This window comes from Tachysurus vachellii, chromosome 20 (genome assembly GCF_030014155.1).
Source record: "Tachysurus vachellii isolate PV-2020 chromosome 20, HZAU_Pvac_v1, whole genome shotgun sequence".
Lineage (NCBI taxonomy): Eukaryota > Metazoa > Chordata > Actinopteri > Siluriformes > Bagridae > Tachysurus > Tachysurus vachellii.
In genome coordinates, this window is record NC_083479.1 from 18,566,479 (window position 1) to 18,638,567 (window position 72,089).

The 72,089-nt window shown below is 40.2% G+C and overlaps 2 protein-coding genes and 1 long non-coding RNA gene across 3 annotated transcripts in view; 1 reads left to right on the plus strand and 2 right to left on the minus strand.

The window, feature by feature from the left end:
* Window positions 1-11,161: 11,161 nt before the first annotated feature.
* Window positions 11,162-43,300, minus strand: sppl3 (signal peptide peptidase 3). Its single transcript, XM_060895510.1, has 10 exons — window positions 42,867-43,300; window positions 25,956-26,033; window positions 22,159-22,250; window positions 21,463-21,582; window positions 19,767-19,845; window positions 18,572-18,684; window positions 16,793-16,899; window positions 16,361-16,715; window positions 15,603-15,712; window positions 11,162-14,668 (listed from the first exon to the last, which is right to left on the minus strand). Exons 1-10 carry the CDS (start codon window positions 42,887-42,889, stop codon window positions 14,597-14,599), a joined length of 1,149 nt encoding a protein of 382 aa, XP_060751493.1. The 5' UTR covers window positions 42,890-43,300; the 3' UTR covers window positions 11,162-14,596.
* Window positions 43,301-62,468: 19,168 nt separating this feature from the next.
* On the minus strand, window positions 62,469-64,724 carry LOC132863494 (uncharacterized). Its single transcript, XR_009650124.1, has 3 exons — window positions 64,054-64,724; window positions 63,021-63,122; window positions 62,469-62,844 (listed from the first exon to the last, which is right to left on the minus strand). It is a non-coding gene; the product is annotated as an uncharacterized LOC132863494 (long non-coding RNA).
* A 5,249-nt stretch (window positions 64,725-69,973) lies between these two features.
* Window positions 69,974-72,089, plus strand: part of gnaz (guanine nucleotide binding protein (G protein), alpha z polypeptide) — a 54,175-nt gene continuing 52,059 nt past the window's right edge. Inside the window, exon 1 of the mRNA XM_060895931.1 lies at window positions 69,974-70,633. The gene's annotated coding sequence lies outside the window, so the exon portion shown is untranslated. The remainder of the gene's footprint in view (window positions 70,634-72,089) is intronic.

Sequence of the window (72,089 nt, forward strand, 5' to 3'; positions counted from 1 at the left end):
CCCCGCATTCCTAGCATGGGGGTGCAGGGGGTTATAGAGGGGGTAAAGAATTTCGCAAGAGGAACGTGACTGAAAGTGAAGTGTCGCAATCCGGACACGACTGTGTGAAGCTCCACGCTGCTGGTGGAGGGAACGTGTAAGGAGACAAGATGGAAATGTATTATGAAGGAAAGTTATTACGCAATGTGGTTTTTTTTTTCAGAAAAGATGGGAAAAAGGAATTGAGCCTCACAATCTAGACATGACAATCCATATTGTGTATTAAGATAAGATTAGAAACACTTCATTGTCATTTTATAAAATTTAGAGACGCTTTGAAAGCAGCAAGGACGAATGATTTAATCCATGAGTTATAACATAATAAATAATAGATAATAATAAATAATAGAATAAATAACAAAGTAATATTTGCAAGATTGATTGAAATGGATCTGATTTTATTGATATATAAAGCCATTGGAGGTGTTTTACACGTTTTGTAAACAGTTGCAAAGGGTGAGTTTAGTTTAAGTAGTCTTAGTTAATTAGTTTAACTAGTTACTCACTTTAAAATCTACAGAATTCTTTTGCATCTTTGTTCTTTTTTTTGTTAAATAGAAGTTCTTTTTACTTTGCAAATGATGTTTAATAATCTTTGCAAATGATAAAATTCACTTACTTTTAACTTCATCCAGATTACAAAAAAAAAAAAAAAAAAATCACCCAGGATTCTGGTTGGATGTTAAAACTGTATTTGTATATTGGAATCAGATAGGCTCGTCCATTTTATGACATAACGAAACGCACCTGTTACATTTGTAAAAAGAAAATAAAATTTTCCACTGAGACGTAAAAGATGAAGAGATGAAAAACATGTTTTCGTTACTTCAAAGAATTACAATTTCCATTGACATTCATCTAGTTTGATTTAAATGAAAGGTTTTAATAATAAATAACATTTGATGGTTGTTCCAGTGGTAAAGTGACTTTGAAGTAAATTCTGAATTTTATTTAATTGTATTTATTTATTTATTTATTTATTTATTTATTTATTTATTTATTTATTTATTTATTAATTATTTGAGTTTATTTGTGTTTCAGAAACATGGACTTGAGGTGATGTTACTAAATGATTCCGTGAATGTCTTCTGCATTTACAAACGAATTAAAACATAAAAAGTGATAACTGATGTGTGATGAAGTCAAACCTGAAAAACGAAATCTGCAAGTTCGATTGTGTACATTCGTTTGACACGACCTGAGCTCCCGTGTCATAACATGTAAATGAATACCTAGAAATTAAGTGTTGTAACTGGGCCACGATCATCTTAACCTAAATGGCCTGTTCAGGTCCTAATAATTTGTGTACCTTCTTAAATAAAAGCCTAATAATAACAACAATAATAATAATAGTAATTCTAATAATAATTATTATTATTATACAATAATTAATTTGCATAAATAAAGAAATGATTTTTTTATATTACTTTAGATTTTGGAGTTGATAGAATAAATGGTATTTGTTATCTATTTGATGAAATCTGTAGCCAAAGTCATCAGCACTTACATGTTAAAGTCAACAGTATCTTCAGAAGAGTGAGTATAGAGGAGTGAATGATAGAAAACATAGATTTTTAAGCAATAAGGAAGATAAAAAGGTGGTGCAGCGAGTAACATTGCTGCCTCACAGCTCCAGAGTTCCCAGTTTGATCCTGAGCTCTATGTACGGTCTGTATCGAGTCTCCTTCCCAACATCACGCCAGCACTGTAGACTGTACACTAAACTGCCTTTAGATGTAATAATATATGCATGATGTAATGATCATACATTATCTAAGGTGGGTTCTCACCTGCTGCTCTTCCCAGAAGATCCTCTGAATCCCTACAATGTTCAGTTCTTCCGCGATAGTCAGGGGAACTCGCACTTATTCGAAATGAACAACAAACGTTTAGACAAATCTCACTTCCATTCACATCAGCACAGCTCTCATAGAAAGTCGTTATCATGTGTCTTCACTGCTAGGAGTTTCACAGAAGAATCATGTAACTGTGATTTCACCGAGACATTTTCTACAAAAGAAGAAAAACTAAATGAAAAGCAAGAAAATCAAACATTTTTATCCGTAACAATCACCAAAAAAAAAAAACTCTGGAAGACTGAATTTTTACTAATTTGCTCATTTAAAAAAAAAAATTGGTCTTTCATTTTCTTGCTAAAAAATAAGTCTTGTTATTTCAAGTATGACGACTGATATGCAGCGAGAAGACGTTCATTCATCACTTTTGTTATGAGTCTCCATCGCTAGCTGTGCTTTTCAGTTTTTAAACAAAGCTGAATGACAGAGGAAATTATTTTTCTCATTAAATTCAAAAGTATATGAGGAAAGATGTTTCTAAGCTGCTATTAGGAAAATCACATAATAGTAACAGAAGCTCGTGGCATTAAATGTAACTTACAGGGTGTTTGAAAAACCAACAACAAATTAGAGAGAAACAGACAATTTATATAAACTTCATTTTGGTATTATTAACAGTATCTGCTCTTAATGTTCAACTTTACACGCTACACGTTTTGTATCTCAACCTTTGCATCATTTGCTCGATAGAAGATGTACAATCCACTTTAGGACAAGCTGTTTTTGGAAAACAATCACACAACATTACATTTCTGACCATATAGTACACCGTTACAGAAAGACAAATGATTTCTAATCACACTCTCTGGTGTCAGATGAGGATGGGATCCTTTATTAAGTCTGGTTCCTCTCAAGGTTTCTCCCTCATGTCATGTCAGGAAGATGTCGCCTCTGGCCTGCTCAATTTAAATTTTACATCCTGAATTTATATATTTCTTTAAAGCTGCTTTGTGACAATGATCATTGTTTAAAATGCTATACAAATAAAACTGAATTGAATTGGGTTGGCACTCCGTCCAGGGTGTATCCTGCCTTGATGCCCGATGACGCCTGAGATAGGCACAGGCTCCCCGTGACCCGAGGTAGTTCGGATAAGCGGTAGAAGATGAATGAGTGAGAGTGGATTGTGTCAGGCTGCATCATGTCACTCTGCCACAGATTCTTTTCCTATAAATCACACCACGATTGATTCATTCCTTATCTATCAGCTTCACATAAGAAGAATCTTTTCTAATGCTTTTCTCCCATGAACAAACGCAAATCCCATAAATCTGTGCTTCCTGAAAGGTGTTCCACAAAAATAAATATTTGGTTCCCTTCTGTTTTCTGTTCAAATGTATTATAGTGTGTGTAGATTCATCATCTGGGGAACATGATCAGAATTAGCGTTCATATAAATCATAATTTATTCCATCTCTATTCACCCGTGACTATATATACATATATATTATATATTACATTATAGTTGCTCTAACTGTCCAAGTTCTTACCAGTGGCTAATAAAATGTATGCATACTTCCGCTTGTAATGTGTTTATTACACCAGTCTACTGCCTTGGAGAATTCGTTCCATAAGTCAAGGTGTCTCTCGGTAAAATTTTAACCCAAGTTCTTCTTCTGGCGGGAAAAAAAACAGGCCCTAAGTAGACTTCAGAAGAATTCCTCACTTCAGCTCACACCCTACTCATGGAATGTTCACGGGGTCAAAGGGCAACAGGCTCAAGGGGAAAACCAATCTCGTGCAGTGGCGATGAAGTTCTTATTTAAACAAGCCCAGGAAAGCAAGACAGCGTGCTGAAAAAGACAAACCTGTAATTAGCATATTCATCATCTGGCACGGACTTTGCGGCTCATTCGTTCGTTAAATTAAGACCTTTTCATGTTTAAGATTCAAGATCTGCTTTAAGATCCAAAGACTGCATAATTGCATGTTTTTTATATTTATTAACTCATTTAACCATCTGGATCAGATGTGGGCAAAGGTTTTACAATCCTTTCATATTTTTTACAGAATGTCAGCGTATGATACAGCAGTATGATCTTTAGGTTAACTTTTCTGTTTAGTTTTTATTTTCTTGCACTATTAATTTAAAAATTTGCACTATTCTACTCTCCAATGTGTGTGACAAGTTAAACATAGAAATTGCAATCTTAGGTTTAAGCCAATAAGGAGTTAAATAGTTGTTGTATTGGATGTTTACCAGTTCTCAAGTGTTTCATGCTGCTGCTGGAATAAAAATGGACTCATGGGACATTTTCAATCACTTTAAACAAACGAATGATTTTATCACCACAAGTTTGATCTAAAGTGAGTCAGGACTTGTCTTTCAGTGTGAGACGTGTGTTTTTCCCTCTGTTGTTAAACTTACACAGAATTTTAGTGTTGAAGGTAAATTTAAACACTTGGAGCATCTCACAGAGCAGAAATGAGTCTGATATCAACATTTACTCTGAAGATACAAACATTTGTGAGAAAAAAAAACACGTTTTTGTGTTTTGAAACTTTTCTATAAAAATATCACCTAGTAGGTTTGGGGGAAAAAAAGAAATATTTATGAAACACTACAAAGTCCTGAGTATCTACTTTTATATGAGGTTAACACCACTGTGGAGTGAGACATGATAAAGAGGTTTGATCAACATAAACACAACTAAACAGGAGCAAATGCAATGTTTTTTACTGCTAATATTCAAAATCTATATAACAAAACATATGAAAACGTTTTAAAATGACATCCCAGATCATTCTGCATTGTATTATTTCTCTAACTGCCTCAAAGTGATTTGCATCATATTTGCTTACTGTGGAATAACTGCAAGCTCTCACGTGTACACACTGGTAGGAATTTGCACCGTATAGAGTGCAAGAGTTAAAGATAAAGTCACATATTTATTAAAATACCTGGGTTTAGTTTTGTGTAGTGTGTCATACAACTTTATTTATCTGAAAGAAATGCTCTCATTCATTACAATTCAAAGATCATGAGGAAGAAAATGATTAGAGCATGAAGATTAACCTGTTTGGTAACTAGTAGTCTTGCTAGTTTGCTAGCTTGCTCTAGACTCTAGATAGTAAACATTATGGAATTAGAATTCACAATAATATGACTTATGTATCCTATATTTTTGCTATCAATTTATATCAATGTATTTGTTTGAAAATTAAAAATAGGGCAATAGAGTTTGCTGCTGTGAATAAATCTTCATTATCTGTCAAAAGCTAGAAAATTCAGGGGTTTTTCTAGTACAGTGATTCTATGTAGAATCCTATAATAGTGTTTATCTTTTAGTAATGGCTCTAAGCAGAACCCCTTTAGGACCACGAAAGCCCAAGTGTCTAAAGCTAATGTACCACCAGATGTATCACCAGATGATGCCAAATCTCTCTAGTGTAAATGACACCGATATGAGAAATGAGGATTTGTGAGTTAAATCCTGATTGTTTATCATTTATACCCAGTGAGCTGACCATGTGTTTGTGTCTCCTTACGTATGTTACTGTAATCTCTACAACACAGTGCATTTTATCATCGCTTACAGACACATTTCTTGCCTTAAAAGAAGGGTTTCTTAAGAGGTTTCTTTTTATCAATGAAGTTTCTTTACTTTTTAAAGAGATTTTAAACAATTCAAACAATTTACATGATAGGTAAATGAGATATTATTATTATTATTATTATTATTATTATTATTATTATTATTATTATTACTATTATTATTATTATTATTATTATTATTATTACTATAAGGTAATAATAAGGTAATAATAAGATAGTAATAATAATAATAATAATAATAATAATAATAATAATAATAATAATATCTGAATGGATGGAAAGCATAAAATTATCTTAGGATATTAGAAGGGGAGGATTTGGGGTGCTATATTTATAGAAATCAGTGTGAATTAAAAAGATTTTACAAATATTGTAAAAATAATTGACCATGATCAAATACGGTAGAGTCCAAAGGTCTGAGACCACATTGAAAATCTTTCTAAATATGAATGAAATTCGAATAAATTTACATTTCAAATAGAAATAGAACATTTTAGAATTTTTAAATAAAACGAAAACAAAGAAAATAAATGTTTAACATCTTGAATATTTAGAACTTTGTATTATTTCTATGACATTTACATGTAAGAAAATGTCTGATATTGACCATGTTGGAGGTCAGATTCTCCTCATGTCTAATCTCTTCTACTGAAGCACACGTTCATATGAAACTCTGATGGATTTGATATAAAATGGATCGGAAGGTTTTGCACAAATTTGTGGAGTCCGTGCCAGTGCCATTAAAGCAAAAATGGGATGAACTAAATACTAAAAAACTCTGAAATTTGTAAATACTTCTACTTCTAGTACTTTTCAGATGTTGTTGTCTGTTGAAATAGAAATGAATGTATAATGAAAGCATTTTCACTAATGCTCTCTCAAATGTGTGCATTTTATAAATTATAGCACGGAAAAGAAAATAATTGTGCAGTGATGATGCATGTATTTGTGAGTAATAGTTCATCATTTGTTAAAGCTAGTAACTGATTCTAAAAACCCACGGTCAAAACCCTTGATCCTCATGTATGTTTTCTTCTATACTGTAGGTTAGGTAGACTGCTAAGCTGCAGTACTTCAATCCCCACAGAGCCATGCGAATTCCTGTACACTCGTCCAGCCAGTAGTGTTCTGGTCCTTTAACCAATAAGTGATCAGGGGTGGACCCGAGAAATTCCACAGTCCCGGTGTCTCTGCTTTGACCTTGACAACCCCTATCCCCCTCTGTCCTGATATTATGGCTCCTGAGCATCATGAGTGCACAGTTTTCTCATAAAAATGGATCAGTTCAGTACTAACTTTAGTACAGCTTGTCCAGCATAACTTAATTACCAATTACTTCATTACAATCTTATCGAATGTGTTGTATAACTCTGGATTACGGTGTACAAGAGCACATGAAAGCAGATCTTTGTGTTTAGTGAATGTCAAGTATCAAGCATATCTGAACTCTTGTGCTGTAATTGAACAGCTAAAATCATTTCAAATATTTTGGAAGATCATTCATTTCATGCATTCACCTCATCTCATATTGTTTAAAAAGTCCTACCTTGCTCCAATATTACAGACTTTGTAGATTTACTATACTTTACTCTTCATTATTGTAAGTATTTACACAGCTTATAAATGTGCTAAGTATGTTTAAAGATACATCTTTATAGCAAGATTCAGATCATTTTCTAATATTATATTGATGTCCCAATTACAGAATAAAACTCTCCTCACCCAGTTTACCATAACACATTAAAGTGTTTTCATTTCAGTGAAATATTTGCGATATATTTAGGATCTCACTTTGTTGGTTGGTGCTGTTTTTTTGCTATCGCCATGAGAGGTTAGTTTTTATCCCCTGACACTCTAATGTCACTGTGAGATGTTAGCTGTTAGAGTGGTGTTTAATCTGAGAAAATATTTCAACAATCGAAAAGACGATAGATCGCTGGATAGCAGAGCTGACGATCTAGTTTGAGTTAAACTGGGTTATGGATAGCTACCTACTTTCATTAGGTAGAAATGAGGTGAGGGCTAAATCGTACTACAACACTACCAGCAAGTAGTCGAGGTGGAAAGCAGAGATGGGGGACTCGAGTCATATGACTTGACTCGAGTCAGACTTAAGACGCACATTTGAGACTTGAGACTTGCTTGACAAATATTAAAAAAAGACTCGACTTGACTTTGACTTGACATTCATGACTTGAGACTTGACTCGGACTTGAGTTAAATGACTCGAAATAACTTGTTTTTTTGTTTGTTTTTTTAAATCTGTTTTTAAACGCACGCAAGATCGTAATCTAACCATGTGACGCAGCAGGCAAGCAGAGGGAGCGCGCGCACTAACTAATAAACCTTAACAGTCGTGACGAAACATGGAAGGCGCTACATCAAAAATAATTAAGTTTGGTTACCGGGATTTTGTGCAAGATGAGAAGAGAAGAACAGCAGAATGCGACCACATCACTCACAACTGAATGACAAAGTTCTATCAAATTAAATTTTTAGTAAGCGCAATGTAGTGTAAATGGTTGGTCACTGTTCATGTGGAAATGTCAGCTTTTTTGCAATAGCACTTATAATTGGTCTTCAGTGTTAGGCTTTGAGTGAAAAGCGTATGGATTTGTTATGGGGATGCACATATATATAAAAAACATAAATATAAACAAATAAAAAATTATAAAGCACAGCCATATTCTTGTCTCGCACACACATACACTCACACACACACACACACACACACACACACACACACACACACACACACACACACACACATTCAATGATGTTACAAACCTGTATACATTTCTTTGTTTTGATGAACACACATGTAGATATTTTGAGGAATGTTTGTAACCAAACCATTCATGAGCCCCATTCACTTCCATAGTGGGAAAAAAGAATACTATGGAAGTGAATGGGGCTCATGAATGGTTTGGTTACATTCCTCAAAATATCTACATGTGTGTTCATCAAAACAAAGAAATTTATACAGGTTTGTAACATCATGAGGGCGAGAAAATGATGAAAGAATTTTAATTTTTAGGTGAACTATCCCTTTAATTAATAAATTACTCTCACTCCAATCATCTCTCTCTCTCTCTCTCTCTCTCTCTCTCTCTCTCTCCAATAGTTAATTCACTTCAAGGTTTGTGTGATTCAATAATTTACATTTTTTGATTGACGTGATTGATTGTTGTTGTTATTCTGTTGTTAAAAAGGAAGGATCTAATTTAAGGATGTGTTCATGTCCCATTAAAAGGGAATGCCTGTTCAAAAAATGCCATTTGGTTGCATAGAAACCATTGCACCTTTTTATATATACTTTTCCATGGTCTTCTGCAATGTTTGAGGCATATTGAAACTTTTCATGCTTTTATGTCGGCCTTATTTCAGTTACATTTACATCTTATTCCTTGTTGTTTTGATTTTTATTCTTTTGTAGATTTTTATTGCATTTACAACTCACCTGTATGTGGACACCTTTTAAAAATAAATGCATATAATCATTTTTTGGTGCCAATAAAACTCTCATAGTCCATAAATACTTAGATTTAACTTTGTTTAATATATACATTTAGTTAAATCATCAAACATCTGTATGACTTGCCAGTGACTTGCTTGACTCAAGCTACGACTTGACTTGAATTGCTTGACATAAATCAGTGACTTGACTTGACTTGAATTGACTCTCACAAAAATTGACTTGGACTTGCTTGAGACTTGAAGGTTAAGACTTGAGACTTACTTGTGACTTGCACATGTGTGACTTACTCCCACCTCTGGTGGAAAAGCTAGTCAGTTTGACTTACACAAGTTAACTCAAACTAGATTGTCAGCTCTGATAGTCAGCGATCTACGAGATGATGGATGTGATGGACTGATAAAGAGCCGCTGCTACACTTTCATTAGGTAGAAATGAGGTGGGGGTTAAATCGTACCGCAACACTATCAGCAAGTAATCGAATGGCATTGTGGATAATGTAGGAAACCAGTAACCAAAATCAAAATACATCAACGTCAATGAAAGAAGTTTGGGTTTTTAATGAAATAAAAAGCCCTGAAGAAGCCCTGAGAAACACATCATTACAGTTCCACAACCTGGCAACCCTTCCCCTGCTCTGGTTGACCCATTTAATAAACACTTTAAATTTAAGACTAAACCCACTTGTAATTTGAAACTCATCGTCACATAAACATGCTCATGAACTACAAGGTGTTTTTTATTAGGTTTATTGTAATTGCTGCAATTTTAACACTTTTTTTTTCCTCCACAGAGTCTCATCATAGCTGAATCTTACATTTATCTTTCCGAGCACCTTTTTGAACGATTACTCGGTTGTGTAATAATAAAAATAATATTTTTAACATCATTAAGTCATTTCTTCCTCTAAGTGTTTAATGTAGAAAGTTTGTAACGTGAAGGCGGCCATTTTGCCTGCGCGTGAGAAAGCGCTCGCGAGACGCCACAGCGCCACCTTGTGGTCACGAGCCTGAACGTCAAGCTGAGCTCAGTGACTTTAACTTAAAAAATCTAAATAAAAAAACATACTGGTAGAAATACAACCAACACTTCCAGACATACAGCGGGTCATTGCCTGCGTTCCATACTTTATCGTATTGGTAATATGTGTGAATATAAAAAGTGTTTATCGGTGTGCACGTACCCAGCTACATTAACCCGGAAGTTTACGATATGGCGGGCGGTTTTGTAAACAGAGGCATTAAACACGGGGAAAATAGAAAAATACGAATATGCAGCACGTCTTTTTCACGTTACGTGTGTTTCTAGATGTTAATATATTAAAATCTTGTAAGTAAATTCAAAAATAAAAAAAGGATTAAAAACCGGAAGCGGTTTTTTTTTTTAATTACCATGGCGACGATATCTCAGCAGTTCCGATTGTTATTGCACAGAATACTATTATTATACACGTTAGATCATTTCCACCTTTAGTGAAAATAATATGGAAATTTACTACAATTTTATTCAGAAAAAAAATGTCACCTACGTTTGTAGTTTAATTTGCAATTAAAGTACAAATTAATCTCAGTGTCGTATTGGGGAACGTAATCTGCACTGCAGCGACGCCTTGTGGCTAAAAACATCACTGCCGCTCTTAGCATAAACGGAGGGAAAAAACAAAAACAAAAAAAAACCTTGAGTTCATGAAATAGTTATACAGAAAAAAATGACTTTACATTTTATTATTACACAAAGTATGTTTGAATTATTATATTGACATCATTGAAAGCATAGTTTTAAACTTGCACTTTGTTGTATTTCAGTGTAAATATCACCAGAGAAATATAACCAAATATATGTAAACGTAGGTGTTTGTCAGCAAAAAAACACAGCAGTTTCTCTCATTAAACACAAGGAATAAGAGTAAAAGAGCATCTTTTCTTTTTTTTCTCACCAACTTGCCACTTTCCTGTGATAAATTTATGAGAAATCCAGATAGAGATCTGTGAGACTTAAAAGCGCCGCTGCATCACTGTCTTTATGTAGAAATGAATTTAATTACCAGTGAAATCTTGATGCTGGTAAAGAGAACTTGCTCTAAAGGTTATCAAGATTAATATGGAAACTGTTCCAGATGGACTTTTCCTTTCAAGTTGTCAGTTGACTAAAAGATATTTTAATTTCTGCTCTTCTTTGGGCATAAAGTTGTAAATGACAGTTTGTTTTAAACACAGTGAGACAGTAAAGAGGCTCTACAGTTAGAGTCACGTTTATTTACAGCAGAATCCTGACCGGATGAAGGGGAGCAGGTTAAAGGAGATGAAAACGTTTAGGTACAGCACGTCAGGATCCATAAGGTCACTACACAGTTCTTAATTTATTTATTTTTTTTTAAATCCACTTTATACAGAATCCTTTTGGCCGTAACGCAAACGTGACAACGGAGCCCAGTGAAGAGGGACAGAGGGAGAAAGTATAAAATAACACACTAAGAAAAATACAAATGAGCGGATAAAACAAAAACAAAACAAAACAAAACAAAAAACCAAAACAAAAAGGTGAATCTTGTCATAAAAAAGAAAACCTCTTGAAAATGTTCAATCATTCAATGGTTTCAATTTCATGTCTATAAGGAGGGCTGCAGGGGATCAGGAAAGGGATTGTGGGTAAGTTGACGTCGATGATGCTCCGAATGTGCCGTGGTCAGGAAAATGTTCTCTGCCTGGCGTCTGTGAGGTCGAGGTCCCTGTCTGAGACACAGGGCCCGTGGATCTCCGTGGCCCGTGCGCTTGTGTTTATGTTGTTGTGCAATCATACTGTCCGTCTGTTCGTTCGTCCGTTGTGTGCTTGTGAGTGATGCAGTGCTGCCGTAGGCTTACTGAACGACGACACACTGTACACTTCACATGCAAGGCCAGACGACTCACAGATCCAGAAATAATCAAGTAGGAAAAAGAAAGAAAAAAAAAAGAAAGAGAAGGAGCGGAACTTAAGATACACGCGCGCACACACACACATGCGCACACACACACACACACTTCCAGTCTCTTGGGGCAAATAACGGTCAAGAAAACTACTAAAATGAAGAGAGAATTAGAAAGTAAGCCACAAGGCATGTGCCAGTCATCACTTTTGTAAAACTGTGATATTTAACACGCAGATTATCGTTATTTCTGATTTCAGGTGGATCTGAAGGAGACACGTCAAGTCTCGAACAAGGGAATCCCATCATCGGGTGAGGAATTTGTCAGGATAATACTGGCACATGCCTACAAACCACACCAAGCTTCTTAATGACGAACGAAATCGGCGCCGAGCCCGTTGACTGTAAGAGCACCGTTCTGATCCAGACTCAGAGGTAATGCCATACATTCACTTCAGACACACACACACACTTCTCATTTTGTTCAGTCCGTCCTGCTGGTTTCCTGCGGTTTAAAAGGAACAGTTGGTGAAACCTGAAGCAAATTTAACGTCGTATTGGACACAAAATCTCACCACCACACTACGGGCCGTGCTGTCCGAGTAAAAGAATCCACACTGGGTGGTGGGATTTCTTTTTAATTCATTAACGAGCAGCACGTCACCCTTTCGAACGTCATCGAGACTTGTTCCTGTTCTCTCTCGCTTCAGTTACTGCAGCTAAACGATTGTTCCTCCTCACCTCATAGCTTCTCTTTTTCCCCTTTCAAAGTTTACAAGACAACAACAACAAAAACGCAGCTTCTTGTAGATTACAGAGAAACCAGAAAGTCCTCGGTCCTGAAGACCAGCCGACACCAGAGACTCCTTACAGAAATGCTACACAGACGTCTCTGTAGGGAAAACGCAATGTCAACCAGCACACGCTTTTCTTAACGGGATATGGAATATATGAAATATTTATTTATTATACTTGTATTCACTGAATTCAAATTAGAGCGACATGTGATGCATTTAATTTGCGAACTAAATTGCAACGGGTGTGTATATTTTGGGGGGTGAGGTGGGGGGTTACAAAACAAGCCACAATGTGCGAAGCTCTCCATCGTTCTTCCTTTAATTGGTCAGACAGAGTGAAGAGAACTGAAACAGAACTTTAGCATCTGGTGTACGCTGAGCTCAGATCATTGTGTATCGTCTCCACGGTCTATTTTCTCTTGTGTTTCCAGTCAGCGATACAACTTGGTCCTTTGCCTGAGAGCTTGCCACTCATTTCAGCAATTATTTTAACTCGCCTCTGAATCGAATCGAGCTCGAACGGTGCAAGAGTTTGATTTGAAGGAGACTGAGAAGGCCACGGAACCGGACTAAAGAAGAAAACGCACCAGGGTTCGATAAGAACGGACTAAACACTGCGTATGTGAAAGCACCCTTAGATCATGTGAAGCGGCGACTATACAAGTGAGTCTGTTACTATAGAAACGCTAACGTGCCAGAACGTGTACATCGATACAAATCTGTTACTCGTGTTAAAAAACAGGACCATGCTGTATTTCTCAACAAGCTTCTGGTATAAAGCAGACCAGGACACGGTGAGGTTTAATGCAAACTAACAACCAACATTTGTTTCTTTCATTTAAACTCCAAAAAACAGACAGCAAACACGTCTCTGGAGTGGTAACGTGCCCAAATTTCACCAACTGTTTCATTAAAAGAAGAGGAAACATGGTCGTAAAATATGTTGTGTACATGGTGTGACCTTTATAGTTTGGGGGGTGGGGTGGGGTGTTAGTTAGAGACCCAAAACAAAAAAAAAAAACTAACAGTGTTTCCCATCGACCCCTGACTACAAATCCACCTAAAAAAGCAACAAAGGGGAAAAGCACAGGAGAAAAAAAGCCCTCACTCTCTCACACTCTCTCTCTCTCTCACACACACACACACACACACAGTATTTGATCACACAAACACTTGCACCCCAACATGATAACCCTAATACATGTGTACACATATATACATAGAGGGGCGTGGCCTTCTTAACCGTAAGGACACACTCCATTTCATAATGCGTCGTTTCTGTATATGTCAAGAATAAAATCTTTCTAAATAAAATACACATATCTGGAAAGGGGAAAAGGGAGGGGTTTATAAGAGAGGAGAGGGGAGGGGAGGGGAGGGGGGGAGCAGGAAAGCATCTGTGGCCTTGTGTGTGTGTTTGTGTGTGTGTGTGTGTGTGTGTTGGTCCCCTCAGGGTCATCACTGTCCGTAGGCCGAGACTTTGTATCTCAGCGTCTTGTCCGTGGTTCAAAAACAAATCTAAACAAACAAAAAAACAACACCAACAGTCTGCAAATCCATAATGATGCCGGTTAGAAAAAAAAAAAATCATCACGTGGAGCACCGGCTGTGTCCCGTAAAGACAAGTCTATTAAGGAGTGGCCTCTCAGTCCAACAGGGACCAATGGGGAGGGAGGGGGGAGGGAGAGAGAGAGAGAGAGAGAGAGAGAGAGAGAGAGAGAGAGAGAGAGAGAGAGAGAGAGAGAGAGAGAGATGATGAGGAAAGAGAAGAGGTAATACAAAGAGAAGGTGAGTGAATGTGCTGAGCAGAATCCATCTGGCAGTGAAGTCAAGCAGCTCTCCATCTGATCGACGAATAAGGAGACAAGAAGACGAGTGCGACTCTCTTCCTGTATTCCTGCTCTCTCTCCCTCTCTCTGTGTCTTGGGGATGAGTTGAACTGAACACTGCCCGTCTCGCTCGTGGCCATCATACGTCCATGAACCGGGAGCTGCTGGACTTGGCGTGGAAAGGCTCAGACCACATGCGCCGCAGATCGCCCTGAAGATGTCCACATACACAACACGGTTACTAAAGCACACACACTCGTCACTCTTCACTCACACTCTTCACTCACGCACTCACACACACTCTTCACTCACGCACTCACGCACACTCTTCACTCACGCACTCACGCACACTCTTCACTCACTCACTCGCACACTCTTCACTCACTCACTCGCACACTCTTCACTCACTCACACACACTCTTCACTCACTCACACGCGCAGGTCACTCTCACTCACACGCGCAGGTCACTCTCACTCACGCGCAGGTCACTCTCACTCACGCGCAGGTCACTCTCACTCACGCGCAGGTCACTCTCGCCCCCCCCACTCTCTCGCTCGCCCCCCCGCGCGCACTCTCTCGCTCGCCCCCCCGCGCGCACTCTCTCGCTCGCCCCCCCCGCGCGCACTCTCTCGCTCGCCCCCCCGCGCGCACTCTCTCGCTCGCCCCCCCCGCGCGCACTCTCTCGCTCGCCCCCCCCCGCTCACACACTCTCGATCGCCCCCCCCCGCGCACACACTCTCGCTCGCCCCCCCGCGCACACACTCTCGCTCGCCCCCCCCGCGCACACACTCTCGCTCGCCCCCCCCCGCGCACACACTCTCGCTCGCCCCCCCCGCGCACACACTCTCGCTCGCCCACCCCCACCGCACACACTCTCGCCCCCCCGCGCACACACATGGCCTGCTCACAACACACACACACGCACGTTGCTCACAGTCTATCTTAGTTATAAAAGATGTGTAAACATTCAGGCAGATATAATTTCCTGAAATAAGTGATTGTGTTATTAGTCTGGGCCTCACTGTCAATATTTACACATTTAGCATTGAACTTTCACATTGAACTACTGGCCATTTACAGAGAGCCATTACCCCAGAGGACCAGCGCAAAATTTAACTAGTACACATTTTGTACAGAGCCGTACCTTCAGGTAGGCCATAGTGAGCAGAGGCAGCAGTGTGAAGGGCACCAGGTAGAGCAGAGCCGGCTGAGCCGCACGGTGAATCCGAGACGCTACGGTCGCAGTCAGAAGACCTGAGAGAGAGAGAGAGAGAGAGAGAGAGAGAGAGAGAGAGAGAGAGAGAGAGAGAGAGAGAGAGAGAGAGAGAGAGAGAGAGAGAGAGAGAGAGAGAGAGAGAGAGAGAGAGAGAGAGAGAGAGAGAGAGAGAGAGAGAGAGAGAGAAGCAGGTGAGAATGAGGGACAGGGGAGGGGGAGAGAGAGAGAGAGAGACTCAGTCTGATGTCTATAGGTACAGAAAGTAACTCCTAACAGGACACTGTAGGATTTGAACCATGTCCCGGTCTTTAGATTTATAACAAATTTTAGACTATAGGATTAGAAACCTGGATTATGGAGCTGAAAGGCCGAATGTCAACTCATTTTTATTTGTATTGTCATCAAGCAGCTTTACAGAAACCTGCCTGTAGATCCCTGAGGAAGAAACTTCCTGTAATCCAGGTTTAATCCTGTGCTCATACCAGGACACACTGACAATAAGATCATATCCAACATCCTTTTTCACCCCAGGCTTTGCTTTAACCCCAGAATTGTACAAAGAGACTAATACATAATAATCTGAACAAAATGAAATACTTTAGCGGTATCGTGTTGTGGTCATGATCAGTCCCTGTGTACAAGACTACAGGATCATCTCACACCATCACAGCAGTGTCCCGACTCACCTACGAAGTAGCCAATGAGAGTGCAGTGGAAGTAGGAGACGCGCTGCATGCGCCCGGACATGTTGGCAGGGCTCTGTGCCTCACCATTCGCCTGCTTTTTGTAGTTGTCATAGCGCAACACGAAGCAGAGCAGAAGTCCGGGCATGACGATGTCACCAATGCCCAACATGGAGAAGTGGCTGCCCGTGGAGCTCGGGAACACCAGCTTGCCTGGGAGCGAGAGGCGGGGCACGTCACGCCCCATGCTGGGACCCAGGTGCAGCTTACGGGAGATAACGTCCAGCGGGTTATCAGCCGGCTGCGTGGCCACCTTCACCATCACGTTACTGTTAAAGATGTAAGCTGAGAAGAAGACCTGGAGACCAGAGAAGGGACAGATTCACATGATTGTGCTCACACGCTAAGCTCTGAAATAGTGTGTGTCTTTCTTACCCAGAACACATCATAGATGAGCAGACCAGACAGGAGCAGACAGGACACCTTCAGACTGGGCAGTCTCACGAAGGCGATCATCGCCACGCACAGACCCATCGCCAGCGCTGCACAGACAACAGCATCGACATCAACGTCAACGAAAGCAAGCAAAAAACAAAAAGACAATGAAACCTGACGAGCTAACAGTCTAATAACCCAAACACCATTCCCAGAAATACATGCCTACATGCTCGCATGGTTTAGGACACTCTATAAAGAAGAAAAAAGGGAAGAGAAAGTGAAAAACAAAACAAAAGTAAATCCAGCCGAAATTTCCACCCCGTAACCGAACACCGTGTCTACATGGAACAACCGGAATGACTTTTCCCCTCTTAGGGCAGTCTGGTATCATCCCATTCCCATTAGAGTCAGCAGTTACGCAGGGCGTGTCAGGTGAAAGGAAACAGTACAACAAATGTGTATCTGTACGAGTAAAAATGTCCTGCAGCTCCACTCATGACCAGAGACTGAAATATCTACACACTGCCTGGATGTTTAGAGTGCAATCAGAAAATACTTAAGAGCTTGGCATTACTGCTTATTACTGCAGTGTTTATGATGTTCTTTTAACCCTAACTGATGCAGTGAGAAGCTTCTCATGTCTTAAACAACCAGGTCAGAAGCCTGCATCAAGCAAAGAAAACAAATGTTCGGTCACGTTAGTTACCCGCAAACAAACATCTCAGAAGTATAAACCTCTGCGTCTCTAATCTATAGCTACGCCTTGGTTCCGTTCCTTAGGTGCTGCATCCTAAACTTTGACAGAAGGCTTGAACACAGAAAGCGATGTAAAGGAAATAAATCATGACAAATATATCCGACGCGTATTTCTGGAAAAGTTCAGACTCTCATTCAGTCTTTCATCATCGTACTTTAGCACGAGCACAATAACAGGTATTCCAACAAACAAACAATGTGTATTATTCCGAATAAGGTGTAGCAAGACAAATATGAAGCCCATGGCAGAGCCTGACCTTTAAGCTCTATTTGGAACTCAGCCAATCAGGCACTCGAAACACGAGGGTCATAAATCCATTAAGAGCTCTGAAAGCCAGTAACTTAAGTAAAGACTTAACCAGGTGTAATACAAGACCTTTGTTGACTTAATACTTTTGTTCATGTATTTGTATTTTGTCATGTATGCTGCACGTGGCACTTAGTGGACGCCGCCTTAAAGACCGGGAACATGATGGGCCCTGTGTAATTTGTTTATTCAACAAAACACACGGAATGTTTTGCGCTTTGAAAAGACTACAGGCTTAAACCTTAAGTTTGAAAATGCTGCTGCTATTTTAAGACGTACGTTCACATCCATAAACGTTCGTGCGTTGACTAGAACCATATCGCAGCAGCCGACGTCGCACCCTCTGGCTTTTCACGTCAAACTACAACACGGATAATCTCCTAAAACCTTTCGCTCACGACTTTGGTTGTCGTCATCGATTGATTTCACCTCAGAAGGTCTGAAGTAGTAAACATTACTGTAAACTAGAACACAGGCTTAAACAAGACCGAACACTACACCAAGCTGAACAGATAACGGTTATTTAAATAAATCAACAAACAAACAACAATTACAGGGAATGTCGTGTTTTACTCGCAAGTGACTGGAAAAATATGAAATCATGAAATAAATAATTACAGCAACATAAGCAGGGAGAAAAAGGGTGAAAGTACGAGATGAATACTTGGTCTTATGTCTCACACACACACACACACACACACACACAAACCTACCGTCCATGAGGAGCCAGTGTCCCGTTAGCACCCAGATGAGGACGAGCATGACCGATAGGGAAAAGGAGAGCAACTCGGCCAATGTGAAGCGACCGCAGCAGCCAAAAGAAATCCTGAATGTAAACACACACCCCTTATATTTATATATTTATATATATATATGCACATACATACACATACACAATCAAATGTACACAAGTAATCTAAACAAACTTGACCTCCAGCTTAACTAGTTAAACATGGAGGATAAAGTTCGGTTGAGGACGACGTCTTAAACAAAGAGACCGTTTTGTTTATTTGATTTGGCTTCGAACATTTAGCGGTATTCCCAAAAGAGGTGATCGGTTTTCCGAACAAGCATCCGAATAACCGCGCATCTTCATTACTACATCCTGTAACAGCTCTGATGAGTCATGAGGAGTAATCTATAGATGTGCAGACAGAATAAGCGAGTTTTCTAAATGAATTCTCGCTAACAATAAACTAAATAAAGCAACAATACAACTCATCTGCTGGTTTTTTTTTAATCCCTCTCTTCTTCTTTCTAGCACTTTACTCTTTGCTCCTAGCTTTTTTAAGTGTAGTTTTTTTTTTTTCAATCCCAGACTGAACATACGAGGTGGAAAATATCTTGCATTCATTTGGTCATTTGGTCCTTTATTTATTTTCAGTGTTTAGAAAGCTTTAGCAGAGAATGTGCTAAATGTTATCAGTGACCTCAAATCTTTAATATTACATTATTTCTGTAGATGTGTAAATCATTGCCACACTCCTCTGAACCGTCTCACTAAGTAGAATTTTTGACATTCTGGACTTTTTCTTGGCTTCCGGCTCTCTGTCAGCTCAGCGCCATGAAGCTGACGATGTGAAAGAATCTTAAAAAGGTTAATCTTCTAAATCCAGACTCTAAAGTCAACTTGGAACAAAAGCCACAAAGCCGACGGGTTTCATGCAGATCATCGGGTTTTTAAGTTAAGCCTTAATTTATCCTCACAATGTTTTTGGGTTAAACTGAAGGAACGGTAAAGAATCGCAGCTCTCTGTCCGTCAGCACGTCTCCTGATATTTCCCCTGAATCTGGGATCATTAAATCCTCTATACAACAAACATGTTAACACACAAGAGCTTTAATACAGTGAGCTGCTACATGAGCACCAGCCACACAGCAGTGTAGAAACATCTGGATTGATCGTACTTGTTCTGTGGGGAGCAGGGTCGCGTCAGGTACTGGCACATCGGCAGCAGCAGGAACGCAAACGCTATAGTAGCTAGAACTGAGAGAGAGAGAGAGAGAGAGAGAGAGAGAGAGAATAAATGAGTTAGTGAATGACCTGATTGGTGCACACACAGACAGACACACACAGACAGACAGACAGACACACACATGCAGACAGACGCACGCAGACAGACAGACAGACGCACGCACGCACGCAGACAGACAGACGCACGCACGCAGACAGACAGACACGCACGCAGACAGACAGACAGACGCACGCACGCAGACAGACAGACGCACGCACGCAGACAGACAGACACACACGCACGCACGCAGACAGACAGACAGACACGCACGCAGACAGACAGACAGACACGCACGCAGACAGACAGACAGACACGCACGCAGACAGACAGACAGACACACACGCAGACAGACAGACAGACACACACGCAGACAGAGACAGACACACACGCAGACAGACAGACACGCACGCAGACAGACAGACACACACGCAGACAGACAGACAGACACACACGCAGACAGACAGACAGACACACACGCAGACAGACAGACAGACACACACGCAGACAGACAGACAGACAGACACGCAGACAGACAGACAGACAGACACGCAGACAGACAGACAGACAGACACGCAGACAGACAGACAGACAGACACGCAGACAGACAGACAGACAGACACGCAGACAGACAGACAGACAGACAGACACGCAGACAGACAGACACACACGCAGACAGACAGACACACACGCAGACAGACAGACACACACGCAGACAGACAGACACACACGCAGACAGACAGACACACACGCAGACAGACAGACACACACGCAGACAGACAGACACACACGCAGACAGACAGACACACACGCAGACAGACAGACACACACGCAGACAGACAGACACACACGCAGACAGACAGACACACGCAGGCAGACAGACAGACACACGCAGGCAGACAGACAGACACACGCAGGCAGACAGACAGACACACGCAGGCAGACAGACAGACACACACGCAGGCAGACAGACAGACACACACGCAGGCAGACAGACAGACACACACGCAGGCAGACAGACAGACACACACGCAGGCAGACAGACAGACACACACGCAGGCAGACAGACAGACACGCACGCAGGCAGACAGACAGACACGCACGCAGGCAGACAGACAGACACGCACGCAGGCAGACACACAGACACGCACGCAGGCAGACACACAGACACGCACGCAGGCAGACACACAGACACGCACGCAGGCAGACACACAGACACGCACGCAGGCAGACACACAGACACGCACGCAGGCAGACAGACAGACACGCACGCACGCAGACAGACAGACACGCACGCACGCAGACAGACAGACACGCACGCAGACAGACAGACAGACACGCACGCAGACAGACAGACACGCACGCAGACAGACAGACACGCACGCAGACAGACAGACACGCACGCAGACAGACAGACACGCACGCAGACAGACAGACACACACGCAGACAGACAGACACACACGCAGACAGACAGACACACACGCAGACAGACAGACACACACGCAGACAGACAGAGACACACGCAGACAGACAGACACACACGCAGACAGACAGACACACACGCAGACAGACAGACACAAAGACACACTACCTGCAGTGCAGATGGTGAAGACCACCTGGACCGAATCAAAGAAGAAGAACATGACGAGGAGCGAGACAGATGCTCCAATTGGGAGGAACAGAGCCTGTGTGGAGTCGATGGTCTGAATACCTGAAACACACACACACACACACACACATCCAGTCACTACAGGCCAGGTACCCACTTTGCATCATGACAAGACACTGAGCCATAATGATCTTCTTTTCATGCTCGTCCGTAGTGATACACATTTTAGCGAACATCAATCTGATTTCTAAACAAAATTCATGCTACGTTCTTCAGTCAGATTAAATCTAAGTAGCAGCAGGTTACAGGCTTAATCAAATCCCTCTGAATAATCAGTTAGCACTGACCTCACTACAGAACACATCGACTGCCATAATACTGTAACTAAGTGAAATCTTAACAAGAAGGTTTTTATGTAACACAATTTATTAATTAATGTTAGGTATGTCGAGATGAACATCTAGATGTTTTGACCTTTTCGACATAAATAAAATACACAAATAAATAAAAAAACAAACAAACAAACTGAAGCTTCTATTTAAGAAGGTAGTTAACGAGGTGTAGGTTAGAGTTTGAGTTAGGAGTTGTGTAGCATTAATTAGCGCCATAATTAATTCTTCCATGTAAGGCCCTGTGTGTGTGTGTGTGTGTGTGCGCGCGTGTGTGTGTGTTTCTCACTGTTGTTTGAGTTGGTGTTGTTGAAGGAATTGCTAGCTGTGGGATTTCCATCCTTGTCTTTGTCCTGGTTCTCACAGTCCATGTTTAACGACCTGGGCAAGACACACGCACACAGACAGACAGACACACACACACACACACACCCCCCCTTAAATCTCAGTCTCGGCTCAATTGCACATTTCACAGATGCATAAAAACTCTCTCAGATTATAAGGATGTTTAAATGGCTGTCATTTGTTTGTGTTATCAGAATGACTGTCATTTTAAGAGCCATCTCAAACCCAAAGCGTCTGGATAGTTTTGAAAGGTCGATGCAGCCAAGAGACATGAGAATGCGTGTGCCAGTTTTACCACTGAATCTTGGTGTTGAGCAGAATGTCAGTCTAAATAAAGGGTTTTTTTTGCCCACACCTAAAAAGAGCAAAACTGCTTACCATGCAACCATCTGGTATCTTTGTCCCCCACACAAAAGTCTAAAATAGATAAAGTTAAAATCCAACAAAGTGCTCTCCAACATCCGGGTTCAAGCTCCCAGCTTTCCCACATCAACATCACTTCATCTGCTTCATTCTGGAATCCACAGAGTCCAGCGTTTATTTTCCTTTTCTTTATATGGCTAAAAATGATGGGCTAATCTGTTGCAGTTGTCGACGGTCCTGTGTCAGATCCACAACCAAAACAAACTAAATCGTTTTAATATCTTGTGCATTTCTACGTGGTCTACTGACACTGCACAAAAACACCATGACCAAAAATAAATAAATAACTGACAGATGTCAAGTTACTCCAGCATTCATCTCGTCTCTAAACATCCATCGCCTCCTAAGAACATCATGTTCCATCTCTTCCTGAAATATCAATGCTGCCATTTACACCACTTAGAACTCTAACCGCTTATAACTCGCACCTGCACAGACCTGCACAGACCAGCACAGACCAGCACAGACCAGCACAGACCAGCACAGACCAGCACAGACTTCACGCTCACACAACCTTCTCTCACACACACACAGGACCTTTACTCACTCACACACACACAGCCTTCATGCTCACACACCCTTCACTCACTCACACACACAGGACCTTTACTCACTCACTCACTCACAGCCTTCACGCTCACACTACCTTCTCTCACACACACACAGGACCTTTACTCACTCACTCACACACAGCCTTCATGCTCACACACCCTTCACTCACTCACACACACAGGACCTTTACTCACTCACTCACTCACAGCCTTCACGCTCACACAACCTTCACTCACTCACACACACACACAACCTTTACTCACTCACTCACACACACAGCCTTCACGCTCACACAACCTTCTCTCACACACACACAGGACCTTTACTCACTCACTCACACACAGCCTTCATGCTCACACACCCTTCACTCACTCACACACACACACAACCTTTACTCACTCACTCACACACACGGCCTTCATGCTCACACAACCTTCACCCACTCACCCTTACACACATACAGCCCACACACACACACACAGCCTTCACACACTATGAGGATGAATAAGTACCGATCCAGATGAATGGAGAGGAGAAACACAACGTCTGATCATTCAAGTAATAAATTAATCAGTCCAAAGCTGCCTGGAAAAGCAACTATATAAAATATCTGCTGAGGCTTGATCAAAAAACACAACCGGCTAGTTTCCAGAAATACACACAAGCGAGGTGCTACATTACACGACACTAAACAAGTAACCGTTATGTTAGTAGGTATGGAAGTCCCAGCACTGCCACTGTTGGGCCCCTGAGCAAAGGCCCTTAACCTTCTCTGCTCCATGGGCGCGGCATCATGTCTGACCTTGCCGTCTGACCCCGACCTCCAGAAAGCTCGGATACGAGGAGAAAGAATTTCACTGTGCTATATTGGATATGTGGAAAAAAATAAATGGCTGCTGCTTCTTCTATTCAAACGCTTCATCACCAGAGTCTGGGACGCCATCAAGACTGAATTCTTTTGGACTTTTGTGTCCAGTTGGCTCCTGGCCAACTTGGCAGCAGCAGAGAAACATTTTGCACAGACACAATTCACCGTCTGCTGATTTCATCACTCACCATCAGAGAAACCTTCAGACTCAGAAAGGCACTGGTGCATTTCAAAATAAACACGGACAGTTTTAACCAGAAAGTTCGCAAAGAATTCTATTTAAAGTTTAGAATAATAAACGACGGCTTGATGAACGCGTTCCATCTAAATTTGTTGTGCTTAAAGACAAACGAAATGAAATAAATGTTTTAAAAGATTTTGCGGTGTTTCCAAAGTGTGTTACGACAGTTTATATCCCATCATATCCTGATATTATCCGGCAATCTCAGTCCGAGCTGCCGAGTCTTGTTCAGATGTGAAACCTGTGGTTTCCAAATGTGGAAGTAGGAAGAGGAAGTGTGTGTAGCACCGAATCCTGGGCAGAATCAGTGGGTTTCTGTTTAGCACCAAGTGTGTGTGTGACTGCACTCTTCTGAGGTTAATGTTGTCATGGATATAAGCTATAATACAAAGTATAAATAACTGCTGATCTTTTTTTAAAGATCAGGACAACCCACAATTCTGGGCTTTTAAAAACTAGACGTCAATTCAACACTCCGAAGAACCGTCCGTCCTTCCTTCCTTCCTTCCTTCCTTCTATCCGTCCATCCATCCATCCATCCATCCATCCATATCTCATTATAGAAACGTTATGGGAAACATGGATGGATGAACCGTTCCATTCAACCATCCTAATTTATCATGAGCTACCCATCCATCCTTCCCATGATAGAGCCACCCAACCAGATCTCTCACAATCCATCCATCCATCTCACTCTGTACAGTTCATTTATCACCCCCAAACTCATAAACCAAACAAACAAACCAACTATCCACCCATCTCTACATCCATCCACCCACCCACGCACCCATCTCTACATCCACCCACGCACCCATCTCTACATCCATCCACCCACCCACCCACCCATCTCTACATCCATCCACCCACCCACCCACCCATCTCTACATCCATCCACCCACCCATCTCTACACCCATCCACCCACCCATCTCTACACCCATCCACCCACCCACCCATCTCTACACCCATCCACCCATCTCTACACCCATCCACCCACCCACCCATCTCTACACCCATCCACCCACCCACCCACCCACCCATCTCTACACCCATCCACCCACCCATCTCTACACCCATCCACCCACCCACCCACCCATCTCTACACCCACCCATCTCTACACCCATCCACCCATCTCTACACCCATCCACCCACCCATCTCTACACCCATCCACCTCTACACCCATCTCTACACTAATCCATCCACCCACCTCTACATCCATCCCTCCATCCATCAATCCCTACATCAATCCTTCCAGCAACTCCACAAGCAAAGCACAAAACATCCATCATTCTCCACCACCCACAATCATTCTCCACCACCCACAATCATTCATCCAATATGAACCATCTATCCATTAATCCCTCAAAACTGAACTCTGATTAATGTCACTGGAAACATCTAACAAATTTACCTAACCCTCTCACTATTTATATTAGTACATAACATCTATTAGCCTTAGACCTGAATCATTAAGGTGACATTTCACTGTAAAATGAGTCAGAAGATTCATTTAAAGCTGTGAAAACACCTCAACTTCAGACCCTCGTCCTTCTGCTCCGGCGCTGTAGCTGTGCAGACCCGAGCGTGTCAGGAAAGTCAAAACTCTCATCACGTATACATGCTTAAATATGTATTAGACAGAGCTCTGGACACTTACCTGAAGCTGCCATAGACAATGAGGAGGATGGAAATGAGGAAGGTGGACACCTGGCTGGAGTCGACAAGGGAGTACGCCCTAGGAAAAAACAACAAAAAAAGGTTAAAAAGAAAGGAAAAAGATAACATTGTTCTTATAAGAGTTGTCAAAAGAATCCTCCCTTGAAAAAAGCCTCTGTTAAATCACTCTTCTAGCTCGTTTGCACCCGAGATCGGAATCCCATTAGGAATAATGAAATATTACAACAACAAAAAAAAACAACAACAATGAGCTAAAAAGATTTTCTTTGCAGTCATTCAACCATTTATAAGCAAGCTTTGGTTGGAATGTTTTTATTTCAATATATTCACATACTTTATGTATACACATAATTTTCCCCCAGAACACCACAGAGCTAAAATAAGCTCACACCTGAACCAGTAGAAGAGGTTCCGCAAGAACAACAGGAAGCTCTGCATTCATGCAATCACACTGCTGTTTTACAGAATGAAATGAAATTCAGGATCAGTGCTAAAGACACAAAAACATCCTGACAACCTAAATGTTTTCTGGAAGAAAAAAAAAAAAAAAAAAAAAAAGAAAAAGCTTCTGTAATGAGGTCATGTCTATTATGCACATTATGCATAATCACCTTATGATCATGTAGTCAGGCCACACACACACACACACACACACACACACACACACACTTAAACCGAGCACTCTGATTGATCAGTTGAAACACTTGTACCATCTGTTTGTGTGCTAGTCACTCGTACCACACAGGTGATGTAGAGAACCAAGCTGCCGTGTTTTTTTTTCCCCCCTTTATTAACTCTCATGGTCCATCGTACGGAGTTCTGCAAAGCTTCAATAATCCAAACAAACTGCACTGTTCTGTACCGAATTCTCCTCTTCCTCATTCGTACAAAAGGAGGACAAAAACCCCACATTATTCCACGTGTGTACCTTGGCGCACACGTTTTTGTAAAATGTAAAGCAGCAACAAGAAGTGCTTTGGGGATGGGGGGAGGTAAAGGTGCTGACTAAACTCCGACCAGCACCAGCCGAAAGCAAGGCGGTTTGTTTACATAATTATTCATACGCTAAACACGCGGAAACCTGAGCTACAGGAGGAGTGTGTGTGTTTTGCAGGTTCTCTGTAGTAACAAGCTGCGTTTTTGTGTTACGAAACAAGACAAGATGAAGAGAAACAAGAGAAAGCTCTTGTACAAACGTTTAGCGTCCTTACTGTTTAAACTCCTTACTGATTTTCCACATTTTTTAAACAACGGCTCACAAATAAAATAAATTTCAACCTCTGTAGTACAAGTGGAATAAAAACACTTTGTAGGAACACACAGCCTTGTTAAGCTGCGGTCGGACTAAATAAGGTGGCTGCCACGCATACATTTGCAAACGTGTTAACCGTCCGCTCTCTGCGACGTGTTGTTCAGCAGGTCCAGGTCTGTGGCCCCCACGCTGAAGAATGGGCAAACAAAGAAAAGGGAGACGAAGCAGAAAGCAAACAGCGTTTATGGATAACCTTTAGGCTAAGCTGTGAACTCAACGCCAAACCTGCACACAAACACACCGAGGGTGTGGAATGTGTTCAGCTCCTGTGAGAGTCACGTCACCTTATTGGAGAAAAAAATAAAGGGAACAAACACACAGACGTACAGGGATCATAAAGAACGTTCCTCGTCTATGATACGCAGAAATAGCAAGAATTCTTTTTTTCAGTTTTTCAGCACTGTCATCAATTTCACAAAAATGGCACTTTCACATGCACCGACAACCTCACCGGGAATCACCGGCAGATTCTGTCCGTCACTGTGGCGGAGAAATGGGACGGTTCTAAATTACGATCGGAACAAATTCATTTTGTGAAACTGTTCATCAGGGAGATGTCGCTATACAAGTATTTAATCAGCGTCTCTAATGCTGTCCACCACAGAGCACAAGCTTACATCATTTACCTCAAGGTTCTAATGAGATCACTCACAGCTAATAAGGAGTTATAAACAGTCCTGACCACCTGATTTCTGATCGTGATTATGATAATGATGCTCCGTGTCTGTCTGTGGGTCTCGCGCGCTCCGTGGAGGTCAGTCAGGTCTGTGATGACCTGTGAAAAGCCGCTGACTTTCTCAAAAATACTGAACACTTACATTTCTATTCTCTCTGTCTAGCCCTGGAGTGAATAAGCTCCGCCCATTTACAAAGCAGCTTAGCAAGACCACCACTAACTCTTCTGTAAAATCCAACAGAACCTCAGTTTAACCTCAGAAACCAACCAGTCTGGGTTTGTGTTACAGGTTTTCTCCGGTTACAGTCAGTCCTCATTGTTTCAGATCAGACCGAGAGGATTTTGAAGGCAAACACTAGCTACAACAGAGAAACACAGTTACTGTAAAACCTCAAAAACTGGAGTATGCTGTTTGAGTCGCAATGTCATATTGTGGTTCACGTCCCTTTGATCCCCAGCCACATCACAGACAAACAAAATAAAAATAATCTGCAATGTAAATAAATGTCAGCGCATCACACCTAGGGTTGCAAAATTCTGGGAATTTTCAAGGCTGGAAACTTTCCATGGGAATTAACGGGAATATATGGGAATTAATGGGAATATATGGAAATAAATTGGGACTTTAAAAAAAATGCAGAGTCGCCTATAACAAGGAACTTAAATGTAGTTAAAAAAAAAAATCTTGCGGCATAATTTTGCTTAAAACAACAAGATTTAATGCAATTTAAGTTGACTTGTACCCTGCGTTCCTCGGTCACTTGCACACAGCTTACTGGAGAGCCATTAAGGCCAAACCCCCTGCGTGTACTTGCGTTCTTCCATAACATGCACAGTAACACTTTATTTTAGGATCATTTAACTAGTTGCTTATTAGCATGAATATTAATAGAATATTGGCTATTTATTAGTACTTATTAAGCACATATTAATGCCTTATTCTGCATGACCTTATACTACATTCTTAATTGTACCCAATACCTAAACTTAACTACCTTACTAACTCTTAATAAGCAGTAAATTAGGAGTGTTACCACATGCACAGATAATTTGATGACACCCCCCCCAAACACACACACACACACACACACACACACACACACACACACACACTCACAACCCCCTGAAATAAAAAAAATCCTCCATATATCACTTAAGGGGGGTTCACCTCCATTTTCCAGGCCATGACTACCACAGACGCAGAGACCTAATAAGCTTGAGAAAAAATGCTTCATTTTACATTTTGATTGGGACTTTTTTTAGAAGGGCAAAAGGGGTGGGGGATGCTTTCATTTTATAACAATCATAGGGAAATATGTTTATTACAATTATTAAGTTTATTACAAGCATAATAATGTTTATTATGCTTGTGTTACTCAATGAAAGAACCAGTTAAATCTCTACTTACAATTAAATCAGTCAAGATGTCATTTTTAAAATTTGTGTTACCTTGCATGCATGTCTGCTTATGACCAATCAAAATGTTTATGTTTGTATATGATAATAGTTTATATACATTTCCCTAAATTTCCAAATAATTCCAATAAATTCCTGTAAATTTCCATAAATTCCCATAAAGTTTCCAATTTTGAATATTCCCAAAATTCCCCAGATTAAGTTCCCGTAGAAAGTTTCCGGAAATTTACTGGAAACTTTCCGCCCTTTGCAACCCTAATCACACCACAGAAATGCAAACCTGATTTTTGTGCCCCATCTCATGCTCTCTAAAGTTTGTAGCGTAGTTTATCAGATGTCATGCTCATGGCAGGGGGGCACGGTGGCTTAGTGGTTAGCACGTTCGCCTCACACCTCCAGGGTCGGGGTTCGATTCCCGCCTCCACCTTGTGTGTGTGGAGTTTGCATGTTCTCCCCGTGCCTCGGGGGTTTCCTCCGGGTACTCCGGTTTCCTCCCCCGGTCCAAAGACATGCATGGTAGGTTGATTGGCATCTCTGGAAAATTGTCCCTAGTGTGTGATTGCGTGAGTGAATGAGTGTGTGTGTGTGCCCTGGGATGGGTTGGCACTCCGTCCAGGGTGTATCCTGCCTTGATGCCCGATGACGCCTGAGATAGGCACAGGCTCCCCGTGACCCGAGGTAGTTCGGATAAGCGGTAGAAGATGAATGAATGAATGCTCATGGCATGTACTGGCTACCTGTTTGATTTTACACAAAGTCTGTATAAAGAGGCGATATGAGCGGCAACCTGACAAGAAGCGCTGGACACATTGAATCTTTTTAACCTCGTTATACAACAGAAATCGTATTAAATCTGCGACTCAATTGATTCGTTTCTTAATCCGAATCGATTTGCTTTCACAAACATTCGATGTGTTCTGCTGACAATAGAGGTTGTACCACATGGCTCCACTCAGGACTACAGAAGAAGAAACATCTCTGTAGTACATCAACAATTTGTCAGCATCTTTTGTTTATTACGCGCTAAATATTAAATTCCAGAATGATTAAATACTAGTTTAACTCATTTTTACCATCATTCTGATTCGATTTTTTATTTAAATACTAGTTCCGGTTTTCTAATAACTTGGGAAGCATACAGTACAATCAGCACCTAAATATGCCTACATTTGCATAAATACCATCTTTCCCCTCCCAACATTGAATAGAAAGTGTACGTTTCCGTGTACGTTTCCGTGCACTTACACTAAGGTTCGTTCTTTACAATTTTAGGAGTGAAATACGCATTGCATTTATTCGCTAGTTATTTTCCTGTAATCATCAACTCCTTTTGTTGGATTATATGTATATTCAGGCTGTGCTGGGAAGAACCTGCTCTCTGACAATCTATGAATCATTCCTGATGTTGTACAAGTAATAAGGAAAAAAGTCTGACCATGCCTCTATTTTCTACCTCAGCAGATATCAATCAACACTAGCTAGGGATACTGTAAGGACACATAATCTCACAAATCCACGTCGGTTTGTCTATTAATTGTTTATAAGTCTAAAGGGGCAAAAGTAAATCGGAACCAGACAAATGTGAGGTAAAAATCAGACCCTGGTACATCTTGTACAACTTCAAACATTCAGTAGGCCAACAGAGTTACCGTAATTTCCGGAATATAAGCCGCACCCACTGAATTTTAAAAAAATTATTATTTTGAACATAAATAAGCCGCACGTCTATAAGCCGCAGGTGCCTACAGGTACATTGAAACAAATTAACTTTACACAGGTTGTAAAGTTGTAACAAAAAATAAATAATTAGTAGTAAACAGTAGCTTACCAAGAAAGTCATTGGTCACCATCTTCCTCCTCCTGTGCACTGAAACCACTGAAGTCATCTCCTTCAGTGTCGGAGTTAAAGGTAGGGTCTCCGATGTTTAAGAAACACTTCAGAAAACGGATTAGGACCCGTGTTTATATAGGATCAGCTTTCCAGCGCTGGAGAGAACTGAAGGAGCAGGAAGTTGGTCACATATTCACAGATTGGAGTTTCCCTGAGTCAATAACTCCTGAGCTAAACGCTGTTACTACACAAATAACACCTCTTTTCTATCGTAGTAATGTAGAGACGCAGCTACAACCGCGTTTTGTGTAGTAACAGCGTTTAGCTCAGGAGTTATTGACTCAGGAAACTCCAATCTGTGAATATGTGACCAACTTCCTGCTCCTTCAGTTCTCTCCAGCGCTGGAAAGCTGATCCTATATTAACACGTCCTACTTCTTACCTTATCGTAAGCCTTTCTTCGCTTTCTTTCTTTGTTCTTATCCTCCATGTCAATGTTAAAACCGCTTTCTGCTAATGTCACACATGCGCACTGAACACTCTCTCCGCCCATATTGACAAGACCCGCCCTTTCTGCTCATTGACTACACGTTTGTTTTGATTTTTAGTTTGTGGTTTCGACTCAGTTTTCTGAAAGCATTTCTCAAAAATCGGAGAATCTACCTTTAACCCGTTCGGCAATTTCATTGGCCTAATGAAATCTTCATGCTGCCAAAAAACTGAGCACGTCACAGAATGTGTTTTTTTTTTTTTTTTTTAAATTGAAAGCTGGAAAAATATTTTATATTTTAGCCATATATTAGCCGCGTCATTGTTTAAGCCGCAAGGTTCAAAGCGTGGGAAAAAGTTGCAGCTTATAGTCCGGAAAATACGGTACACTAAAAGTAAGAGTTTAATACATATACACAATATTGCAGCAGGATTGTCACACTTCATTTAATCCAAATATAGTATTTGGTACATATATATAGTACACTCCTAATTTAATATAGTATCGGTTCCTAACTATGTGTAACATGCTTCGATAAAATGTGATCATCTCTGGCAAGTTAAAGGATTGTCAGGAATGTAACGAGGTTGACGTAGGTTTGGAAAGATTAAAGTTATCTCGACGAACATCTAGACTAGTTCTTCCTGTCAGTCAGAAGCCCCACAGACATCCTTTGTAATGCAGAAAAGAGCAAATATGGCACAGACACCACTACACCCCCAGTCGTTCTCACATACCCCCCCACTCCCCCTCTGCAAACACTCAAACAGCGAAGACATCTGGGTTTGAGACTATTGCCCCTTTTCCACCGAGGCAGTTTGAGTGCTGGTTCGGAGCCAGAGCCTAATTTAGAACCAGTTCTTTTCTTTTTCGACAGCCAAAGTACCGGCTCTGAACCAGGAAAAGTGGTTCTTAAGTAGCACCAAAACGCTGCTGGTCTAGACTTAAGAACCACTTGGGTCAGGGGCTGTGGGCGGGGCTACTGTTAGTGCATTTGATCATGTACCTTAAGTATACTAATGTTTAATACACTTTTACTTTACCACGATATGATACATTATCAGCACACATGATAGTAAGTAGCTACATGTTAAGGCAAACTTTTTTCTGTGTTAATGATAAAATAACGTTATGTACTTTCTCGATTACAACCTCCGTTTATACAGATTACATGGAACTGCACGTACACGCGTTTGGATGCCAATGTAGGTTCACAAAGCCATGAGCATTAAGAGTAAAGCAACATCCGCCATTGTTGATGTGTTTGTGTTTGCCGCTGCTGGGCTAACGTTGCTGTGTAACGTGACACGTATACAGTGACGTCAGACTCGGCTCTGTGACGGCTCTCTAGCCGGTTCTTAGAAGGTTCGCCGGTGGAACCAACTTTGAACAAGAACCAGCACCAGCACTAGCTCTGAACCAGCACCCGGTTCTTTTTGGTGGAAAAGGGGCATATGAGACATGAGACAATGGATCAGGATTCCAGCTTTCGTTTTCAGATATTTGCATCATCAAACCCAGGTGAGTCCTTTTAGTCTGAGCATTTAAACAATTACCAGCTCTGAATGGCTACTCTTGGTCTGAGACCCTGTGAAGGCTTGTTGTAGGTTCATTGTTAAAAAGGATCATTCAACTTGACAGGCAAAGAGCTGACGGTTGGAGAAAATAAACCTATTATGAAGCAGAGTTAACAGAACTATTACACAAACGCTGTACGCTGCCAAAGCAACGTCCTGAAAAAGAAAGAAATCATCAGTGAACTGACAAGCAGACATCGAACAGGTCAGCCAAGAAAAACAACAGCAGTGGATGATGGAAAAAAAACCCAAATAAGTCGGCAATATCACCAACAACCTCCACAGGGCAGGGGTGAAGGTATAAATCCAACGTTTGGGGGGAAAAAAAACGAATATCGAGGCCTTCCTACAAGTTACAAGAAAGAACAGAAATAAGCCACAAAAGATCAGGAACCAGGATGTACCTCGGAATGGTCATAGTGTGGAGAAGGAAAGGATCTGCTCATGATCCAATACATCTGTGAAGCATGGGGTTGGTAGTGTCACAACTTGGGCTTGCATGGCTGCTTCTGGAATGGTTCACTACTCTTTACTGATGTCGTCAATCACAAATTACAATTTTCCTAATTGCATAAACGACGATTCTGAACCTATGAAACGTGTCCATTAGCATGTCTGCATCGTGGCTCTACATAACACACAACCGAACTGAAAACCAACCACCAACCCAGGCTGCGGTGCCGCCACCAACCAGAGGAGCAGTGGGCATTCTGATCTACAACAGAGGTGTCCAATCTTATCTAGATGGTTGCAGGTTTTCATTTCTCAAACCTGAGACTAGTTAAAGCCAAGCTCAACCGACTGCACAGGTGGAATCAGGTGCGGCTGCTGGTATAGTGGAATGAAAACCTGCAGCCACCCAACCCTTTGTTAAGAAGAATGCACATCCTCGTCCTTATACAACACGACCGTGTTCAGTGCCTGAAGATCTGGCTCAGACAAACAGACAGGGATGTGCTTCAGACCTGATCGTGAGCCTGAATCATCTGCGTCATATCCGACAGCACAAAAAAGGTCAATGCAGAACATCAAACTTTTTAAACGGCAGCCAAGAACTTGCAGGTTTGCTTGTTTTTCAGCACAAACTTGCAAGATTAAACCTTTGACTAAAACTGTCCCCCCCCCTTTAGTTAGTCCTTTGACTAAAATATAATTTAGTTTTAGTCATAATTTAGTCTAAAGTAATTTAGGTTAGTTTTAGTTTAATAAATATCACAAGACTTATTAGCGCAGGGCCGTAAAGGTTTCCCTTAAAGGTGGGGTCTCCGTTGTTCGAGAAATGCTTCAAAAAATTGTGTTGGGCCACCAAAAAAAAACAAAAAAACAAAACAAACGTGTAGCCAATGAGCAGAAAGGGGCGTGTCTTGTCAATATGGGCGGAGAAAGTGTTCAGTGCGCATGTGTGACATTAGCAGAAAGCTGTTTTAACATTGACATGGAGGATAAAAACAAAAAGAAAGCGAAGAAAGGCTTACGATAAGGTAAGAAGTAGGACGTGTTAATATAGGATCAGCTTTCCAGCGCTGGAGAGAACTGAAGGAGCAGGAAGTTGGTCACATATTCACAGATTGGAGTTTCCCGAGTCAATAACTCCTGAGCTAAACGCTGTTACTACATAAAACGCGGTTGTAGCTGCCTCTCTACATTACTACAATAGAAAAGAGGTGTTATTTGTGTAGTAACAGTGTTTAGCTCAGGAGTTATTGACTCGGGAAACTCCAATCTGAGAATAATATAGGATCAGCTTTCCAGAGAACTGAACGTCTTCCACGTGAAACAGAGCTAAACCTTCCACGGTACAACACACAGTACTACAAAAACACATTTGTATTACCATAGTATTACTCATTGAGTTCATTTATTGATAAAAATATACCCTCAGTCAGTTGCCCCAGCAAGTTCTGCCATAGTACTTGTCTGGGTTATACTTGTTTGGTGTATGTGTGGGCGGAGCTATCAATACAGGGGTGGGACCCATTCGTGTTAGGGGCGTGTTTGTTTTGGTGATTTCAAAATGTCAACATTGGATATCAAACAACAGAGACCTCACCTTTAAACATCTGAAGTTATCGATTAAACCTGCTATGAGATGGTACTGAGGTCATAAAAAGAACAATACAGTTTTCCCTTTTTTTTAAAAAATCATACAGAATACTTTATTTACCTGGCCTTGCTTTATCAAGTAGAACTGCTCTCCCTGAATAAGACCACAACAGATGGCACGTGAAATTCATTAATAAGACCGAATACTCTTAAAAAAAAAAAAATAAAACTTACATAACACATTGTGTGTAAAGATACATTTCTATTCACATTTGAAGAAAGTGCAACAGCATCCTGTCTGCTCTTCCTAAAACGATATGCGTTGTTCTTAAGAAACGGCATACGAAAGAAAACCTTGAGGAAACAGAATATTTGTAAGAACATATTGTAAGAAAAAGTGCCATTTGTGCAACAAGAAAACAGTCAACCATCAATAATTTTAATAATAAATCTCCCTAAATAATTAAATACTTAGTGTAACCATTAATAATGTTGTTCCTTTAGCAGGATTACTGGACAAATGGCCTGCAAATGTTTCTTTGAGTTTGTTGCATTTACGAAGTGTCTTGTTTTCCTTGACATTAAATTTGAAATGCGTTCTTATGTCTGCACTCGTCTTTCTTCCAAGCATGGACATTTTGTCGTCCGCAAAAAACGCGCATGAAGGCTGGTCATACTGACTATCTGCACTACATCAAATGCGTGTCTAACCTCCGCCGGGCACAAACAGATGAGTTGTGATTAGACAGGATCCCAACTTGTCCTGCCTTTCCCCAACTAATCCCTACCTTTCATTGACTAAATTAGTTCTGATTGGATCTCATCTGCGGCACTTATTTACATCTCATTTTTATTTGTTGACAAAAAACGTCAAAAGATTGTGTCGTGGTTTTCGTTCTTAACGGTTTCCTTTCTGGCAGAAGACGAATGCTCAGACACGATAAGAATCCAGAACACACTGCCAAAATCACACGAAGGGTTCTAAACTACAGCCTGGCCAAGTGTGTCGCCTGACTCGAATCCAACAAAACACCTTTGGGCTATTTGAGTAAGTAAGGTTGAGCGAACACTTCCAGCGAAAGAACGTCCCCGAAGAACGATAGAATATCGTACAATTCTTTGAACTGGTGATGACAGGTGAACTGACATGTGGCATCGCGGTCATACTGTGTGGCTTCACGATAACGTAAATTTAGACTGTTAGTTTTAAATTGTAGATAATGCAAACCCACTTTATGCATAAGGTGATACGATTCTGAATCACTGGACAGTTAAGTGATATTGAACAGGAGGGTACATAATTCTGTTGTATACCTACACACACACACACACACACACACACAGATCTGTCTAGGGTTCACAGATCGTCCTTCTTTCTTAGACAACTTTTAGGAAGCGCTACACACAGCCTCCGTTCCTCTGGACCTGATGTTTTGGCTCAGAGTCCCAGTCATCTATCCACCACAATTAGACTTGGATCCTTCCGCTTGTTCCACTTGAGAACCTGCTGTTCACATGCTGCCTAATATCTCCCACCTTTACGCATGCATCTATGTATTCATCTTCCAACATTTCTATCTAGATCGACATGACTTTTCTTTAACAGTGTACGCACCGAAGATAGCGTGGAATCTCATCGTACAAGTCTGATGGCATCGGAGATAGAACGCGGTTCTCTGGTTTCAACCGTCTGCAAAGCACGCATGTACTAACAACTGGTTATATGATACACTATAACGTATTGTGACACATTTACACTGTCGCTGCACAGTGGAACTCATTCAAACTGAGTCTGAGCTGTGTTGGTTAGCTCCGCCCACTGAGTGTAATCGTTCAACGTTCTACGGTTTAAAACGATTGCTTACATGGTCACATGACATCATTTCTCTCTTACTTTTGTCACAGTTTTCACCTGAAAACATGGCGTACAGTTCAAAATAATCTAATTATAAATCTTAATACACTGTTTTTCACTATCAGGTCTAAGACGTGTGTGAATCACGTTGTACCTGACTCACGAGTCACGTGTCCTTGTACTGCAGCACGTCGAATTCTCAAAGCTGACTGGTCAGAATATGTTATTTACAGTATATACAACAGAAAGAGTCCCAGCTGTAACATGAACTATAGGCTTACGTACACGCTCTCGTCCTGATGTCTTATTGTTTCTATGGCAACAGCTCATACACGGAGACTTGCACGGCAGATACTCCACATAACCGGAGACTAATAATAAACGCTTAAAAATACGTGTTTAATAAAGTAGAGTCTGCTCTGTATTTTATTAGGCAGAAGTCAGGAAAGCCTTCAGGATGGAAGAGTTTAGATATGCCAGGTCTAAGTAAGTGTGTGTGTGAGAGAGAGAGAGAGAGAGAGAGAGAGACAGGAACCAACTCGTCTGTCAGATGTTCCACAACATTAGATCTAATTTTAAGCTGTTAAAATGTACACGTTGTGCTCTGTAAAAGAAACACTGTGGTTGTCTGCAAATCTTTGTCATCAGAGCAATAACAAGCACCAGATCATTCTGTCCTAGGAAAGGAGTGGTAGTGTGACTCCACCTCCACAAAGTCCTGTATCTCACCCCTCCACAGAGTGCATTATTTATCACAGTTTATGCATTCTGGTTTTTCATAAGCATCACAAGTTCCTTATGGGGCTTTTTACACCTGGTCACTTCATGCGTTTTCTGTGATCCGATATCTATCCGATGGTAAAAAGACCAGGTCTAAATGCCCTCCTAAACGTTTTCGAGACGGATATAAATCCGATGGTTCAAACCACTTCAGGAGGAGGTCTGGGACGCGTTTCAGATGAAACTGGACAGGTGTAAATGAATGTGGTTGTTCAAGCCACATACGTCAGCGCTATACTCCTCCCAAACGGAAGTACGTCACTCGCAGGTGATCTTTCACACAGGCGTCTCGTCGGGTCTTAAAATGCGCTGCTGCCTCCAGCGAAAATGCAGCAAACAGTAAATGATGTTTTTTGTAGCACAACCGTCGTAACAGGTTTTTTCGTCTTCTTTTTGATTGCATTCTGAAAACCGCACACACCAAAACGTGTTCCGTTTCAATTACCTCGGAAATGAGGTTAAACGCATTTACGTGGCCTAATGTAAATGGAACAGTTTTAACAAATCAGATAGCTATCGGATCAGAGAAAACACAGGTGTAAAAAGGCCCTATGACATTCAGACAGTTGTGTGTGTGTGTGTGTGTGTGTGTATGGGGGTAAAGAAAGAGGCTGATGAAGAAGCACCCGTTAAAAGAAACCGACTCGCTTTCTAAAAACGCTCCACAAACAAACGTTCACTGTAACTGTAGAAACATGCGGCCATTCTTTATAATAACCGAACCAGAGTGGTTTAGTTGTCAAAAGTTGTAAAAGGTGTGAATAAATTTGCCCGACCTTTGGGTGGAGATAATTGGACATGCTGCTGATATCACACATGCAGAGCGTGTCCTATTAACTCCGTTCCAACAAGCTGCTCGTGTGCGGGATGCTGACAGACAACTCAGATCCGACACCTAACCCTTACGCTTAGGATGATCTGGCTCGGTTACCGGGAGTAACGTCACTACAGAACATTACTCTATACTGACATTACCGAAACTGCATCTTCAGCTCAACTGCAACTCTATTCAGCAATTCATCTGGGATGGGGAAAAAAAAAGGGGAAAAGAAACCAGCATACATACTCATCACCACCGTTAAAATCATTAAAAGTACATGTAAAAGTGTTGGATTCGCTTTTTGGATTGTTTTTTTTTTTTTTTTTTTAAAATTTATTAATAAACACAGAAAACTTAGGTTTTAAAAAAAAAGTGTGTAATGTTTTATTGAATAGGATTAAGAGTATTGTCCATAAACCATGAATACAAGGTCACCCTGTAACTCGACGTCAATTCTTTCGCTTCACTGTGACGTCTTCAGTAGGCATTTCTACTCTACTACTGGTCGTGATATTGTTTAGCTGCGGATGGAGCAACTAGCGTTTCAGAGGAGTTTTATGCCGTTTAAATTAAATGCTCTGGAGGAACATTTGGTGTTTGGGTATAAAATTCAGCAGCGTACATCATCTCATACGAAATGAAGGAGAAGCAGCGTGTGATCTATTCTCTTCACTCCCATTGGGAGTCACTCGGTTTTTGCATAAAGTAAACTTCTCAGCATTGCTGGACACGCGAACACCGTCACCGACGCTTGTTGCCATTGAAAATAAATATCACTTAGTTGTTGCAAGTTTCAGTATGTGTAAAGACCCCTTAAGCATGTGAGATGGGTGATAGAAGAAAAGGGCAGGGCTTCCTAAAGGTGTTCATTATCAGAGAGGTTAAAATACCTACACAAATCCTCTCCTGTTTTAAACGGGACTGCTGTTTTGACACACCTTTTGAGCGAGTTCTTGTACGAACGTACGCTGGTGTTAAAATAGCCGAGTTTTTAAAAAGGTTTGAAAATATTTGAGTAATATTACGGAACGGCGTATAATTCGTTCCCTCCCACAAACCTAATGAACGTCAAAGATTCCTTACTTTGCAAAAATCACAAAGAAAATTCTCGTGGATCATCTGCAGATCTGATGAGAGGATCGTATTTAGCAGAGTCTTTTAGTCAAAATGCTGCCAAAGATGAACAGGCTGAAACAAACACACAGGGGTGAAATTCTAGCGATCCAAGCAGGAAATTTATGGAGAAAAACTGCGTCCAAAAAGCGACTACCGCTACTTGTTAGCTACATTAGCTTTGTATCTTCAGTACAAAATTGAAGACGATGTACATCAGAACGATACTCAAACTATTTGTCCCGGTAGAAATTTCTAGTCTGATTTGTATTAGCAAAGTCAGATTCTCCTCGGCATAACACTTAGGTTACTAGGTTACCACCACTAACTTACTAGGCTTGTGTTTGACACAAACCAAGCGCTAGTCATTAATGTAATGTGACCTCCTCTGATCAACAATTCAACATCAGGTGACAAACCTGGACACAATGTTCAAACGGAACCAGATGATCAAACCAGAAGTTGAACACAAAGAGCAAATTACAAATAAACAATGTATGCGGCACACCTCAATGCGTTTCAAACAAAACCATGGCAGTTCATGTAATAATCACTTAAGCAAGGGTGTAAGTGCAATTAAAGCAACTCGGTAAACTGAGAAAGCAGTTTGATATTATTTGTTTAGTTTGTCAGAACAATACAAAACGCAAGAAAAACAAGCTCTTAAAATACGGCATTACTATGACTAGAAAATCGTAGGTCAGAAACTCATAGTACGATAGCCATGTAAACTAACGTTATTCTGATTTGAAAGTAAGTCAGTATTTTAAATAACAGATTAAGTTTCTCATCTTCCTACTGTTTTGAGTCAGAACTGTAAGAACATGAAATAAAGAATCTGAATAAAGATTTCCTGAATAAAGAATCTGCTTATGAGGTACAAACTAGTGTGGAACCTGATATGTAAATATTTAAGCTAGCAAAGAGATTTACCCCAAAAAATGTCAACGTCAGCCATGTGTTCAGTTGACATAATCGGTGTACCAATTATATCAGAAACAGATCCACTCTTTAATGCAAAATCATTTAAAACTCTATTTAGTCTTTTTCATGACTGCCACTGCCAGCGAGCCGTTCCTGACTTCACCCTTCATATCAACACACCCTATTTTATATACAAATATTCTTACCTGACTTAAATAAATAGTCTAAATTCAATCATATCAATAACACAAATCAAATTTTTTTCCTTATGAATCAAAACTATTGTGTGTGTAAGTTTACATCTCCGGCGCAACCGTAAGGTACCTGCATGTATTAAACAGGAGTTTTAAGATATCTTCATGCTGAATGGTGTCTCAATATTCTACAAGTCTCAACAAACAGATCTGGTTTAGTTCAACAGGTGGATGAACTAGAAATGAATCGATCACACGATGAAATCATTACAGTCCTGTGCTTCATCGTATCGCTGCGAAGCAAATGTTTACTGTATTAAGGACAAACCGAATATCAGGCTAGTTTCTGACATAAGCTAAAGTTTGATCTCAACTCACGACCAAATGATTTCTGATTAATTTCATTCATTTAATTTCTCAGAACAAAAAAAATCTGACCAGAGATCAAACAGCATGAACCTGCCATTTCATTTAGCTGTCAATTTTTTGCTCAAATCTATAAAATTTTACAAAATAGCTGAAAGTTATTTTTGCCGTCATATACAGACATAAAAAAAATAACATTTCATCCCAAATAAATGGATTTAAATCGGTTTTGAGTTCAGTGTGAACACAGATTGTGTGTGTGTGTGTGTGTGTGTGTGTGTGTGTGTGTGTGTGTAAACAAATAGAAAAACAGAACGCTTCGATTCTCTCTGAAAAGGGATGACAAGTCAGATATTTTACATTTATACAGAAAAAGACAATTAAATGAGTTTTATAAAGGAAATCGTAGTGAATGGGCTCCGAGGATTAGCTTGCGTTAATGAGGCTAAACCCGCAATTACTGCACTGCTAACTGCTACTGTCAGACTAAACAAACCGTTCATACACTAAGACGATATAAATAAAGATATAGATATAAAGATAACGAATATAGATCCGTTTGTAGTAATAGAGCTATAAAAATGACAGGAAAGGTGCAGCTATAGCTAAACTGTTTTGCCTTTAATGAGCCAGTATTGCGTCGCTAGCGATTAGCTGCTAGCACGAACTAGCATCTCTTGTTATTAGCGTCTCTTCCTCTATCTGTGTTGCCGTCATCACAAAGTTAAATGTGGAATGTTAAATAAGAAATGTTTTTAGTGGTTTATACAGAACAACGCTGATGTACTTGTGCGTATTTTAAAACAAAATGCACCGTAATTACGGAAGAGAAACATCTGCTAGGTTGTGAATGATGTCCCGTATGTGCATTATTATATATATATATATATATATATATATATATATATATTATATATATATATAATGATTCACACAAATACGGGTTTAAAATCGACGTCGATGTCTTTTGTGTCTAAAATGTATTAAAACACACAGCTATGAGCTCCAGTGCTTGGCAGCCAGGTTGCTATGTAGCTTGTTAGCTAACTAGCTTTTGTCTTTGTTGGTGAATAGCACAGCGGCTAAAGCTAACGCTTGTTCAGTGCGGATGCAACTGTAACGAGCCGTCGCGTTTACCACATCGGACACGTTTAAAAAAAAAAAAAAACAACACACAATATAATATCGCAATCACTACATATATTTTCTTCACGTCGGTGGTGTTCGTAGCTTCATCTAAAAGCGTAACGTCCTAACGCACGCCTCGAAGCTTAAACGTGAGCCCCAGTCATTGTTGGTGCATCTATTTATACAGAAATCGTGCATCTATCTGTGTTTATGACAACACTCAGGTGTGCAGGTGAGGGATAAACATGGACACGTACAACGAGTCGGAATGTAGATCATTACGAATGGAAAAGCAAAAAAAAAAAAAAAAAAAAAAAACGCATTTTATATCCGAAAGCTTGGCCGTTTGGGTGAATGCGCACTCACCAGGAGTAGCTTTGCTCCGCCATGTCGCCGAGGACAAACAGTCAGCAAAACGGCGAGACCGCGATGGAGAGACAGAGGGAAATAAAACGATATTATTCCCTCCACACTTTCAACGTCCACCTTCTTCAGTAAAGCCCTTTAGGTAACAACATGGCGATCGCTTATTCCACCCCCCAGACGGTGGCTTGTAACACTAAATGACCAAAGACAAAGCACTTAAAGCGGCGTCTTCTTGTTGTTGTTGTTGTTGTTTTTTTATTTTTACTACCCCGATCCAGGTGTGAAACGCTTATTAGACTAGCTGTAAATCCATTTTTTTTTCCTCCCCCTGGAGGATTTTCCTTTCCGTCTGCATTCAGATCCAGCCTGTGGTCTATAAAACCCCGAATGAAAGCGGCGCAGAGAGCTTTGTTTTGTATGGCGAGATCGGGAACGCGCGCGCGCAGCCTCGTTGACGCGCCTTGTAGCCGTAGGGTCGTGAACGCGCGCCGTCTATCGCACTTCATGTAAAACCAGAAAGATTCGCGCGTGCACTGATGATTATTATTTAGAATAGTTATTATGATTATATAACTGTTACGAATAAATAAATAAATAAACGTTGCTTGCACACAAATTTTAGTCTTTATTTATTTATTTATTTATTTTTGTGCACTTGACTATTGGGATGTCACAATAAACTTGTGCAAACGAAATAAACACATAACCAGAGTCTCTAAGTAAAAGAAAATATATGTATTTACCCAGAAAGGTTTCAGAGAGTGTCAAAGCTCCTAGTGCTAAATAAAACAAACAAACAAATAAACAAAAATACATAGATAAACGTGATCCTTACACCAATACAGCATTTGTTTGACTGTATATTTGTAATCACACCCTCTAGTGTCACCCATATGAGGATGAGGTTCCCCTTTGAGTCTGGTTCCTCTCAAGGTTTCTTCCTTACCAATTTAAGGGAGTTTTTCCTTGCCACTGCTGCCTGAGTCACCTCAGACTTGCTCATTGTGGATAAACACATATACATACATACATACTGTACATACATACATACATACATACATACAGTACATACATACATACATACATACATACATACTGTACATACATACATACATACTGTACATACATACATACATACTGTACATACATACATACATACATACATACATACATATATACATACTGTGAACTATATATATCTTGAATTTTTATTATATTAATTCTTTATACTTCTCCTTATGTTTACCTTCTGCTCTATGTCTATGTTCTGTAAAGCTGCTTTTAGACAATGTCCATTGTAAAAAGTGCTATACAAATAAACTTGAATTGAATTGAATTGAATAGACAAATAAATATTTTGTAATCTGATTACAACAATGACTATTATTACTAATACTACTACTAATACTGCTCTTCCTCAGACTTCTATTACTATTATTAGTACTACTGCTTTTCCTACTAGTAATAATGTTACTACTGATACTCTGCTCCTTCTCTTTATCATTATCACTACCACTAGTACTGTTACTGTTACTGCTACCACTTTACTACCACTATTACTACTACCACAAGTATAAAAACTGTTACTTATTCTCAGGGTCGCCACTAGCAATTTTGGGCCCTATGAAAGCAAATGAGACTGGGCCCCCTACCAAACCCATTTCGCACCAAACATACAAGCCTCTGGGGGCCCCAAAAGTGTGTGGGCCCTTAGAATCATCCTAAATTTTCCCCCTTAGTGGCGCCCCTGCTTATTCTACTCCTACATCTACTACTGCTGCTGCTTCTGTAAAAAACAAAAACAAATACTTTTACACGGGTTGCCAATAAAGTCCTATAAATTGACAGTAAACTATAAAACATATTTACTATAAAGAACTTTTATAGTTGTTTACCACTTTGCAAATAAATAACTGTACATTTTACAGCAAATTTTTAGTCTACTCCTACCTACACCACCACCACAACGTCTACACAACTATTACTCCTAATCCTCCTTCTGCTCCTACTTCTATAATTGCTACTACTACTATAAACACCATTACTCCTCCTCCTGCTCCTCTTCCTCCTACTCCTCCTATACTCCTACCATGATTTCTACTACTACCACAACTAATTCTGCTACCATGATACTACTGCTATCATAACTTCTATTAATACTGCTACTACTACTTACGTTACATTTAAGGCATTTGGCAGACACCCTTATTCAGAGCAACATACAAAAGTGCTGTTAAGTCTCTATCGATTAATACATTAACACTGGGTTACAGACTTAGGATACCATCAACCTAAAACTCTGTTCAGGTTTCTTTTTTAAATATACACATACAACAAAGAGGGAAAAGGTGTTAGTTCAAGTGTTTCAGGAACAGGTAGGTTTTCAGTCGTCGTTTGAAGATATCCAGTGTCTCGTCTGTTTGGACATCTACAGGGGAAGTTCATTCCACCACCTCGGTGCCAGAACAGTAAAGAGTCTTGATGTATAACGACCTCTTACACAGAGAGATGGTGCAACCAAGCCAGCGGTGCTGGAAGCTACAACTACAACAACTTCTGCTTCTACTATTACTAAAACCACCATTCCTCCTCCGCCTCCTCTTCCTCCTCCTACTACCATGACTACTACTTCTACTACAATTATTACTGCACTATGACTACTACTACTTCTACCACCACGTCTATCCCTTCTATGACTATTACTGCTACTTCTACTAACTAATTCTTATTACTACAACTGATTACTTCCACTACTATGTCTACTGCTGTTTCTACAACTATTATACCACTGCTATTAATAGTACTACTGCTACTACTAGCTTTTCTGTTGCAATTCACAATCTATTGGCCCCCCTTTACCCCATCCATCGTCAGTGGAAATGGATCAACACATGTCCACCCCTGACCATTGTTTATTCAGTTGCTGCACTATTTTCAGCACAGCAGGAGTTTGTGAGCAGCTCATTGTTGATTAGCCAGGCATCGCCATTGATTAAGGATTAAGGATTAGGGTAAAGGCTCTGAGCCAAAGTAGTCTAGTCAAACAATTATACGCACGCAGCAACCTAAGCCTTTGTTTTTCAGCCGTATGAAGACTTTTTTTAAATCATCCCTGTATGATTAAGAATGCATAATTCACCAGGTAAACAGATCATTCAGGCATTTCATACAGGTGTGTGGATGAATTACAGATAGCTGACAGGCTCATTCTCTAAGGGCAGAAAGTAAGTTTGCCAAAATCATAGATTTTATCCCCATGCCTTTCATGTGACATACGTTAGCATGATATAGAGAGCATCTGTGTGTGCTCAAGGTGTTTACAAATCACATCATGTATACGTTATTGTCTTCCATACGGGAAAAATGTATAGCATTCAGGACTGCGGTGCAAAGTGTACTCCATAATACACACAGACATACTACAGTATAAGACAAAATCAATTAAAAAAATACAGAGGTTGGGAAAATTACAATAATACAGGATATACAGGAGAAAAAGACACAATAAGGAGATTTTATATATATGTAGCACCATATGATGATGCACCTGAATGAAAAGTATATGTGAGTGTGCCAGTGAAGCCTCACATTGCTCCTAGTCTTTTACAGCTTTTTGTCCTCTTTAGAATTATGAAATCATAAGTAGGTCCCATGATATAGTGAAAATGGTAACAGTTATCATGCTATAAACATGTCATATTGTTTTATCTTGAGTGTAATTGAAGGCTATGAAAGAAAACAAAGACATCTGCTATATAAAAATAAGCTAATTTAAGAAAATTTAGCTGTAAGCAGCGATTGGTGGGCCCAAGCACCATGGGTGCAGTGATGTCTGTACCATGATCCAGAATATGGAAACGTGGACAATATTTTCACTCTAATGATGACTATTGATTTTATTATTATAACTATGCATGCATAGTTATACAGGACATGTTGTATATACAGCCAAATTATACCACACTGTTGTGGCATCATTTTCATTTATGGCATTTGGCAGACGCCTTCATCCAGAGCGATTTACATTTTACTACAGTGGAGTAATTGAGGGTTAAGGTCCTTGCTCAGGGGCACAGTGGTGGCAGCTTGGTGGCCCTGGGATTCGAACTCACAACCTTCCAATCCAGTCCAACACCTTTATCATTAAGCTACTACACCCCATAATGCCAATCCTACATAATGCCGTGGCAACATCTAAGATTTCAAAAGTTCCATCTCAATATAACAACAAGCATATCTTGATATTTTGTTGAACAAATCTGTGTAGAATCCGACGAACCCTGTAGGATGATTCATTAAACAGATGGTAATTGTAAAACATGCACAAACAACGGCTGAAAAGATAGATATGTTTACTAATATGTTGTTATATGTAGATAAAATTGGATCTGCAGAATGTAATAATCTTGTTAAGTAATCCATGTCCAGGTCCAGAATTTGCCTAATGTACTGTTAGCACCATTGGTGCTTGGGCCCTAAAATGTGGGTCACGCTGACCCAATGCTGAAAGAAATGACCATAGCCAGTTTAGTGTTATTTTGCTGCATTACAGTATTGTTTAGCAACCATTTATTTGATATTCAATTCAGATCTTAAATGAATTTGATGACCTAGAAAAGGTTGCTGAGTCGTAGCGACCCCACTACTGCAGGAAAACACAAAGAAAGGTTTGCCTGCTGGGAGAAGAAAATGAAGTGTGATTCACTGTACTGTTGGAAATTACCTGTAGGAAATGGAACTTTGTAATTCATTAGTCTACAAAAGGCTGCTTACAGTCGCTAAAATGAACAACGGCCTTTACTTCCACACCAGATATGCTGCTTATTCTTCACCATATTATTTCTTTATTATGTTGGGTTTAGAGCTCTAAATTTATACCCTTATTAGGATTTTATGTATTCAAAATGTCTTGAATTCATCTTATTCAGATATACTGAGCTTGAGCAATATTATATGGACGATGTAGCAACTAGTTTTTATATTTGATGCTCACCCGTGTCATACACTCTTCTCTTGTACATGCAGCAGCTTGAGCCTACAAGAACTCACAATATATGTTCAGTAAGTGTGCTCAATATCTCATTATCCAATACTTCAACAGTTCGTTATTCTTTACGGTGGAATATCGAATTAAAGGTTTAGTTTAGATTGAATACTTTTGGGTGAAAGGAAACCATCTTCACCTATCTGTCTGTCTGTCTGTCTGTCTGTCTGTCTATCTATCTATCTATCTATCTATCTATTTATAAAATAAAAACATTACTGCTAATCCCTGAGGTGGTGAAATCTGCTTTAAGGAAATGTTTTTAAACGTTTTTGGATGGAGTCTCCAGTGGTCTTCAAAACAGCTTGGCCATTTTCCTCTGATGTTGGCCTTTCCCTCATTAATGCAGCTTACTGCTCCTCAGAAATGATACTCATCACATGTTTTATGTGTTTGGCTCCATTCTGTGTAAAAATCCTAGAAGATCAGCTGTTTGTGAAGCACTCAACCCAGCCCATGTGGCACTAACAGCCTGCCACAGTCACACAGAAGTCCCATTTTTCTCCATCCTGATATTTGACGTGAATAATAACTAAAGCTGGGGTCACGGTGGCTTAGTGGTTAGCACGTTCGCCTCACACCTCCAGGGTTGGGGGTTCGATTCCCGCCTCCGCCTTGTGTGTGTGGAGTTTGCATGTTCTCCCCGTGCCTCTGGGGTTTCCTCCGGGTACTCCGGTTTCCACCCCGGTCCAAAGACATGCATGGTAGGTTGATTGGCATCTCTGGAAAATTGTCCGTAGTGTGTGATTGCGTGAGTGAATGAGAGTGTGTGTGTGCCCTGCGATGGGTTGGCACTCCGTCCAGGGTGTATCCTGCCTTGATGCCCGATGATAGGCACAGGCTCCCCGTGACCCGAGGTAGTTCGGATAAGTGGTAGAAAATGAATGAATGAATGAATAACTAAAGCTCTTGAGCAGTAACTGTGTTTGTGTCCACTGTTTTACAAACACATGATTGGCTGATTAAATAATTGAATAAATTGGTGTTCCCAAGGAATGTATAGATAGTTGCTTGCTGATAGCTGCCTTAGTTTTAGCATCCAGAGAGATGTATGCTGCAGTCAACAACAATGGCTGAGAATGTTCTTAGTACATAAAAGGGTCTGAATTTAATTAACAAATACTCCAGATGAGCCGAACACTTGACTTTCAAATATAGTTGAGTCTGTGCACCATGATCTGTTAACATAAATGCACCGACCTTCACCCTGGTGCCTAATAGAGTCCACTGCAGTTCTATCTTCCCGGAAAACAGTGCGGCCCTTTAGATACACTGCTTCCCTCTAGTTTCACTGCAGTTCTCTATCTACACTGTGGCCCTCTAGTTTCACTGCAGTTCTCTAGCTACACTGTGGCCCTCTAGTTTCACTGCAGTACTCTAGCTACACTGTGGCCCTCTAGTTTCACTGCAGTTCTCTAGATACACTGCTTCCCTTTAGTTTCACTGCAGTTCTCTAGCTACACTGTGGCCCTCTAGATACATTGTGGCCCTCTAATTTCACTGCAGTTCTCTAGATACACTGTGGACACTGTGGCCCTCTAGTTTCACTGCAGTTCTCTAGATACATTGTGGCCCTCTAGTTTCACTGCAGTTCTTTAGCTACACTGTGGCCCTCTAGACACACTGTAGCCCTCAAGCTACATTGTGGCCCTCTAATTTCACTGCAGTTCTCTAGATACACTGTGGCCCTCTAGTTTCACTGCAGTTCTTTAGCTACACTGTGGCCCTCTAGACACACTGTAGCCCTCAAGCTACATTGTGGCCCTCTAGATACACTGTAGCCCTCAAGCTACATCGTGGCCCTCTAGATACACTGTGGCCCTCTAGATACATTGTGGCCCTCAAGCTACACTGTTGCCCTCTAGCAACACTGCAGTACACTAACTACACTCTGTCTGTCTGTGAATCTATCTAACAAAAACTTACTTATACCACAACATTAAATTCCTCTAAATGGATATCAGGATGACATGCTGTTCTTTAGATAATGAAAATTTAAATTCTTGTAATACATATGAACCACTGTGAAAGTGACGTGACATACAGCTAAGTATGGTGACCCATACTCAGAATTTGTTCTCTACCTTGCTCAAGGGCACCTCGGTATTGCCAGCCTGAGACTCGAACCCCAACCCAAGACTCAAACCCACAACCTTAAATCAAACTCTCTAACCATTAGGCCACAACTTGGAAGGTGTTGTTTGTGGAAAATGAACCAGACTTTATGTCTGCTTCATGATGGCTAGGATTATAAATTATTTTTATGTAACAGAATAGATTTATATATCTATATATATAAGGTATAGATTTATTTGTTAATCTAGTTTTCTCAAAATACAACTAAAATTGAATATAAACATATGTAAGCTGACCTGGGAACTAATCACTGCTAGTTTAACTACCAAAGATCCACTGTCCTAAACAATAAAGTTAGTAAACTAAACCTTTTTTATAAGTAGCTAAAATCCATGCACAATCAGAGAAGTCTTTAAAGGGTCACAAAATCCCCTTTAGCCCGGGATTACCGAAATCTGCAGCACCTGCTGCTCCTGGAGATTAGCACCAATCTGTCTGTTTCTTTACCAGCTGCACATTTTCAGCAAACCACAACGTCATCATACTGGTATAGCTGAGCCGACTGAATAAATGTAACCCCTTACTCTCAGACAGGGATACTTTAGATACAGATCATTCTGAAAGATGCTTTAATAAGTATGTAATAGCATAAAAAACACTTCTTTGAATGTCTTTAAATTTACATTGAATGTCTTTGTCATGTTCCACTCCACAGTGGTGGTTAATATAAAGCTCATAAGCAAGTAGACAATAAAATAGTTTATTTGTTTATATAGATTTAAAATGTCCAATCATTCAATTTCCATTCTGTCAGCAGAATGCAACACGGTGGTAAAAAGGGTTAACATCATAAGCTTTATGTAAATTTATGTAAAACCTGTCAGCTTCTAGGAGCTGTTGTTGGGTCCAGACTTTGAATTTGCATTTACTTAAGCTAAAGACATACAAACTCCACACATTTCATGCTACAAATCAATTAGTGTATCTCAAGTAAAAACTTCAAAATAATAGCTTTCAATAGCTTTTTTAGCAAAATAAGAGTTGTTTTTACTATATCATGTTTTAGTGGGTCAAAAGCGTCACCTTCTACAAACGTTTCATGATACTTTGCTGGGATTGTTGCCCATTTCTCCTGACACAATGTTTTTTAACTGAGGCAAAACACTGATGCTTGCTTACAAAGCCAACTTCCCCTTAGACATCTGAACAACTGAGCAACTCGCTGTCTTTAAACGACGCTTGAAGAACTCTTCCTGAAACCCTTTTTCCTGTCCATATATACGGCTATATTTCCCCAACAGAATTTTCTGATGGTATCCTTTCTCTGTGTCTTGATGTATTCAGTGATGGAGACTTCAAACTACTTTGGTACGCCACTCTGCATAAAGGCACCTTCCAAATGTCATACATGCAAATGTAAATGAAACCAAGTTTGAACTGTCTTTTGGTTTTACCTTTTGACACCATCTTCCTTACTCATGATGTCATCTATTTTCTCAAGTCCACCAGCAAAACTCCCCAACAAACAGCAGATGCTGCCACCTCCATGCTTCAAAGGTTTTATGGTGTTACACAGATTAAAAACCTCACCCATCTTCCTTTGGGCTGATCATTATATCTAAAAAAAAATAGACTTGTGCACATCTATATTTTGTATTCAGAGCCTGAGTTGCTTGGATTTTCACATGGTATCAATGGCCTTTTACAGCCACAGGTGCTCCTCCAATTAGCTGCTAATTATGAAAATTAGCCATTTAGAAGCTTCTAAAATTCATTAAATTCATTTCCAGAACGTTCCAGACTGGCCCACTGACCTTTGGTCCACTGACATTCTGATACGGTGATTTAAAGCCGAAATAAATCTGTCTCTGTCTCAGCACTGTGGTGTTAATTCAATTACTGAATAATAATCTGAGATCATGCAAAAAAAAATCTTGAATATTTTGTCATTATGAGATTATTCATTCATTCATTCATTCATCTTCTACCGCTTATCCGAACTACCTCGGGTCACGGGGAGCCTGTGCCTATCTCAGGCGTCATCGGGCATCAAGGCAGGATACACCCTGGACGGAGTGCCAACCCATCACAGGGCAATTATGAGATTACAATAAAGCAAATAATAGATGATTAGGTCTAACTTGGCAGTCGTAAGTTTTAAGAAAAATAGTCTTCTCCTGAAACGTTGTTTTTTTTATCATAATCCCCTTGTGAGAAATACAGTATGAGCAAATACTTTAAGGGAATATATATAAGGGATATCAGATAAATTCCAGTATATTTAAGGAATTTTTTTCTTCTTTTTAATTTTTTTTCAGAAAGTAACCATGCATTTTTATTTATTTTGCACATATAAAATTTTTTTTTTTCCATTTTTCATTTATTACTCATGCACATATGACATTTTCAGTCTGAGAATGAGTCACATGTAAATATAAATGTTCTAATTTAACCAGCTGTTAAAACCAACCGTTAAATACCATTGTGGCACTGAAATACCACTGTGTTTAACATGACTGCATTGATAAATTAGTTAAACAAATATTACAACATTATTAATCTAACGTAATTACGCAAAAACCTGTTTTTATTGCACATGCGCACTTAACCATGCGCTCATCGTCTAGCTTTATTACCAACAGAAACCACAAGGTGGCAGTGTTGTCAAGAAAAAGAAACACAATTAAAACGAGTTTTATTATCAATTCCGACTCCGCTAAAACAAAAAAACACACACTCAATCTCCAGTTAAAAGCACATAGACGATTTATTATTATTATTATTATTATTATTATTATTATTATTATTATTATTATTATTATTATTATTATTACTACTACATAATCATCCCTAAATGCACGTCAGTGTGTGCGGGAGAATTGCACGCATGGTTTATTATGGAGTTTGATCATGTCATCACGTGCTTCCTTGACATTTAGACACTGAACACGATCATGCATTCTGTGTATGGGTTGAACAAGAGGGAAAAAATGAATTGCGACTGAGGGAGTGGGAGAAAAACAGGGAGGGATCGAAAAAGGGAAGCACATTCACTGCTGAATGCTATCTAGGTCAAAAACAGGAGGAGTGCTCAGTGTCTATACCCTGATTCATTCCAATGCGGGGATAAGGATGAGCCTTGTACCATTAAAGCAAACACTGAGATCACTGAGATCCTCAGTGACAGTTGTCTAGACATCACTCCACCCTTACACATCTTAGCCATTATGCTAACATGCATCATGGACTGATTTGGTATTTATGAATTAAACAAGCCTGTCTTGAACATAAATAAAATGTGACAACAGTATAATTATTATTAAAAGAAATTCCCACCCTACTGTAAATAGATGGACGTATAACTCGTACTATTAATCAGTATTAATGTAAAGCTAATGCTAGTGTGCTTGTGTGTCATAGCGGTGAATGCTAGCTAACTAAATACGTCTACCGCTGCAAAGATGTTAATTAAATATGTAAAGTGAGCTTGCAAGATTTTAGCTTGGTAATGACTTGTTAGCAAGTTTGTTCTTATTGTAAATCTTGATGGCATTCATTTATAAATCATATTCGGTAACCATTATATCATAGTCAGATTTGCAGATGGTCTAGAGACTGTTACAGGAAGACACTCATTCATGTTTTTTTGATTCTTCAAGAAAAGGTCATGGGGGAAAAATAAGGCAAATCCCAAGCTTAGGACTGCATCATGGATCCTGGAGTTGTGAGGAGAAAAGCTACCCACTGCACCACCTCACCATCTTGTTATGATTGCCACTCTAAAGCAAGCAATGCTAAATGATCATGGCTGTGCTCAGGGTATCAGCCTCGGTAGGATGGAACACTGGCATTGGTATTTCTCCTGATAACTACTAACTTCAGGGCTGCAAATATCTTGCAACTCATAATTTTCAACATTTAACAAGGAATAAATAAAAGAAAACACCTCCCAAACCCATTCCTGCTGGGAAACTCAAGGTGGTCTTCTCCACTTTGAATTCCTCCAAGTTTAACAGGATGTTTTTCCCCAATTTGTAGCTCAAAAGCACAGAGATAAAAAAATTATGTTGTTCTGAGGTTCGATTTCCCATTTTTAAAGTCAATAAGAGCATTAAATCCTCAACTTTCAGAAGCAGCCCGGCTCACAGCCCTAGTGTCTTTTACTATAATGTAGCCATTTTCCCCAGAGAGCCTGTGCGTTTCTGACAGATCCCTCAGGTCAGAGAATATAAATTCGCAATAGTGCCCATAGCAGACTTTTTTATCCAACGGAAATAGCCTGAACGTAACATCTTCCAGTCTGAAGCCCAAAGCTTTAACTACTGACCTATCGATGTTTCTCCGTTAGCTGCTGTAAGGCATGCCTGGAGCAATCAAGCAATTCATTTTGCTTTAGCTTTCAATGCCCATGGCAGTCGTGGGCTCTGATCGGTTCTGTCAGCTTACTAATTACCAGTGAAGGAACAGGAGACACCATTAAACTGGAGCACAAACATCAAATATCAATCAACAGCTTCAATCAACAATAAAGCTTTTAGCATGGATCAATAGGATACAGTACACTACAAGGTCTTATTGATGGCATAATAACAATGGTGTGGGGCAAACAATTACACACACACTTAAAGACAAATTGACATCTGTGTTCATGATTTTAACATAACTTCCATTTTAACTTCCATTTATGACCCTTATAACTTTATATATACACTTTATTTACTTTATTAATCTATATTATGAGACTGATAATATACACAGACTAATATAATATATACAAAATATGTAAAAAGAACTATGCAGGTAAAGGTGTATTGTTGCACAATGAGATACAGTATGTTGTTATACAGAGGAACTGTAAAAATCAGATGGACACTGGTAGGAAGGATTTCCTGTGTCACTCTGTGGAGAACCTTGGTTGAATGAGTCTGCGACTAAATGTACTCCTGTATCCACGGCATAATGGAGCGGGTGTAAGATGTTGTCTGAGATGGGCAGTAGCTTAGACAACATCCTTCTCTCTGACACTACAGTCCAGCTCCACCCCAAGAACATCACCGGCCTTACGGATGAGTTTTTTCAGTCTGTTGGCATCAGTTAACTTCAGTCCGCTGCCCCAGCACGCAACAGCAAAAAATACTCAGAGAACATCATCGTCCTGCAGATGTTAAAGGATGTCAGAAAGTAGAGGCGGCTCTGGTCTTTTATGTAGATGGCTTCAGAGTTCTTAGTCCAGTCCAGGCCTTTTTGGGAATTTGAACTTTTCTTGGAAAATATGTGCCTAGTTTAAATTTCTCCTCTGACGGTATTTTGGATAAAAAAGAATGCTAGAATAAACAATGGGGGGTCACGGTGGCTTAGTGGTTAGCACGTTCGCCTCACACCTCCAGGGTTGGGGGTTCGATTCCCGCCTCCGCCTTGTGTGTGTGGAGTTTGCATGTTCTCCCCGTGCCTCGGGGGTTTCCTCCGGGTACTCCGGTTTCCTCCCCCGGTCCAAAGACACGCATGGTAGGTTGATTGGCATCTCTGGAAAATTGTCCGTAGTGTGTGATTGCGTGAGTGAATGAGAGTGTGTGTGTGCCCTGCGATGGGTTGGCACTCTGTCCAGGGTGTATCCTGCCTTGATGCCCGATGACGCCTGAGATAGGCACAGGCTCCCCGTGACCCGAGGTAGTAAGCGGTAGAAGATGAGTGAGAGAGAGTGAGAATAAACAATACTCTGTGTAATCATCTCAACATGAGTAAATCTACGGTCTAGGCTAGAAAGAAATCAGCCGCAGTCTTGCTTCTTTGTACCAAAACACCAAAATATTAAACCTTTTGGATGAGAAATGAAACCTCAGGCTGATTTTTCTGTCTTAGAAAGATTGTATTGTAGCCCTGCCAAACTGTCAGAACCTCAGAACCAGTCCCCATATTTATGCTCTGTTTATAAAAGTTCTATTAATAAATTAGTAAAACTTGCACTTGGGATTCTTTACTCCAGTTATTGAAGAAAGAGGGATCGTTGAAAGGAACAGACGGACATCCCGAATGCCATATTAAGCCTCATTAGTGCATTAAAAGTGATTTTCAAGCATCAAGTGGCTCACATCTGGAACAGGATAAGAGAAGGACATGTGTAAGAAAAAAAAACACACTAGGAGAAAGATACCAGGAGAATGTTCCATCAGATCAGTCTCAGGGAGCTGATTAACAACCTTGCTAAACATCACGGCTTGCCTGGGACAGACGACGGATGAGATGCTCATGTGAATGGGTTGGACGAGTATTTCTGAAGGGTGTGGATTTGTGTCATCAGGAAATGTGGAGATCTTGAAGGAACTTTCTAAAGCACTCAAGTGGACGTGGAGATGATATCGAGTATGTTAGGGGAAATCCTGACAGTCACCACTTTCTCCATGTTCCTCCACTGAACCTCACTTAAACAAAGGTTTTTATTTATTTAAAACTTATTTTTTGTCCTCGTTTTAAAGGAATACTTCACACCCATTTTACACAAGACACCGAGCACAGAGCTGTTAAAGGATCTCACAGTGACACGACTGTTTAAGATTGATGAAAAAGTGAGAAAGAACAGAAACAAGATAAGAAGTGCTAGTCCTCACAAGCTAGACTCAAACCTGCGACAACTTAGCAATCACAACCACAAAAATGATGTCTTAGCATGTGGAAGTATCTTGAATATGGGTGGTATTTATCTACTATTTCTTATTAACAATATCATCAAGAACTCCTTGCACCAAAGTAACAAACTGTTCAACCTTCTATCATCCAGGAAGACCATCCGCACCAGAACCACCAGGTTCATGGGCATTTTTTTCCCCCACAACCACAAACGTACTGAACTCTACACTACACCGCTAGAACCCTGATTGTCTCACTGATCACTATCTGTAATCACCGTACAGTTCTGCTCCACCCCGGGTTAGGGTTAGGGTTCGGGTAACCCTAACCCTAACCTTAACACTCCGTACAATCTTTTTCTTCCAAATCTAAATGTATATAACTGTACATTCATAACTACATGAATTCATTCATATCTATCTATCTATCTATCTATCTATCTATCTATCTATCTATCTATCTATCTATCTAGCTATCTATCTATAATTAAGTGAATTATATGATTTTTGTACACAGAGATGTCTTCATACAGTATACAGCTAAAACACTAGCCAGGATGTGTGTAATACTTCTTCTGTTTCATAATAACTTTTGTAGTTACACAAGACAACACTACACTCTAAAAAACGCTGGGTTGTTTTTTCAACCCAAATGCTGGGTTGAGGCCATTTGGTAGGACTTTGGGTTGTTTTAACCCAAGTTTGGGTTGAAAATTGTCTTGAGCTATAACCCAGCGGTGCTGTTTTGGGAACACGGACGTTAAAGAGAGCATGCATGTCAACATGAAAATCAGACGACACCTGTGCGAGAAGCCGCCATCTTTGCGTCTTCAGATGAAAGCGAGCGAAATTCTGTCTGAAACGTGAGTTATTCAAAATGTGTTTAACGATGTTCATAGCCATAAAGAAAATCTGCTTTACTGTATAAACTAATGTTATATGCAGAGATGGGTGACTCGAGTCATATGACTTGACTCGAGTCAGACTTAAGTCGCACATTTGAGACTTGAGACTTGCTTGACAAATATTAAAAAAAGACTCGACTTGACTTTGACTTGACATTCATGACTTGAGACTTGACTCGGACTTGAGTTAAACGACTCGAAATAACTTGTTTTTTTGTTTGTTTTTTTAAATCTGTTTTTAAACGCACACACGAGTGTAATCTAACCACGTGACGCAGCAGGCAAGCAGAGGGAGCGCGCGCACTAACTAATAAACCTTAACAGTCGTGACGAAACATGGAAGGCGCTACATCAAAAATAATTAAGTTTGGTTACCGGGATTTTGTGCAAGATGAGAAGAGAAGAACAGCAGAATGCGACCACATCGCTCACAACTGAATGACAAAGTTCTATCAAATTAAATTTTTAGTAAGCGCAATGTAGTGTAAATGGTTGGTCACTGTTCATGTGGAAATGTCAGCTGTTTTGCAATAGCACTTATAATTGGTCTTCAGTGTTAGGCTTTGAGTGAAAAGCGTATGGATCGTTTATGGGGATGCACATATATATAAAAAACATAAATATAAATATAAAAATAAAAAACCTTAGAGTTACAAGCACAGCCATATTCTTGTCTCACATGCACACACACACACATTCAATTTAAAGGGACAGTTCACCTAAAAATAAAAAAAATCATAATTTTCTCGCCCTCATGATGTTATAAACCTGTATAAATGTCTTTGTTTTGATGAACATGGAGGAAGATATTTTAAGGAATGTTTGTAACCAAACCATTCATGAGCCCCATTCACTTCCATAGTGGGAAAAAAGAATACTATGGAAGTGAATGGGGCTCATGAATGGTTTGGTTACAAACAATCCTCAAAATATCTACATGTGTGTTCATCAAAACAAAGACATTTATACAGGTTTAAGGGTGAAAAAATGATGACAGAATTTTAATTTTTAGGTGAACTATCCCTTTAATATTAATAATTAATAAATTACACTCACTCCAATCATCTCTCTCTCTCTCTCTCTCTCTCTCTCCAATAGTTAATTCACTACAAGGTTTGTGTGATTCAATAATTTACATTTTTTGATTGACATGATTGATTTTTGTTGTTATTCTGTTGTTAAAATGGAAGGATCTAATTTAAGGATGTGTTCATGTCCCATTAAAAGGGAATGCCTGTTCAAAAAATGCCATTTGGTTGCATAGAAAACATTGTACTTTTTTATATACTGTATACTTTTCCATGGTCTTCTGCCATGTTTGAGGCATATTGAAACTTTTCATGCTTTTATGTCGGCCTTATTTCAGTTACATTTACATCTTATTCCTTGTTTTGATTTTTTAGATTTTTATTGCATTTACAACTCACCTGTATGTGGACACCTTATAAAAATAAATGCATATAATCATTTTTTGGTGCCAATAAAACTCTCATAGTCCATAAATACTGTAGATTTAACTTTGTTTAATATATACATTTAGTTAAATCATCAAACATCTGTATGACTTGCCAGTGACTTGATTGACTCAAGCTACGACTTGACTTGACTTGACTTGCTTGACATAAAGCAGTGACTTGACTTGACTTGACTTGACTCTCACAAAAAATGACTCGGACTTGCTTGAGACTTGAAGGTTAAGACTTGAGACTTACTTGTGACTTGCACATGTGTGACTTACTCCCACCTCTGGTTATATGCGCAATTTAGTCTTTCAGTCAGTTAAACAGATTACCTCATTTTATTCATGACACACCCAGGATCATTAGGATAATTTAGGAGCAATTCTTGGATAGAATGCCTTTTGACTGACATTAATATTTTCTATGTAATTAGATGATGGCAGCATGCAGTGTTCCCTGGTGTGGCAGTGTGGTGTATGAACTTCCTGGGGAGCAGACACCAGCAGTAAGCGTTCTGCCGGCGTTCATTTTTGCAGACAAACTACCTTTTTTTTTATTATTATTATTAATTAAACTGTGTATAGTTAATAAACTTTTATTATTATTACTGTGATCTGACTGCTTCATTGGATTCCGTGTTCTTTAACTTGTACACTGTTACATGAAATGTTCTCATATTTCACACATATTTAATTGGCAGTAAATTTTTCTGACTGAAGTCAGTGATGCATTTACTGTGATATTTGATACATTTTCATAGAATGCGAGCGTTTTACATGCTGTTATGACGAAATCAGCTCCGTATATTAGACATATTATATATAAGATTTAAGGTTTGCTATTTTAGCCTCGACATTCTCACTCACTCACTCATTTTCTACCGCTTATCCGAACTACCTCGGGTCACGGGGAGCCTGTGCCTATCTCAGGCGTCATCGGGCATCAAGGCAGGATACACCCTGGACGAAGTGCCAACCCATCGCAGGGCGCACACACACACACTCTCATTCACTCACACAATCACACACTACGGACAATTTTTCCAGAGATGCCCATCAACCTACCATGCATGTCTTTGGACCGGGGGAGGAAACCGGAGTACCCGGAGGAAACCCCCGAGGCACGGGGAGAACATGCAAACTCCACACACACAAGGCGGAGGCGGGATTCGAACCCCCAACCCTGGAGGTGTGAGGCAAACGTGCTAACCACTAAGCCACCGTGCCCCCCTTAGCCTAGACATCCTTTCCAAAAATAAGAAAACGTGTATTAATAAAATGAAGGACGACATTTTATTTAGATCACCTAAATTGCTTCCACATACTTCTGTGTTTCCGTGGGCGGGGTTGGATTACTGAAGTAAGTATTGCTGTAGATTCATTATTTTAATCACTTAAATTTCTGACCCATTTTGGGTTAAATTCAACCCAGCAGTGTCATCATTTTTAACTAATAGTTGGGTTAAAATCACAACCCAGCATGCTGGGTTAAACATGATAACCCAAAATAGCCCAGCGTTGGTCCAGCGTTTTGATCCAGCGCTGGGTTGCCAAAATAACCCAAATTGGGTTATTTTCAACCCAGCAGTTTTTAGAGTGTAGGATATTTATAAAACACACGGATTAACTGTCAACTCGTCCTGCTGTTTCAATACAGACCCTGGTTTCTCTAACATGCTAAGAAAACCACTGTGTGTTCAAATTATGCTATAACATTTAAACTTGACTTCTTTCCACTGGAATGCAATTTTGCATCTTTTTTAAAAAAAGGAAAAAAACCTATGATTATAGATAGCAGATACATTGGACTACATTCAGTTTATTTTCACTTGCTGTCATGTTTTGCTGTGCAGTTGCTTCACTGATGCTTCACACTGATCGCCATTCATTGATCTCCAATTGAGTGTTTTATCTCCAGATTAAGTCTGGGTATTCTTTTACACAAATCAAACATCAAACTGGATCTACAGACTTTATTTCTTATGTAAGACAAAGCCAGACAAATTAAACCCTGATTAGAGAACCTTCAAGTGATCAACTGTGATATGTAAAACAGTGGTGGAAAAAAATATAGATGCATGAAAACATATCAAAATAATCAATGATGCCACAGAACATAAGGGAGAGTTACTGTTACCAAACCCGATGATGATCTTTTTTATTTAGTAAAGAACAACACATTTTATTTTTATCTGATTGTAGTTACAGGGGCACGGTGTCTTAGTGGTTAGCACGTTCGCCTCACACCTCCAGGGTTGGGGGTTCGATTCCCGCCTCCGCCTTGTGTGTGTGTGGAGTTTGCATGTTCTCCCCGTGCCTCGGGGGTTTCCTCCGGGTACTCCGGTTTCCTCCCCGGTCCAAAGACATGCATGGTAGGTTGATTGGCATCTCTGGAAAATTGTCCGTAGTGTGTGATTGCATGAGTGAATGAGTGTGTGTGTGCCCTGCGAGTAGTTCGGATAAGCGGTAGAAAATGAATGAATGATTGTAGTTACATTTCATATTTTCTGTCTCCAGTTTCTCTTTTTCACTCTTTAGATGTTGCTGTCAAGAAGACAAGAATGGAGGAAAGAATAATAGCCAGGAACAGAACAGCTTGGTGTAGACGGAAGGGGAAACACTGAACAATATTTTGCGGAAACACACAAGTGTATAAATGTACACAATAGTACAGAAACGACAAACGAACCTGTTTTTTAGAGGGACGCAAATCGCCATTGAACCGCCATTGTGTGTCTTTGTTGGAGAATAGATCAGTTTTGTGTGTGCTTTGTCAAAGCAGCAGCAATTCAGCAGTCATTCAGCTGAATGGGATGAAGAGAAGTGTGTGTTGTGATGTGAGAAGCGTCATTCATGCTGGTTACAGGTCACACACACCAGCATGCTGTGGACCTTCTGCGATGCAAATGTGTAAGTGAAAGTGTTTGGGATGAAAAACAATCACGCAGAGCCCAGAGGGGCCTCGGTCTGGTAGTGCGGATATGGAGCAGACACACTCTGGACTCAGAACAAGCTGGAACACAGGGCCGGTCTAGCATGAACACGCTTAATCTCTTTTGGGTATTGCGTCTCTTTAAGTGTGGAACAAAGAGCTCGGGTTGCCAGCAGAGGCACAGTGACAGCCGTGTGTAAAACAGGCCACACAACAGCACACGGACTCAACAGAGCAGGAAATATGGCAGGGGGCTGAAACAGGCATTTACAGAAAACTCACATGACCTTCTATTTTGTAATGTTTTTTATTTATTTATTTTCCCCCATGCTATATTATCTATCTATCTATCTATCTATCTATCTATCTATCTATCTATCTATCTATCTATCTATCTATCTATCTATCTATCAACAATATTACTGAAAATGTGTTCTTGATGTTAAATGATTTAAAAAATATTTTCATACTTTATTTATTTATTTGTTTGTTTGTTTATAATTTTTTTTTCTTTGTTTTTGCATCTGAATCGTGCAAATTTTTGTGGTATTTATTGTGTAAAAAATATTCACTCTCGAATTTTCCACCACATTTTTATGTAGTAGACCAAGGAGCATCATGAACTTTTTTTTTTTTTTAGGATAAACAAAGCATCCTTGTTGGACTATTTATATAACCAACTATTTATGATGGAGTGATTAATGGAAGAACAGTGATCTCTTTTTTCTGTTCAGTTCAGACAAAATAAGTCGACGTACAGGAGGTCCTGCTTTTGGCTTCTATGTTAGACGTGCTGCGAGCACCGGGGCACAGCAGGATGTGAGGACACCTAACGCAGCACTGAGACAAGAGCCTGATCAAAGCTGCACTGTTCCTCCTGCCTGATTTCCACGGGATTATGGATTAGGTCGACAGGAGGAGGGGAAGTGTAGAGACAGTCTGAAAGAGACAGGAGAGAAAAAACAGTGAGGATGGAGTAGTGGAAGATTAGAGAGAGAGAGAGAGAGAGAGAGAGAGAGAGAGAGAGAGAGAGAGAGAGAGATGTTGAGTTCCTCTAATCTGAAGCACCAGATCTACGAGTGCAGTCAGCTTTCTGTGTGATCAAAAGAGCTCACCACTGATTCATGTGCTCGTTACTGACTGTGCCTCGTCTGCAGATCACCAAACTGCTGACGCTGATCTGATGCCTTTTCCTCTTCTGGATCTTTTTGCTCATGCTTTGGAAATATAATAACAACAACTTACTACAATAAAGTATTTACATTTCAACCTAGACTGATGAGCATTATTAATATGAATGACACAAGAGTACTTTCAATACAAAGCATCAGATTACATCACATAGTATTAATACAGTTACATTTATGGTGTTTACAGTATTATATCAGCAGAACAATACCCTATAATATATATCAGGTTAATAATTATATAAAATTATAAAATTCTACATTATAAATACTTCATATTAAGTATCATGCTGCAGCATTCAGTGGTGTGTAAGATCAGTATCTGTGTGTGTGTGTGTGTGTGTGTGTGTGTGCTTGTGTGTGTGTGTCTCCTGTCTTTCCAGACACAAAAGTGCATCACAGAAAATCCTTAACATTAAATAAGTGCTCCCCATAACTCTGGGATTAAACTACTGTTATATTAATTTATATTAACTATTAATTGGGGATTAATAATGCATTAATCACATTAAGCATGGGATTAACTTCTGTTTTATTAATTTGGGGGATTAATGTCTTATTCACTCTTTTATTAACTCTGGGATTAACTCCTTTTTAAATTAAGGGCTAATTTACTGTTTTATTAACTCTGAGATTAACCGTCTTCTAAACTCTGAGATTATTTGCTGTTTTATTAACTCTGGGATTAGTTACTGTTTTATTAACTCTGGGATTAAATACTATTTTATAAACTCTGGTATTAATTGCTGTTTTAATAACTCTGGGATTTAACTACCATCTTCTAAACTCTGAGATTAATTACTTAGTAGATTATTACCGCTTTATTAACATTGCCATCTAATTAACACTGGGATTAACTTCCTTCTTATTAAATCAGAAATTAATCACTGTTTTATTAACTCTGGGATAATTTACTGTCTCATATTTACTGGAGACTAAAGATAAATAGGGATCTACTCACATATTTTTCAGAAAGCTCTGCTGATTTTAGTTCCTCCCAGTGCAGAGTCGACATTTTTCAGTGACTCTTTCCGTAACAAACATCGCTGTCTGGTCAAATGTGAGCTGTAGGGAACTTTTATAACATTTATCCAGAGTGCTATAAAAACACATCTTCATGCTAGAGCACTAGGTCAGGGCTTAAAATACCACTGAGCTACAGTCGTGTTGGAGGGAGGTTAGTACAGCAAGAAGGAACATACAGTTTGGAGGATCTCTGTAAAAATAAATGAAAGAAGTGCTAATAGAAGAGTTTGTGAGAATGAGCAACGGAGACACTTTTGTATATTTTAGAAAGATGAAAAACAAGGTGACAAATTAACACAACGTTTTGAGGAACTAAGGGGTTTTGGAGCCTTCATAAGTTTCTCACCCAGTTCCTGTTCTGAGCAAAGAGTTGTAACTGTTATGGGAAAGAAGAGAAACGGCACAATGGTTATATTATTTCAACAAAAACAAAGAGACGACACTGGAGCTGAAGCTGAGGGATGAATATGATGTTAACATAAATATGGCTTTTTAATCAGCTACAGTAGACTTCGTGAGCAGATCGACGGCACAGTACCATCGTATCATATCATCACATCATGTCTGATGTTTATTATTTTAGGAGTATTTTAAGAGACTGGACATCCAGTGAGTCACAATCAGTGCTGCAAACTCCATCTTAATACTTCCTGATCTGCCAAAAAAAATAAAAATAATAGAAACTGAAACCAAGTCCAGTTCCTCTAGTTACATGTTCAGTTAAACACCTTCTTCTAAAATAATCTGAAACGCAACTTTAAAGTCTAAATAGTTCTTTGTCCATGCTTCATATTTCCCACAGAAGATCTCCAAAGATACTGAGCAGATGTATGAAGATCATGAACTAACACACTTTATATGCAGCTTCTCTTCTTCTCTGTAAACAAAAACAAGCTTGTAAAGTCACATGATCAAACAGTGACTTAATGATAGTGATGTTTTTACAATATTAATGTTTTTAGCTAAAAAAAGAACGAGAAAGAGAGAGAAAGAAAGAAAGAAAGAAAGAAAAGAAAGAGAAAAAAGAAAGAAAGAAAAAAGAAAGAAAGAAAGAAAGAAAGAAATATTTTAATAGCAATAAAAAAAATAAATAAAAAAATAGAAAAAACAAAGAAAGAAAGATAGGAAGAAAGAAAGAAAGTGACAAACAAGCCCAAAAATTTAATTTAAAAAAATGTATGTTTTTTTTTTTTTTTTTATATTTTTTTCACTCTTCTTTTCACTTTTTTCTTCTCATTTCTTTCTTCTCAGTCCCCATCTTTCTTCTTCTCATATTAATCTCACACTTTTCCACACAGAAGTCTCCAGTCTCTGTATAATGAAGTGGTCAGTAGGCGTTCCCACTCTACTCCTGGTTGCCGTGGTGATATTTCTCAGTGGGCGGAGCAACAGGCGTTCCAAATGAGTTTTCTTGTAATATAAAATCCAGCAGTGGATATCATCATCCTATCCAATCCTACAGGATGAAGGAGAAGCAGCGTATGATCTTCGCTCTTCACTGTCTCGTCTCTTCACTGTCATTGGCTCTTATTTGTCATGTCACTGATTTGGACACGCCCACATCTAGTCCCCAATGTCGCTGTCGCTCATGTCGCAGGAAGTCGCAGCTCTGATTGTAAATGAAGGATCTCCGGTCGCTTTGTCACTGCATCCTCATTATCTCAGGAGAGGGGAGACGTTTCATGAGCCTAATGACAAAAACAAGCAGCTGAATTATTTATTACGCATTGATCTTATTCACACTGCGTACAGACGGTAGAGATGGGCTTGGTTCTACTGCGGAGAAGAACATGATCCAGAGCATTTTACCAAAAGTTGGATATGTTGCTCTGAATATTCAACGTCGAGAAACTTTAATACCAAATACAAATATAAAACACTTTTTCTTCTGTCTGACTAAATTAAACAGGTTCTATGATGTAGATAAGGAATAAAACAGGTGTTCAGTTCTAGAAAAATAATCAATAACCCAATGCCTGATGTGTCCAACACATACTTTTTTTTATCCATTTATGGTTACATCTAATCTTGTTGGAACATCCAAAAAAAAAAGTAAAAGCTCTGGTTATTGATTGAAGGATCTGGGTTCGAGCCCAAGCACTGCCAAGCTGCCACTGTGGGGCCCCTGAGCAAGGCCCTTAACCCTTACTGATCCAGTGGTGCTGTATCATGGCTGACCCTGTGCTCTGACCCCAACCTCCAAAGCTGCTATATGTGAAGAAAGAATTTCACTATTACAGACAGTGCTGGGGTGGCTTAGCGGTTAGCACGTTCGCCTCACACCTCCAGGGTTGGGGGTTCGATTCCCGCATCCGCCTTGTGTGTGTGGAGTTTGCATGTTCTCGCCGTGCCTTGGGGGTTTCCTCCGGGTACTCCGGTTTCATCCCCCAGTCCAAAGACATGCATGGTAGGTTGATTGGCATCTCTGGAAAATTGTCCGTAGTGTGTGATTGCGTGAGTGAATAAGAGTGTGTGTGTGTGTGTGTGTGTGTGTGTGTGTGCCCTGCGATGTATCCTGCCTTGATGCCCGATGACGCCTGAAATAGGCACAGGCTCCCCGTGACCCGAGGTAGTTCGGATAAGCGGTAGAAAGAGAGTGAGAGAGTGAGTGAGAGAGACAAAGTGCTCCATCTTGAAGGCTTCTGATTGTTACAAATCTCTGACACTGGAGACTCATTTCCAAAATGCTAACTGCTCACAGACGAAAGCAATGAGATTTCATGTTAGCATAAATAGCACAGATTTCACTTTAGCGCAAATATCACAGTCCAGACACATTGAAAACTTGAAAATGCTCCAATGGCATCAGTTTTGATATTTTATATTTGATTTGCATTGCAGTGAGACGGGAACTAGAACAAAAACTGTTTAGTTCTTTTTTAAGTACCTTCCGGAACGCCGTAAAAGGTTGCGGAAACCCTCTGGAGCCGCGCCTGGTCCGTCTGCACAAAATTTGGCTGGTGAAAGTGCGGCATATGGACGAGGCTCGTGTGAAATATTCTTTACAAGCGGCCTCACACTGATTTAGTGACTTGCAGAGCCGCTGCTTGAGACTGTTTTGGATTGTAGAAGCGACGGCAGGTGAAAAAAGAGGTGTTTATCTTGTTTATTTGGTTTCGGGAAAACAGGTAAACATGTGTAATGATGACGGTGTTTGAAGTCACAGATCAGGACGTGTTTAAATACATGTTTTAATGATGAACTGAGTTTTACCCTCAGACCAGTTCAGAATTCAGTGTGAGGCGAAGGTATAAAACATTAGTGATACACAGAGACTGAGCTGTGACACTCACACACATACACACACATGCACACACTCTCACACAAACACACACACACACATGCACACACTCTCACACAAACACACACTCACACAAACACAGACACAGACACACACCACGCACACACACACACACACTCTCACACAAGCACAGACACACACACACACTCACACACACATGCACACACTCTCACACAAGCACAGACACACACACACACACACATGCACACACTCTCACACAAGCACAGACACACACATGCACACACACACACACTCACACACACACACACATGCACACACTCTCACACAAACACACACGCACACATGCACACACTCTCACACAAACACAGACACACACACACCACGCACACACACACACACACTCTCACACAAGCACAGACACACACACACACTCTCACACACATGCACACACTCTCACACAAGCAGACACACACATGCACACACACACACATGCACACACTCACACAAACACAGACACACACATGCACACACACACACACATGCACACACTCTCACACACACGCACACACACACAAACACATGCACACTCACACACACACACACACACATGCACACACTCTCACACACACACACATGCACACACTCTCACATAAACACACACACGCACACACATTCGCAAGCACACACACACATGCACACACATACACACACACTCTCACACAAACACACACACGCACACACATTTGCACGCACCCACACACACACACAAACACATAAATAGTATAATTTACACGCACACACACAAACACATGCACACTCACACACACATGGACAGACACACACACACATGCACACACTCTCACACACATGCACACACACACACACACACACACACACGCACACACACACATGCACACACTCACACATGCACACACTCTCACACAAACACACACATGCACACACATTCGCAAGCACACACACACATGCACACACATACACACACTCTCACACAAACACACACACATTTGCACGCACCCACACACACACACACATAAATAGTGTAATTTATAACAATGTAAGTGTAACAGGCCAATGGCGCTCTTCCTCTTCTCTTCCTCTTTCCCCCATTTCCTCTTTTTCCCCCTCTTGCTTTCTTCCATCTCTTTTTCTCATCTTCATCATCCAAACAAACCCCTCCTTTGTTTGCCTGCTCAATTCCTCTCCTTTTTAACACTTTCTTGTCTTCATCCCTCTTTTCTTGCTTTTTATTTTCCTTCTCCTCTTTTTTCTCCTACATCCTTCTTTCTCAGGCTGTGCCTCCTTCTGTTTCTCTTTCACATTGACTACTCATCATCTTGGTCTTTTTTCATCCTCTTCCTTCTCTTCTTCCTCTTACATCTCATACTTCTTTTCACTTCTCTTTTTTCAGTCTTTTCATCTTCTCCGTTCTTCTCCTCTTTTTCTCCTACTTTTTGCCCTCTTGTTCTTGTATCTCATCTTCCTTCTCAAATTTCAAATCTTCTTTTTCTTGCTTCCTCTCTTCTTCTTCCTTTTCCTTTTCCTATCACCTCTTTCTCCTCCTTTTTTCTTTACCACATCCTACAACTTCCTCCTCATTTCCTTCCCTGTCTTGTTTTTTTCTTCTATTCTTTCCTCCTGCTCTTCTTCTCTTCCTCCTCTCCTCTTCGCCATGTCGTCTTTCTGTCCTTCTCCAACATCCTTCTTATTATCCTCTTATTATCCCAACACCCCCCCACCCACACACACTCCTCGCTCTTTCTAAAAACTTCCCTTTTCCTGCCATTTTCTCTTCCATCTCCTGGTTCTCTTGCTCTTCTTCTCATCTCTTTCCAGCACCTTATAATTTCCTCTCTTCTTTCTCTTTCCTCCTCCTTATCTTACTCCTCTCAAATTTTCATCATGTTCTCATTCTCATCTCCATCTGCTGTTTCCTTATTCAGCAGTTGATTCTTATTTCATCTCCTCCTCCTGCTCTTCCTCTTCTTCCTGCTCCTGTTCTCTTCATCATTACTTCTCTTCATCATTTCCCTGCTTCTCATATTTCTCCTTCTTTATTCTCCTTCCCATTTTCATCTTCCTCACACCTCTCCTTTTTCCTCCTCCACCCTCTCACACTTCTCCTCCTTTAATGTCTTTCTCTTGCTACTCTGTTTCTCCTCAGTCTCTCCTCCCCTTCTCTTCACTTTTTGTTTTACTTTTAGTCTCCTCGTCAGACTCCTTCCACCATGTTCACCTCCCTCTTCTTCACTCTACTCCTTTCTCTTTCAGCCGGTCTTCCTCTTCCTTGTTGTATTTCCCTCTCCTCCTCTTCCTCCTTCCTTTTCAGGATGTATTGTGTTATTTATTACTCGCAGACAGGAGCATTGCCTGGAAAGGAAGTGGCACTTCATACGCACGAGCAGTTGGCACAGAAACAGAAAGCTCCCCTCCCTCCACCAGTCTCCCTCCCCTTTTTTTCCTCCCTCCCTCTCTCTCCCTCCTGCTCTCCATCCCTCCCTCCGTCTCTCTTTCTTTCTCTCACTCTCTCTATTTCTAGGACATGCTCTTTCAGCCATCAATGAAATCACAACCGAGGAACAGCAGGACTGTTGTACATCTGTAAACACTGCCATCTTACTCTCTCTCTCACTCTCTCTCACACACACACACACACACACACACACACACACACACACACACACACACACACACAACCTTCTATCTTCCCTCCCCTCCAATTTCACCCTGTTTTTAAATCTCTTCTGTTTTTCTTTCAATCCCTCTGTTTTTCTCATTCTTTAATCCTGTACATTTCCCCCTTCTTCTCCTTTCTATCCTTGCATGACTCCTCCCTCAGTTTGCACACCCTTTCTCAAACACACTCACACACACGCACAGCTCATGCATACGCGCGCTCGCGCACACACACGCACGCCCTCCTCCCCCCATCGCTGCAGTGTCTCTTAACTGTCTCGGAGCTAAGAAGAGAGGAAACGGCACACCGACCGCAACAGGAAGGGGGACGGAAAAAGACGGACAGCGTGAGCGCTTCATCAACGCACGCATGTGTGTGTGTGTGACGGAAAGAGAGACACACACAGAGAGAGAGAGAGAGAGAGAGAGAGAGAGAGAGAGAGAGAGAGAGACAGAGAGAGATACACAGACGTGAGGATGTTGGAGATTCACATCAAGGCTCACACGCTCCTTATCCGTCTCTGAAGGATCATCTGCGGTGGTGCTGAATGGACACACGGTGAGACAGCTCTTATTTTATTCTTCTCCTGCGTGCACACACACACACACACACACACACACACACACACACCAACTCTTTTCACCTCTGCAAGCTTCAGTCGCTTTTTTTTTTTTTTTTTTTATTATTTTTTTTTTTTTGCATGTGATTGGTGGAGCTACGGATCTCGGCTCAGCATCTAAGGAAGGAGGATGCTGTTTTTCCTCCATGGCGAAGGAGGTGATGGTGAGGAATGGTTGTTAGAGGAGTCCTTCATCCCTCTCTATCGTCCTCCGGGGCCTGGATTACACACTCAGCAAAGATCAAAGCTTTTTGTATGGCATATGCCTATCCATCCTGTCATGGAGAGAGAGAGAGAGAGAGAGAGAGAGAGAGAGAGAGAGAGAGAGAGAGAGAGAGAGAGAGAGAGAGAGAGACACTCATGCTCTCTTCTTTCAACACACCTTTCTGATTCTGTGTGTCTGTGTGTGTGTGTACTCAGACAGGACAGCTCATTAATATCATTTTCCTGTAACTAAAATGAACAGAAGCTTTAATTAGCCAGTTTGTGGGTGGAGGACTAGTCATACATCTCTCTCTTTCTCTCTCTCTCTCTCTCTCTCTCTCTCTCTCTCTCTCTCTCTCTCTCTCTCTCACTGAGTGTGTATGTGTGTGTGTGCACACCTGCATGAGGACGCGTTAGGGAAATAGAGACACCAGAGGGGCGGAGGTCTGTAAGGGGGAGACAAAAAAAGAGAATGAAAGAAGTATCAAAGCTAAGGAGTGCGTTGGACCAGAACACAGATATTTAGAACCAAATTCCTAAATGATGAAACTGAAATATCCTGAACATCAGAATAACATCTAAAAAAAATATCATCTGCAGTATCATGAACAATCCTCTGTAATATTTGAGGTTGCATGACATAATAAAGAAACCCAATATAAGATAAACATCTGATTTATGGTTACATTTTCTTCTGAAGATTTGCAGCTTGATCTTGTTAGAAATTGGCACTAAATGAAGCGATGATGATGATGATGATGATGATTTAAGGAACGTTACACGACTTTTCTAACCCCGACCCTAATCCTGACCTCTTGTCATATTAAATACAGTCGAGTTGAGTTAAACATTTTAAGTTTGAAATAAATAAACACGTCTCTGAATACTCGGTGTTTATCATAACCTCAGTGAGAAATGTAGAGAAATCCGACTGTTTAAAGTCTGCATTTTGGTAATACGGAGAATATTCATGATTTCTTAGCAAGAGAAGTGAATTTATTGGAAAAAAATGATAATAAAATTCAATGCTTTTTCTCTTTTCAAACACTTTTAAGGGTTTATCCTAACAACAAACAGGTCATTTAAAATGCTTGAAAAATATCTATAAATAAAAAAACAACTAGAACAATACTAAATCCAGGAATATAGATTATTGTAATCTTATATTCAAAAATACTACATATATGTGAC

Coding starts and splice junctions, on each gene's coding strand:
- sppl3 (XM_060895510.1), bottom strand. CDS start 42,889: ATGGCGGAGCAAAGCTACTCCTG. Junction 22,251..25,955: donor ATTGTCTATGGCAGCTTCAG/GTAAGTGTCCAG, acceptor TGTCTTGCCCAG/GTCGTTAAACATGGACTGTG. Junction 14,669..15,602: donor TCACTATGGCCTACCTGAAG/GTACGGCTCTGT, acceptor GGACATCTTCAG/GGCGATCTGCGGCGCATGTG.